Below are 72,089 nucleotides of genomic sequence, written 5' to 3' on the forward strand. Positions count from 1 at the left end.
TTTATTTCCTTTTTTAATGATTTTCTTTCTTGGTTTATCAAAAGCACTGCTTTTGAAATATTGACCATGACCAAAGCCACTGTGAAAAAATTTTAACCTGACAGGTCATTTGCATTAATGATGCTCCCTAAAGGGATGTGTTTATCTGCATTTTCCAAAGTGTGTTCTTCAAACTTTTAATTCTGAATATTGGTTATTAGGATGGTAATAGGTGTCATTCAATGAGAATGTTCTGTGGTTAAATAAGTTTAGGTAATTCTAGGAATGTGGTGATCAGAATACAGCTCCCTTTCTTCTACTTCAATTTGAAGTGACTACACTCTCCTAAGCTAGGTATCTCTGGAGTCTGTGGGCCCTGGGGTGTGGTTGAGGCCTTACGCACTGTGGGATCCTTTTGGTGATAACTGGTATGGGGCTTCCTTGGATTATGGAGTGAAAACCCGGGGCAATTAATCCTGGGAAAATCTTGAAGATATGCCCACCTTGATTCCAGGTGAGTGTGCTAGGTCCCACCTTACTAAGTGTCCAGAGACCAGGAGACAGTGGATTGGCTAATTTCCCTCTGCCTTGTCATTCAGAGTAGGAGATTGCAGAAGTATTTTGCAGTGCCTGGTACCCCGCCTTTTCATCACAGGTCCCATATCCTAACAACCCTTTGCCTCCAGTGTCCTTTATGCTATCTCATCAATAAAATCTAAGTCCCAAATAAGCTACAAAGAAAGACAACAGCTCACCTAAGAGTGTCCAGTTACCCCCAAGAGAAGAAGCAGTTAAGCCATCAGAAAATGTGCCATGGTAATAAAGAAACAGAAGTACTGGGGAGAAAACAGATGAAAACTTCAATTAAATTGTGTACTTAGGGAGACCAAAGTGCTGCACAGAAAATACTTCCTGTCATAAAAACATGACTTGAGTCCCAGCGCGGTGGCTCACGCCTGTAACTCCAGCACTTTGGGAGGGTGAGGCAGGCGGATTACGAGGTCAGGAGTACAAGACCAGCCTGACCAACATGGTGAAACCCCGTCTCTACTAAAAATACAAAAATTAGCCGGGCGTGGTGGCACATGCCTGTAATCCCAGCTACTCAGGAGGCTGAGGTGGAGGTTGAAGTGAGCTGAGATCGTGCCACTGCACTCCAGCCTGGGCAACAGAGCAAGACTCCATCTCAAAACAAAACAACAACAAAAAAACTAAAAACATGACTTAAAAATTAATATATTCAGCACATGAAGTAATGGTCCCTGCTGAGACCCAAGTTAGTGGTCCCAAAGACCAAGTGCAAGAAATAATGTCAAACATAGAGCCAAAATCTATATGGAAATTATAAGAGAAAGGATAACAGATTGAAGGGTAAATCCAGGAAATTAAATATCTGGGCAATAAGTGAGGAGAAAAGAGAGCAGATACAGTAGAAGCAATAGATAAACAAATTCCAGGGAAACATTTCTCAGGCTGAACCTAGTCATGAGTCTGCATATTCAAAGTATTCACAGGGGTCCAGGCTAGACTGCTGAGAAAAGATAGTCATCCAGTTATTTGTAGGTAAAATTCTTAAAATCAAATAGATAAAGAAAAACTTGTTATAAACTTCCAGAAAGAGAGATTACATTATCTACTGAGAAAAAATGAATCATAATGCCACTGGAATATCCATCTGTAAACATAAGAAACTAAAACATGATAGAATGACATCAGAGAAAAAGGATAGCAACTCAAGAATTCCATATCCAGTCAGGATATTAGTCATCTCAATAAAGATAGTCAAGTATAGGTAACAACTCAAAGTGTGAGTCATCCAAGCAACCCCTCTGAGAAAAATACTTGAGACAGTTGAGATAAAATATAACTGAACCAAAAATAAGAACTCAAGCCAAAGAAAAGATGGACTGAATAGAAAAAAAAAATGATGAGCCTTGCCATACATACATATTAATTCATTCAATCAACAAATATTTATTGAATGCCTAATATATGCCAAACTTAGTTGTTGACAATGGGGATACTGCAGTGGACAGATAGACAATAATTGAATCTTCACGAATGACTGCAAAATGTCTGCACATCAGCAACAGAATGTAAGAATTGCTGAAACACAGGAAACACATTATTATAAATATTTAAATAAATGCTAAAATATTTCAGCAAAACCTAAGTGAAAGGTGTAGGGAAGACTGAATTCATTCTAGAAGCCTCATGTGGTAGGAGAGGGAAATGACAGGCATTGGAATTTGGGGATGTGGAACTGAGTGTTCCAAAAGAGCCCTTTTTCTGTTGGAGGAGAGTGGAAAAGTAGTTGTTTTAATTGCAGATGTCAACTGTGATGGGCAGAAATCTAAAGATGGCCCAACTCCTCTTGCCCTAATCCTCAAGACAAGAAACTGTGATTATGATAGGATATCATGCCCATGATTATGTTATCTTAGATGGCAAAGGCATTTTGCAGATGTAAGTAAGGTTACTAATCAGTAGGCTTAGAATTAATCAAAAGGGGGATTATCAGAGGAGGCCTAATATAGTTACAGGAGTATTTTAGAAGTGGAGAGCTTTCTCTGGCTGGTGGCAGATGAGAAAGTCAGATAGATTCAAAGCACAAGAAGGATTTGATGCATCACTCATGGCTTTAAAGACACATGCAAGAACTGGCGAGTGGCCTCCATTTGCTTGGAGCATGTCTGGCCAACAGCCAGCAAAAAAATGAAGACCTCAGTTCTGCAAATGCAGAGAACTAAACTCTCCCAACAATCTGAATGAGCTTGGAAGTAAATTCTCCCAGACCCTCCAGATAGGAGCCCAGCATGGCTGACACCTTGATTTTGGGGCTGTGAGACCCTAACACAGAGATTCCAGCTGACCTCACCCAGACCTCTGACATATAGAACGGTGAGCTAATAAATGGGTATTATTTTATACTGCTGAATTTGTGGTAATTTGTTAAGTATCAATAGAAAACTTATATATCTGCTCAACGTATGGAAAAATGCTCATCACTAAGTATCAGGAAAATGCAAATTAAAACCACAATGTGATACCACCTCATCCCTGCAAGAATGGCCATAGTCAAAAAATCAAAAAATAATAGATGTTGGCATAGATATGGTAAAAAGGGAACACTTTTACACTGTTGGTGGGAATGTAAACTAGTATAACCACAATGGAAAACAGTGTGGAGATTCCCTAAAGAACTAAAAGTAGATCTGCTGTTTGATCCAGCAATCCCGTTACTAGCTATCTACCCAGAGGAAAAGAGTCATTATATGAGAAAGATACTTGCACGCATGTTTATAGCAGCAAAATTTGCAATTGCAAAAATGTGGAAGCAGCCCAGATGCCCATCAATCAATGAGTGGATAAAGAAAAGGTGGTGTGTATATATATATATAGACCTACACACATAAAATGTGATATATATATATATATACACATACACCCATAAAATGTGATATATATATATATACACGTACACACACATAAAATGTGATACACACACACACACACACACACACACACCGTGGAATACTACTCAGCCATAAAAAGGAATGAAATAATGGCATTCACAGCAACTTGGATGGAATTGAAGACTATTATTCCAAGTGAAGTAACTCAGGAGTGGAAAACCAAACATTGTGTGTTCTCACTCATATATGGGAACTAAGCTATGAGGATGCAAAAGCATAAGAAAGATACATTGGACTTTGGGGACTTGGAGAAAAGTGTGGGGGTGGTGAGGGATAAAAGACTACACATTGGGTACAGTGTACACTGCTTGGGTGATGGGTGCACCAAAATCTCAGAAATCACCACAAGAAGTTTTTCATGTAATCAAACACCACCTGTTCCTGAAAAACATATTGAAATAAAAAAATTGAAAATTAAAAAAAGAAAGTTGTAAAGGAAAAAAAAGAACTAATACATCAGCTTGTGAAAGCACTAATGAGACTCGATTTTTACATTTTTTATGCTTTTGACTAATGACAATTTTATAATTTAAATTTAATAACAATTTACAAGCTAGTTTATAGTAAAGTAACAAAGATCTAAGCTGAAATAAACAAGGAAAATAATGTACTTAGAGGCCATTAGTAGACCATAATGTGGTATACACTCTATAGAAGTATATACTTTGCATATTAGGAGTGCATATAGATCATTACTCTTTAATTTGCTGACTCTTCTTCCTCACTGAGACCCTGATTAAGTGTTAACTCAAGTAGAAAGTGGACTTGAACTAAGTTAACATGGGGCTTTTTCACTGCAGACTTGTAATTAACACAGAAAAATGTAATGTGCCTTTTATAGCAGTTTGTCTGGTTACTAAATTTTCTCATACTTTATTACTGTAACCTTTTAGATTTAAATAATATATTTTATTATTTAAATTTTTGTCATGTCAATTTCTTAGTATCTTCAGCTTTGTCCTCACTCATGGTTTATGCACTTCTCAACTTTTACAAATGCAAATAAATCATCTTATTATTCCCATCTTTGGAAATATAGCATTTCTTAAACAATGTAGATACAACTTTTAGATTTACCTAATTTCACAGTTTCTTAATTAGAAAACATTGTAAAGTTTACAAAGCTCGAGGGACAGTGGGAAATAGCAAAAAGAATATTGTATTGCATGAAAAGTAGGAGAACTGAGCTCAGTCTTCAAATTTCCAATACCTTGTACTGGGACCTTGGGCAGATCTTTTCCCTTTGCTTTCAGGATTTATCTTTTAACATCTGCAATTCAAGGGAGTGTTTGCATGCTGTAGAACTCTAGATCCTCCCTGGAAGTTCCAGATTTGCTCCAGTAATAAGAAGTCAAGAGTCAAAAACAGGGAGCTTTTGTATGCCTATTCCTGTTTTAATTAGTGTAGTTCTTTTATCTGTTTTATATAGTGGGCTTCTGTATCATTTTTCATTTCAAAAAATAGCTTCATAGCTTTCACAAAATAAACACCAGGGGATTAGATGATTTCTAAGATTTATCCTGGTTCAAATATACGTTCTCTTCACTACTTGTATTCTCCTTTCTGAATTTGCTAACTGAATATATTCAGATAACAAGAAGTAGATATAAATATATATAATTATATATTTACTCCTTGTTATCTGAATTGTATATAATTTGTGTTATTAATGTACTATAAACTAGTTTTTAAATTGTTATTAAATTTAAATTATGAATATCATTTGTATATTACATATAATAATTATTAATATATTATAGTATTTATATATTACATATAAGTTATAACTAATATATTATTTATATATTATATATTATATTATCCTAATATATATTAGGATTCTCCAGTGAAGGCTTGGTAAATCCAAAATCTACAGGGTAAGCTGGCAGGCTGGAGATACAGGAAAGGGTTGAAGTTCAAATCCAAATACAGTCTGCTGAAGATTCCTTCTTGCTCAGGGGAGGTATACCTTTGTTCTGTTAAGAGCTTCAACTGATTGGATAAGACCCACCCACATTTTGGAGGGTAATTTGCTTTACTCAAAATCTTCTGATTTAAATGTTAATTTTATCCAAAAAAATACCTTCACAGAAACATCAAGAATAATGTTTGACCAAATATATGGGCACCATGGCCTAGCCAAATTGAAACATAAAATTAACCATCATATACTCTGAAGAAAAAAATAGAACATTGTACTTAGATGGTTACTCTTTTGCCAATAGACAATGCATAGGTACTATAAGATAAAATGTTGAGTGGATTTTATTTTACAGAAGATAACAGAATTAGAACATCAAAGTTTTGTTTGGATAAGAAGTAAAACATGCTATTTTTGGAGGTTAAAGCTATTTTGGAGGTTAAAACGGCTTCCGATTTTTAAGTTGAATTGGTTGAAAAAAATTTCTCCCTTTTGAAAAAATGCTGGGTATACTGTTTCCCTCTGTTATTCCTTCCATCTTGTTCATTTGTTGCTATTGTCTTCAGCAACTTATTTTATATTATGGTATTTTATAAGCAGTAAATTAACATACTTCTAGTAGATTGTTTTTATGTAACTTTTATACATTTGTTCATTTGGTAATTGTCCTTAATGTAAAAGGAAAGGGCAAGATAAATTCATTTTGCAGAACAAGGGGAAAATTAAGCAGATGTTCTATTTTACTGATAAGTATAATGAATAGTAAAGATTCCCTTTCCTCTGAGGTCCAAATGAAATTTACATAATTTAGTAATGTATGTCATGGAATACAGATAGTATGTGTAATGCTGTAGTTTCTCTTATATGGGTTCCTCCCCCACAGGATGACATCTTATTGCTTATTAAATTATTCTGTTTCCTGTACCTTAAGAATTTTAGAGATACCCAGATGCTACTGTGCCTTTTACAAAAACTGTTTCACTATGGAATGACATGCATAACATATTTGCTTATAATGACACTGTACTGCCGAATTCCCCAAGCAGCAACAACAGTTTCTCAAGTCCTCCTAACAGCTCATTTGTATTCTTCCAACCTGATACCTTTCCTAAGAACTGCTTCTTATGTTGGGCCAAGGTTATAACTGATTTATCTACTTTGCAGCCTCAGGAAGAGACTGATACTTTATCTCCTGGAAAAGAGATGATGGATGAGACTTTCAATATTTTTTAAGACTGAAAAGGTGTGATATAAAGTTCTGGACATGAGAGTAACAAAATAACTAAAAACTAGGAAAAAGGAGTCAGGGTGAGCAGTGAAGACAACAATCTGATGAGCAATAGTGCTGCCTCCATCTTTCAGGAGGCGGTCAAGGGCCAGCTCAAAACATTCACCAGCTTTTGAGAAAGATGCCACAGTCTGCAAACCAACCTGATTTAGGTTACTTTAGAAATGAGAATGATAAGCTCAAAATAATCTTTGAGATTGTTCTAGTTGACTTTGAGATAGGTTAAAAAAACACATTTACCCATTTCCAGAGGATAAAGGAGAATGGAACAGATTTTTAAAATGTGAATACAGTAATCTCCCCTTAGCTATAACCCCCAGTGAATGCCTGAAACCTCAACTAGTACTGAATTCTGTATATATTATGTTTTTCCTATACATACATACTTTTGATAAAGCTTAATTTATAAATTAGGCACAGTGAGAGATTATCAGCAATAACTAACAATACAATAGAACAATCATAATGATAGCAACAGGAGACAGACAAATTCCTAGGTAGGCAGGGATGAGTCCCTAGGTGAAACCCAATCTTCAAACCAGGGAGAGTTTAAAGCCTGAAAACTCAGCTGCCAGTTCAGGGTAGAGTCCACAACCAGAGTGAGAACTTCTATGCCCGTCTTATCCACTCTCTCTCAATTGGTTCTTTCTGGATGATGCCTTTTAACCAGTTGAATGGTGCTTTTTCCAAGACTACTCATGGACCAATTCGCATGCACTTCCCCATTCTAAGCCCATAGAAACCCCAGACTCAGCCTCACAGATGGCTACCCACTTTCAGGGTCCCCTCTGGTAGCTGTGAGCTTTCCTTCTGTCACTTAATAAAATTCTTCCCTGCCTTACTCACTCTCCAGTGCCTGCATACTTTATTCCTCTTGGTCATGGGAGAAGATCCTGGAACTCACTGAGCTACAGGTGGTGGGAACAAAGAGCTGTAATGCTTGTAGAGCTGCTGGTGGCACGAATGAAAGAGCTGTAACCCTCCCTCCTGATTGCCGAACTGTGAAAGCGATAGAGCTGTGATGATCCTGACCAGCTCACCAAGCTGTGGCCAGTGGGTATAAAAGAGCTGTAACCCTCTCGTTTGCTTACCGAAGTACAGGAACGAAGAAGCTGCTGGGCACCACTACTTCCCTCTCACCAAGCAATGGGAGAGAAAAAGCCTTTGGATGCCATTCCCTCCCACTTGCCCAATGACAAAAGCCACAACAATAACAATATGCCAGCATCACTACTTTTGCACTTTGGGGTCACTATTAAATAAAATAAGGGTTACTTGAACACAAGCACTGTGATACTACAGCAGTCGATCTGACTGAACATCAAGATGGCTACTGTGAGTAACCAGTGGGTAGCGTAGACACTATACTGGACAAATGGGTGAGTCATATCCAGATTCAACCCAGGCAGGTTGGAGAGGGATGGCATGGGATTTCATCATGATACTCAGGATGGCATGCAATTTGAAACTTATGAATTGTTTGCTTTTGGACATTTCCATTTAATGTTTTCAGACTACAGTTGGCCACAAGTAACCAAAGCCATGGAATTCAAAACTGCAAATAAGGGAAGGACTACTCTGCAGTGTTCTATAGTTGAACTAGCATTGCTTTCTCTATGGAGCATTTTCTTCCCTCCTGATTCTCCAAGTTTTGTTAAGACAAAGACTGTATCTTATTTATTTGTGTCTCTCTGGAACCTCACACAGGTCTTGGAATGACATTAAATGCTCAAGAAACATTTGTTAAATTGAGCTAACTAAATTGATTTCTCACTATTTTTATGTTATTTCCAGTTTTTGCTTAAGTTGCTATTGTGGAATCTTAGGATTACTATTATTCATATCTTTTTTAAGGCCCAGAAAGACGTAACTAAGCAGCAGTGACATGAATAGTAACATCATATATTTTTATGAATCAACACACAAAAGAAGAATTAGAGGCAAATTTTAGAATTAAATACAGAACTTTGATCTCTGTATTAAATTTAAGGCTACAAAAACCCTGATATCCTTTCAGTGTCTACCCAAAGAAGACAAATGTTAATTTCCAGTGAGTTCAACCCAGTTTAAATTCCCCAGAATTTTTTCCCTAAACTTTCCCCTAAAGTCAATCAAAAACTCCCCTGTGCCTACTCTGCATCAGTGTTCCGCTTCACCATCGGCATTTGCTTATTTCTAACATTGACCTCGGCACAGAGAGCTAGAATTAGAGATCGGAAGTTCTAAACTGATGATCTGCACCCAAATATGCCCCATGTAGTTGGTTCTATCTGGTATCTTAAACATTAGTGTTTACATTTGGGGTTCCCTATGACCACAGTTTGGTTTAATGATTAGGTAGAGGACTCACAGAATAGAGAAAAGCTATTTTATTCATGATTATGTCTTATTACAGCAAATGGATACAGATTAGAATCAACAATGGAAGAAGTTCATAGGGTAAAGTTCAGGGAACATCAGGCACAAGCTGCTTCTACTTGTCCTCTGCCAACAACAAGGTATGATAACATACAGGGAATATTGTTAACCAGGGCAGCTCACCTGATTTTTGATGTCCAGTGTTTTTGTTGGTTGATCACAAAACTATGGGTGACTGCCTGTGTGCCTGACATTTGTCGCCAGCTCTTCTAGAGGTCAAGCTGATACCACATGGTCCAAAGCCCCAACACTAATTACATTTTAGTATAGACTGTCTGGTGTGGTCCAAGACCCTTATGTAAACAAAATACTCTTGTCGAACAAAATATTCCAAGGCTTTAGAGATTACATTCCAGGAACTAGGCAACCTTTCATTGGAATGGGTAGGATGGGGACAACCGAGACCCGCTGAGTTAATCCTTTCCTGCAACAGTATTAATAGTAAACCTTCAAGGTTTAGGAGATTTCCTATTTAATATGTATTTTGGAATTCTCTAGAAAAACGGGAAGATCTGACCCATGCTTCAACCTGGCTGCCATTGACAGGAACTGGGCAGCTTTTCTTATTTTAGATAAGGTATGTGCTTTCCAATCCACCACAGTCCTTCAGGATTACATCCAGTTCATTTCACTCATTTCACTCAATTACATGACTTTCCCATTTCTTATAAGCATTAGAGTATAGATGATTTGGAAACTAAGAGATGTTGAAAATTCAGGCTCAAATTTAAAAAATCATCCTTCACCTGATGAATTTGTCATCTGTCTCCTCAAGTTGTTTTTCTGTGCTTCTCTGTTCACCATTCTTTTGCCTTATCCGTGGGATAAATTATTATTCTGGGAATATTGTCATCCAAAGGAGGCAGAAGAACCAGAAAATTCCTCTGGAGCAGTAGTTTTCAAAAGTTTTTAGTCTAAGAACTACTGCAGCAGTTAACTATACGCCATCTATTTTTTTGAAGCTCACTCATCCCTTACTCCTTCTAAGCTGCCCTCAGCAGAATTAAAAGAATAAATATAATTTCTCTTTTAATAAGATATTATTCAGTACCATATAGGAACTTAGCCTGGGACTAGGACATAAACTTTGAGATTACATATGACCAGTCTTAAATCACCTATAGCACTTTTTGTTAGAACATATTGTTCTAAGTTACTCTCCTACAACCTGGCTACTTGGTCATAATGAAAGTAGTTCTTAAACCAAAAATGCCATACATTCAGATATTTTGGCATATAGAGACACAGCTGTTTATATACTTTGTTAGGTAAGCTTGTGAAGTCCCAGTCTTCTGTCTTTTTAGATGCTTTGGCCACTTCATTACAAGAATGATTTTTTTTGAGGAACCATATATATCAATACAGAAGTAAGAACAAGGCAACTGAAATTCCTGCTAATCCAAGAGCTCAAAGGAGGACTTTCAAGGATCAAGCCTGATCATTACCTATAAGGGTGCAGGACAGAAGCTTCTAAGATTCTTAGAATCTGTTCAAGTATGTTTAGGAAAAATCATGAAAATATTTTAGCTAATTCATGTCCTGAATACCTCGAGCCTATTTCTGAAATCTATCTTGCTAAATAACAAACCAGTGAAGTTGCTAATAAAAGCCATTTCTGATACTTCCTGTACTGGTTAGTGAGGTCTGAGCTGTTGACGGAGGAGATAAGGCTAACCAAAATGCCTGCAGTGCCCCCCTCGGAATGTTACCTTTCTGAAATAACACCTGCTAACTATCCTTGGAGTCAGTATCCTTACTCCTTTATAGAGTAATTTCTTACATTAGAGTGGAAACTTAAACTCACTGGCATATTAATTTAAATACTACATTGTCTTTGCTGAACTATTTTAAAGCAAATTACATGTATCATAATACCTTTTTAGATGTCTACTGATAATGATTTATAGATCACCCCTTTAGAAAGAGAGCAGATATCACATGCTCTGTTCCCAGTCCCAAGCAGGAGCAGCACTGAAAATGTCCTCGCATATAGGTACCTTCCATATTCTTAAATCTTGTGGTCATTGTGGAGCAAGGAGAGCCCTTATCAGTGAGTTTATGGTTTTTATATTTTAACTCTTTTGCTAATACTTATTTTGAGAAAAAATGCCATTTTTCTTACTTAAAAAGTAATGATTAATAAAAGAATATAACTTATATTACATAGAACACATGGCGGTAATGCAAGAAATCATAATGAAAAACTAGCACCCAGAATATAGGGGTAAAATAATTCTTGGCTTGCAGTAGCATATCTGTTGTTGATGTTTGTTCTTCATAAAAATGGATAAAAAGCATTATAAAACTCAGAAATAATGTGTTAATCTTAGTGCAATAATATGAAAGCAAGATCTCTTTCCTGAGTCATTATCAAGAACTATAAGTTTCATTTATAGCTATGTACTTAAACTCATCAAGAAGCCAATTTTATTACTGAAAGTTTTGCAGGAAAACTAAATTTATTATTGAGTTTGAAACTCTCTTGCCACCAATCTCTTTTCCCTCCACTGAAACAATTGTTTTTACTGCATGAATTTGGATAACTAAATTTTAGGAACATAGGATCACATTATAACACAATAGATTTTAATGTAACACTAATAGTGTATACGAAACTAGAAGAGACAGATGAGAGGGCTTGTGAATATCTGAGCCATTTTTTTCTTTCTTTTTTGATATGGAATCTCGCTCTGTCGCCCAGGGTGGAGTGCAGTGGCGCGATCTCGGCTCACTGCAAGCTCCGCCTCCCAGATTCACGCCATTCTCCTACCTCAGCCTCCCGAGTAGCTGGGACTACAGGCACCCGCCACCTCACCAGGCTAATTTTTTGTATTTTTAGTAGAGACAGGGTTTCACCGTGTTAGCCAGGATGGTCTCGATCTGCAGACCTCATGATCCGCCCTTCTTGGCCTCCCATAGTCTGGGATTACAGGCGTGAACCACTGCGCCCGGCCTCTGAGCCATTTTTTTTAAACCTTGTGATTTTGTCTTTAGCTTATTAACAATTCATTTCTTTTGACGTTTAAAAAGTGTAGGATGGTTTTTCTTAGTTTAAAATTTATATCAAATAAGTACTTGAGCTTACTATTTGTTATCCACATAAAATTGAACATTACATTTTGTATATTTGTATACTCAATCATATAGAATACACATAGAATCGTACACTTACATATACCAGTTATGAATGTTCTTTTCTTCTTGCAAGAGTTCTCCCTTCACACATTCAAATTATATTCATCTTAGAGTTTCTTTTCTTTGCTTCCTCAGACAGCAGCACTCACATTGAAAGTTAAATGTGATGGAGAACATGCATAAAAATACAGTTGGCAAAGGAGCAAAGAAAAAAGGGTGAAAGAAACTCTGCATCAGGGAAAGGGATATTTTATGTGCAGGAACTACAGAAGGCAATATGATGTTGGGTAGTATTTCTCCATCATTTGAAGGACTGTCATAAAATGTGTTAATCATTAAGGGAGACAAACTCTTTTTGGATACCTCATTCATGTGTTATCTTCAAGTAAATCTGAAGCCACTACTTGTTATGCTAGTGATTTCCTGTCTATAATGGAGAAAGAAAGAATTACTATTTCTAATTATGTTACAGTGAAAACCTTGTCGGTGGGGCACGTTGCCTTCACTTGAGAACTGTTTTACTGTTTTTATTTCATGAATGTTAACAGCATACTTTATCAGTTTTGAAAGGTTTCCAGTTAAAGGTTGAAAGTGTGGAGGGGCTGAAGCTGAGGAGTACAAAAGAAAAAATAGACAAGGTCTCAAAATTCTCTTTCCAGTGTTAGCCAGAAAATTCTCTGTATTTTGAATTCTTCCTCTAGAAAAGAATTGAAGGAATTGTGATATGTATTTTTTAAAATATTACTTAACTATATAGGTCTTACTTTTTTGCCCAGGCTGGAGTGCAGTGGTGGGATCACAGCTTCTCACATCCTTGAACTCTTGGACTTCGAGTGTTCCCCCCAAGTAAGCTAGGACTATAGGTATGTGCCACCATGCCCTGTTAATTTAATTTCTTTTTTTTTTTTTTTTTACAGTTGGGGTCTCCCTGTGTTGCCCAGGCTGGTGTTGAACTCTTAGTCTCAAACAATCTTCCCACCTCAGCCTCCCAAAGTGCTAGAATTAGAGGCATGAGCCCCCAAGCATAATCCCATTATTTTATTTTTTATTTTATTTATTTATTTATTTATTTCGAGACGGAGTCTTGCTCTGTCACCCAGGCTTGAGTGCAGTGGCGCAATCTCGGCTCATCACTGCAAGCTCCGCCTCCCGGGTTCACGCCATTTTCCTGCCTCAGCCTCCCAAGTAGCTGGGACTACAGGCGCCCACCACTACGCCTGGCTAATTTTTTGTATTTTTAGTAGAGACGGGGTTTCACCATGCTAGCTAGGATGGTCTCGATCTCATGACCTCATGATCGGCCCACCTCGGCCTCAAATAGTGCTGGGATTACAGGTGTGAGCCACTGCGCCCGGCCCCCCGTTTTTATTTTTAAATATAAAGATGGAGTTCCAGCATTTAGAAAAAAGCTCTTAGTTCATCTTTCTATTAAGCCCAATCAGTATATATCTATTATTTGTTTCAAATTTTGTTACTCTTTTAAATACATCCTTTACCGAACAATAAATTTGTCCATATAAATGCAATTGGCAGAGTCATTTATGAGGACAAAACCGTGAGCTCTAAAAGACCACCATCCACGCTAGCACAGACTAAAAGAGAAAAAAGAGATCACCGTCTGTATCATTTTCATCTTCTTACAACATTCTTAGCCTTACAACATTCCTGTATCATCTTCATCTTACAACATTCCTAGCCCCGATACATAGTAGGAGTTCAATACATGTTTTAGTTTAAAGAAACGCATAAATACTGTCATTGAATACACAATGCATTATCTTATATGATCTTCAAATCCCTGAGATCGGTACCATTTTAATCTCTGTTTTATTAGTGAAGAAATCTTGACCAGTGAGTTCATGTAGCTTACCCAAGGTCATATAATCTAAGTGTATGCTACATTAACTTGTTTTTGCTACAGTGTTCTGAATACTTTTTTAGAAGAAAGAGAAAAATTCAAAGTCTGCAGTGAGAGGGCTTTTTGAGATCTAGTGGTTTTGTTGTTGCAGCCTAGTGATTGGTGGGTAAAAGGTATTCAACAGATTTGCAATGATGTATGAATGCTCTGAGTTTCTGCTTTGGGCAGTGGACTTCCCTTCCCTCCCTCCCTCCCTTCCTTCCTTCCTTCCTTCCCTCCTTCCCTCCCTCCCTCCCTTCCTTCCTTCCTTCCTTCCTTCCTTCCCTCCTTCCCTCCTTCCCTCCTTCCTCCCTCCCTCCTTCCTTGCTTCCTTCCTTCGTTCCCTCTCTTTTTTCTTTCTTTCATTCAATTTTTTTTTGAAGCAAATATTTCCAAATGAGAAAAAGAGAAAAAAAATCTTGGAAATCTTTATTTCTTTTGAGAAGCCTTTTGAATACATAGGAGAAGACATTCTCAGCAATTGTAGGCGGGGGCTCAGGCGTGCATGCTGGTGACTGTTGATAGGTCCAATTATACCATTTCTTTTAACAATGACACCAACTTATTTTCTTTTAATTTTCTACTCAATTTTCTGTTCTAAGTTTAGAATTTTTTTGTAACATTAAACTGTTTTTGAAGCAGTTTCTAAGGAAACCTCTTATGCAAGGCGCTTAAGTCAACAATTAGAAAGTCGTTATGTGTAAATTAAGTGAAATAGGCTGTGTGCCTAGAAGGACAGATGGGAAGGGGCAGTTTCAGAGATTTCAGCTAGTGTGGCCTATATGCTTTTTTTTTTTTTTCTAACAGCCATCTGCAAAACAAGCTTTTCAAGGTCCCCAAGGATGTTTAAGGTCAAATTGTATGAACAGTTTTTAATTATCAAAATTCATGTATAAATAGTCATTTAATATCTTCTTCCCAGATAATACAAACCCTATGATAGCTCATGTACCTGTCTTGTTTCTAACAACCAAATGAACAGAATGTAGCATTTTACCTATGTAAATAAACATTTAATAAATATATAAAATAATACTATAAAAAACACTTCATAGAATGCCTGGCTTAGAGTTGTCACTCAAAAATGTTAGTTATTACAATTTTAGCCACCAATCTTTAACTTCTCTCCTCCTATAGAGCCCTTTACATATTTGTGTTTTCTAGAGCTTCCCTCTCTTTTATATTATACTTTACAATATTCTCTAGGCAATATCATTTACTCCATGGTTTTTGTTTTGTTTTGTTTTGTTTTTCTAGAGACAGGGTCTTGCTCTGTCACCCAGGCTGGAGTGCAGTGGCACCTTCATAGCTCACTGTAGCCTTGACCTCTTGGACTCAAGCAATCCTCCTGCCTCAGCCTCCCAAGTAGCTGGGACTACAGGTGTGCACCACCATGCCTGGCTGCTCCATGGTTTTAACTATCCTCTATGTTCTGACAGTGTAGTGGGGACACTTAATTTATATCAAAATAACAGGGAGATGATCTATGAGGAGTGACATTAAGGCCTGAAACTTTCAGAATGATGATGAGAGTGAGTTTGACTCCTAGAGGCCAGAGGACTGTACCACCACTGTAGGAAACTAAATGCTCTGGACAAGGGTACGTTGGTTTTAAGTCAGCCACTGAACATGAGGTATCTGAAACATGGCGTTGCAAATAAATCCACCACTTACAGCTGCTGTCTCCACTTGTTTTGAAGTCCCATTCTCTCTGATTTGTTCTAGGAATGTCTGGGCTTGACTGAGGCTCTATCTTCTATTGCCATTCATACAAGCCATTGACTAAACTGCACTGATTCTTCACAATGCTGGGAGGAAAATTCATCACCTCTACCCCCAATGCTATAAGCAGCTAAAATGGGACACATCCATATTATTCTGGGTCCCAATGTTAAATCTCTCTGATAGACATTCATATACTTAGCCATTATTCCCAAAGCAAAAGTTAATAGTGCTGTCTTTCACTTTCAAAAATGTCTTGGTTTATATGATAAATTATATGATCACCTCCTTAAAGTTCACCCAAGTTACAGTGATAGGGTGATTGGGAATGGGAATGCTAATTCCAGTCCCGTGATATGCTGACACCTAACCTCTCTCATTACAACTGAGGTCCTGGCATTGAGCCAAGGCCACCAGGTCATGACCAACTTTTCTGTCAACTTGAATGACTTCTTCGGAACCCTTGGTGTACTTTACGGATAGCTGGCCTTAGCTGGGATCTCTTCAGCACTGCAGAGATATTCTATTTGCATTGAATCCAAAAAGATGAGGGATAAGGAGGTCTCTCAATCTCTTTCATCCAGGAAAGCTCTCACTCTTCTAATGTGAATTTAAGCACCTTTTCTCTAGTATACATGAATTATGCATATCAGATAGCATTACTTTGCCAAACCTAGAAACTTTCTACTTTTACATTCTATCATATATCACATGACTAAAATGTGATTATGATTCTGTATGAATGATTCTGTATGGATAAAGATCTGTCCAAGGTTATAGATCATCTCACTCAAAGATTTAGAAGGAGCTCATAACTTTTAAATGACAGCTTCTTTTGCTTTTATTTATGCATACCTATTTATATTATACACACACATTCATATTTATAAGCAATGAAAGAATTTGGAAGGTTATTCTTCAGATGATATTTATAAGAACTATTTTTTCCCCCAGTCAAACTAAGGAATAAAGGAACACATGAAAATCATCCTGGGTACATTTTTACCAGCAAATATTTTTTGAGTACCAGCAATATTCTAGGCACTCTGTGTATAAAGTAACATAAGCAATAAAATAATTGAAATTTGAAAAAAAATCTTTTTTTGTAGTTTGTAACTCTCTAACAAAATTAATTGCACATTCGTCCTTGTCCCGTAGAATATCATTTATTTCCAGTATAGCATATGTCGCACTATATCATAGTCATTTGCTTCATTTTGATTGCCACTGCTAGATTATAATTTCCTTGAGAGGAAACTCTGCTTCTTTATTTTTATAATGCCCAGTGCTTGGCCTATCATAGGTGCTAATTGTTTTTTTTTCCTTGATGCTAATTTCTTAACTTTCCCTCATGTAAATCAATTTAGAGCAAAAATAACTTAGTGGAGTTGAAATCTGTGAGAAATGGCTTCAACAGCAGGCTAAAAAAAAAAAAAAAGACAATTACAGAAATGATTGCCTAAGCAAAAGTGCCCAGAACAGAACTGAAAATAAAATTCCAGACCTTGATGTAAAATGAACTTAAAGCTCAGAGGACAATGTGTAAGTTTCAGAATGATGATAGCTTCCAGGAAACTTATCAGAGTTGCCATATGATGACCTTCAAGTTTACTTCGAGTAAGAACTATGTGTTATCATGTTCATCTATTCTATCTAGATAGTACCTTAAAGTGGATGCTAACTAAATGCTGTAGAAAGAATGGGTCTGCATTTATTATATAATTTGCATTAAGTTTTCTACTAGAAGTAGTATTTATTTTAATGTTTAATGCTTATTTAATAAGAAAGCTATTGCTAACTATAAATAAAATATATGCTTAGGAGTTAATGTTTCTTTATGAGCAGAACAATTATTAGGTGCTCAACACAGGCAAAAGAAAAAAGAAGACAATAATTTCATCTTCTATGATTGGTCTAGCAAAATTAGGCATTTTCCCTCCTATCATTTGTTAGTCTCTCTTTAATGCAGCTCCTATTTCTATGCTGATGTTACTTATAGTTACTTACATACTTGTCAATTTTACTCACTGTGGGCCCCTCAAGGGATCCGTATGTGGCAGCTGAGGTTCTAGCATTGAGCCAGTTTCACCAATCCTTGACCATGTCTTCCAATACTATTTTCTTCTGATACTTACTCAAACTTTGTGAGTCTCAGTTTCCTTGTGTATAAAGTGAGAAAAGTAATACCTTCTCTCATAAGAGTGTTGTGAAGATAAAATTAGATAATATATGAATAAATTACTTAGTGTCACCTAATTTTCTGCATATTTGAAGTCATCACTTCCATAACAATAAAATAAGCCCCCATACTCCTATCAGATAAAGTAGCAAACCCAGTGCCTTTCCGATATTTAATGTGCATTCCCAAGAAAGGTTCTCGTTTCCCCACATCTTGCACTTGGTATCCCTGCTCCAAGGTTTTAGTACACCTTGCTCCCAATCTTAACTATAGCTACTGTTTCTTCTCTATCCCTGTTCTCATAGCTGCTGTTCTCTCTACCCTGGTGTATTAGTCAGGGCTCTCCAGAGAAATATAACCAGTAGGTTTTGATATTATGAGATTTATTATAAGGAATTGACTCATGATTATGGAGGTAATCTAGCCATCTGCAAGCTAGAGACCCAAGAAAGCCAATGGTATAAATTCTAGTCCAAATCTGAAGGCCTAAGAATCAGTTCTGATGGTGTAAGTCCCAGTTCAAGGAAAAGACTGATGTCTTAGCTCAAGCAGTCAGGCAGAAAGAGAATTCACCTTTTTTTTTTTTTTTTTTTTTAACAATTTTCGTTCTATTTGGACCCTCAGTGGATTAGATGATGCCCACCCACATTGGAAAAGACCTTCTGTTTTACTCAGTTGACTAACTCATATTCTAATCTCTTCCAGAAACTCTCTCACAGACATAGCAGTAATAATGTCTAACCACATATCTGGACATCTTATTGCTCAGTCAAGTTGACACGCAAAATTAACCATCACACTTGGTGTGGACATTGCTCCTTCTCCCTCATTCCTTCAAAACAGAATTCACACATCAGTGATACGCTTCATAGATTTTCACTGGTTCCTTAGTAATTTCGGGATTATGAGGCTGAGGTGCTAACTGCCATGGAGAATGGAAACAGCAACCTCAGTATTTATCCTTACTTCCCAGAAATGCATCACTTTTGTCACTTTTGGGGATTTTTGATTGTCTAGGTGTGCCTCTTTTTAAGCCGTGTTCTCCCACCAGGGAGCTGAGTCCACAATCAGGACTGTTGTGTGTGTATGTGTGTGTTGGGAGGTGATGGGAAGGAAGGATGACTTGTATTTAATGAACTCAGCCTTAGAATTTACCTCTGCTTTTGAATGCCCCTTTCAAATGCAAATCCTTGTTCTTAAATGTGTAGTGTCATAAACGGTTTCTCCAATCCTCCTAGATATTCTGTAAGTTCCTACTATCTGTTTACAAAAACACTTTATTGAGTATATTTATATTCAATACAATTTACACATTTTAAGTTTACAGTTGATGAGTTTTGATAAATATATACCTATGTGAAGAGAGAAGAAAAAGATGGCTGAATGAAGGTCTCCACCAATTGTACCCCCTCCAGAGAAACACCAAATTTAACAACTATCTACACAAAAAAAACCTTCATAAGAACCAAATATCAGGTGAGCAATCACAGTACCTTTTTTTAACTTCATATTGCTGAAAGAGGCACCGAAGAGGTTAGAAAAGATAGTTATGAATTGCTGATGCTACCCCTCCCCCATCCTCTGGCAGTAGTTGCATGGAACAGAGAGAGAATCTGTGTATTTAGGGGAAGGAGAGCACAGCGATTGTGGAACTTTGCTTTGAACTCAGTGCTGCCCTGTCACAGCGGAAAGCAAAACAAGGCTGAACTCAGCCAATGCCCATGGAGAGAGCATTTCGATGAGCCCTAGACAAAAGGGAATTACTGATCCCAGCAGTTGGAACTTGAATTGCAGCAAGCCTTGCTACAGTGTGCTAAAGTGCTCTGGGGTTCTAAACATGAAAGGCAGTCTAGGCCACAAGGATTGCAATTTCTAGGCAAGTTCTAGTGCTGTACTGGGCTCAGACTTGGGGAGCATGCAACCTAGGGAGACACCAGCTGGGGTGGCTTAAGGGAGTGATTGTGCCACCCCTCCTACAACCCCAGACAGCACAGCTCACAAAAACAAAAGTGAATCCTTCCTTATGGTGGAGGAAAGAAGAGGGAAGAGTAAAGAGGGCTTTTTATTGCATCTTGCATACAAGAACAGCCACAGTAAGATAGGACACTAGACAGAGTTGTGAGGCCTCCATTCCAGGCCCTTGCTCCTGGATAACATTTCTAGATACGCCGTGGGCCAGAAGGGAAACTGCTACCTTGAAGGGAAGGACCTAGTCCTGGCAGGATCCATTACCTGCTGACTAAAGAAACCTTAAGCACTGAATAACCAGCAGCGATATCCAGGTACTATGCCATGGGCCTTGAGTGAGACTCTGAGACATATTGACTTCTGGTGAGTCTCAGCACATTCCCAGCTGTGGTGGTGAGAGACAGGACTAGCTGGATTTCCTAGGCTGACTAAGAATCCCTAAGCCTAGCTGGGAAGGTGAGCGCATCCACCTTTAAACATAGGGCTTGCCATACAGCACACACCTGACCAATGAGGTAGGAAAGACAGCTCACTAAAATGCTAATTAGCAAAGACAGGAGGTAAAGAAATAGCCAATCATCTATTGCCTGAGAGCACAGTGGGAGGGACAGTGATCAGGATATAAACTCAGGCATTCCAGCCAGCAAGGGCTACCCTCTTTGGGTCCCCTCCCTTTGTATGGGAGCTCTGTTTTCACTCTATTCAGTCTTGCAACTGCACTCTCTTCTGGTCTGCATTTGTTACGGCTCTAGCTGAGCTTTTGCTCTCCATCCACCACTGCTGTTTGGCGCCATCGCAGACTCGCTGCTGACTTCCATCCCTCGGGATCTGGCAGGGTGTCTGCTGTGCTCCTGATCCAGTGAGGCGCCCATTGCCACTCTGATTGGGCTAAAGGCTTGCCATTGTTCCTGCATGGCTAAGTGCCCGGGTTCATCCTAATTGAGCTGAACACTAGTCACTGGGTTCCACAGTTCTCTTCTGTAACCCATGGCTTCTAATAGAGCTATAACACTTAACTGCATGGCCCAAGATTCCATTCTTTGGAATCCGTGAGGCCAAGAACCCTAGGGCAGAGAAAACAAGGCTTGCCACCATCTTGGAAGCAGCCCGCTGCCATTTTGGAAGCTCTTTGAGCAAGGACCCCCCGGTAACATTTTGGTGACCACAAAGGGACCTCCAAAGCGGTGAGTAATATTGGATCACTTTCGCTTGCTATTCTGTCCTATCCTTCCTCAGAATTGGAGGAAAATACCGGGCACCTGTCAGCTGGTTAAAAACGATTAGCGTGGCCACTGGACTTAAGACTCAGGTGTGAGGCTGTCTGGGGAAAGGCGCACCTCACCAGTTCAGAATTATTCTAAGTCAAAAAAGCAAAAAGGTAGCTTACTAACTCAAAAATCTTAAGGTATGGGGCTATTCTGTTAAAAAAAAAAAAAAAAAAGGTAATTTAACACTAACCACTGATAATTCCCTTAACCCAGCAAATTTCCTAACAGGGGATTTAAATCTTAATTACCATACAAAGGTCCGACCAGACCTAGGAGGAACTCCCTTCAGGACAGGATGATAGATGGTTCCTCCCAGGTGATTGAGGAAAAAACCACAATGGGTATTCAGTAGTTGATACGGAGACTCTTGTGAAAGCGCGTTTGAAAAATTCCCTCATAATTGGTCTCCTCAAACGTGTAAGCTGTTTGCACTCAGCCAAGCCTTAAAGTACTTACAGGATCAAAAAAAAATCTCAATCCTGACTCAAAAGTTTACCTATACCCTCTCTGAAATGAATTTGCATGAGAACTGCTTTTATGGGAATGCATCTTAATGGGGCAGCTGGGTTGTTATGAAATACTCAGGAACCCAGCCCAGCTCTAGGAATCACCCCTGCGCACAAAGGCAATGTTGGGCATGCTGGTAAATGACCACTAGAATCCAGCAGCCCAGACCCCTTTGTGGTCAAGAAAGGCGGGAAAACAGGTGCAGGGCTGCTACATAAGTGAGCGCAGCTAATCCAATAAGCAGAGGTCCATGGGTTGTTACGCACCCTGGAATGAACTCACCTCTGAGCACAAAGGCAATGTTGGGCATGCTGGTAAAGTACCACTAGAATCCAGCAGCCCGGGCCCCTTTCTTTGTGGTCAAGAAAGGTGGGAAAAGGGGTGCAGGGCTGCTACATCGCTGACCATAACTAATCTGATAAGCAGAGGTCCATGGGTGGTTACGCACCCTGGAAAAGAATAAGCATTAGGCCCTTAGAGGACACTCTAGGACTAATGCTCATGGGAAAATGACTAGCATCCCTATGCTGGCATCCCTATGTTCTTTTTTCAGATGGGAAATGTTCCCCCCAATGCAAAAATGCCCCTAAGATGTATTCTGGAGAATTGGGACCAATTTGACCCTCAGATGCTAAGAAAGAAATGACTTATATTCTTCTGCAGTACTGCTGGCCACGATATCCTCTTCAAGGGGGAGAAACCTGGCCTCCTGAGGGAAGTATAAATTATAACACCATCTTACAGCTAGAAATCTTTTGTAGAAAAGAAGGCAAATGGAGTGAAGTGCCATATGTACAAACTTTCTTTTCATTAAGAGACAACTCGCAATTATGTAAAAAGTGTGATTGATGCCCTACAGGAAGCCCTCAGAGTCTACCTCCCTACCCCAGTGTCCCCCTGACTCCTTCCCCAACTAATAAGGACCCCCCTTCTACCCAAATGGTCCTAAAGGAGATAGACAAAGGGGTAAACAATGAAAGCAAGAGTGCCAATAGTCCCTGATTATGCCCCCTCCTCCAGTGGGAGGAGGAGAATTTGGCCCATCCAGAGTGCATGTACCTTTTTCTCTCTCAGACTTAAAGCAAATTAAAATAGACCTAAGTAAATTCTCAGATAACCCTGACGACTATATTGATGTTTTGCAAGAGTTAGGACAATCCTTTGATCTGACATGGAGAGATATAATGTTACTGCTAAATCAGACAGTAACCCCAAATGAGAGAAGTGCCACCATAACTACAGCTTGAGAGTTTGGCAATCTCTGGTATCTCAGTCAGGTCAATGATAGGATGACAACAGATGAAAGAGAATGATTCCCCACAGGCCAGCAGGCAGTTCCCAGTGTAGACCCACATTGGGATGCAGAATCAGAACGTGGAGATTGGTGCTGCAGACATTTACTAACTTGCATGCTAGAAGAACTAAGGAAAACTAGGAAGAAGCCTACGAATTATTCAGTGATGTCCACTCTAACACAGGGAAAGGGAGAAAATCCTACTGCCTTTCTGGAGAGACTAAGGGAGGCATTGAGGAAGCATACCTGTCTGTCACCTGACTCTATCGAAGGCCAACTAATATTAAAGGATAAGTTTATCACTCAGTCAGCTGCAGACATTAGAAAAAAGCCTCAAAAGTCTGCATAAGGCCCGGAGCAAAACTTAGAAACCCTATTGAACTTGGCAACCTCGGTTTTTTATAATAGAGATCAGGAGGAACAGGCAGAATGGGACAAACAAGGTAAAGGAAAGGCCACTGCTTTAGTCATGGCCCTCAGGCAAGTGGACTTTGGAGGTGCTGGAAAAGGGAAAAGCTGGGCAAATAAAATGCCTAATAGGGCTTGCTTCCAGTGTGGTCTACAAGGACACTTTAAAAAAGATTGTCCAAGTAGAAATAAGCTGCCCCCCTCGTCCATCCCCCTTATGTCAAGGGAATCACTGGAAGGCCCACTGCCCCAGGGGATGAAGGTCCTCTGAGTCAGAAGCCACTAACCAGATGATCCAGCAGCAGGACTGAGGGTGCCCAGGGCAAGCACCAGCCCATGCCATCACCCTCACAGAGCCCTGGGTATGCTTGACCATTGAGGGCCAGGAGGTTAACTGTCTCCTGGGCACTGGCATGGCCTTCTCAGTCTTACTCTCCTGTCCCGGACAACTGTCCTCCAGATCTGTCACTATCCGAGTGGTCCTAGGACAGCCAGTCACTAGATACTTCTCCCAGCCACTAACTTTTGACTGGAGAACTTTACTCTTTCCACATGCTTTTCTAATGATGCCTGAAAGCCCCACTCCCTTGTTAGAGAGAGACATTCTAGCAAAAGCAGGGGCCATTATACACCTGAACATAGGAGAAGGAACACCCATTTGTTGTCCCCTGCTTGAGGAAGGAATTAATCCTGAAGTCTGGACAATATGGACGAGTAAAGAATGCCTGTCTTGTTCAAGTTAAACTAAAGGATTCCGCCTCCTTTCCCTACCAAAGGCAGTACCCCTTAGACCCGAGGCCCAACAAGGGCTCCAAAAGATTGTTAAGGACCTAAAAGCCCAAGGCCTAGTAAAACCATGGAATAGCCCCTGCAATGCTCCAATTTTAGGAGTCCAGAAACCCAACAGACAGTGGAGGTTAGTGCAGGATCTCAGGATTATCAATGAGGCCATTGTCCCTCTATACCCAGCTGTACCTAACCCTTATACTCTGCTTTCCCAAATACCAGAGGAAGCAGAGTGGTTCACAGTCCTGGACCTTCAGGATGCCTTTTTCTGCATCCCTGTACATCCTGACTCTCAATTCTTGTTTGCCTTTGAAGATCTTCAAGCCTAACATCTCAACTCACCTAGACTGTTTTACCCCAATGGTTCAGGGATAGCCCCCATCTATTTGGCCAGGCATTAACCCAAGACTTGAGCCAGTTCTTATACCTGGACCCTCTTGTCCTTCGGTACATGGGTGATTTACTTTTAGCTGCCCATTCAGAAACCCTGTGCCATCAAGCCATCCAAGCGCTCTTGAATTTCCTCACTACCTGTGGCTACAAGGTTGCCAAACCAAAGGCTCAGCTCTGCTTACAGCAGGTTAAATACCTAGGGCTAAAATTATCCAAAGGCACCAGGGCCCTCAGTGAGGAATGTATCCAGCCTATACTGGCTTATCCTCATCCCAAAACCCTAAAGCAACTAAGAGGGTTCCTTGGCATAACAGGTTTCTGCTGAATATGGATTTCCAGGTACGGCAAAATACCCAGACCATTATATACATTAATTAAGGAAACTCAGGAAGCCAATACCCATTTAGTAAGGTGGACACCTGAAGCAGAAGAGGCTTTCCAGGCCCTAAAGAAGTCCCTAACCCAAGCCCCACTCTTAAGCTTGCCAATGGGGCAAGACTTTTCTTTATATGTCACAGAAAAAACAAGAATGGCTCTAAGAGTCCTTACACGGGTCTGAGGGATAAGCTTGCAACCCCTGGCATATCTGAGTAAGGAAATTGATGTAGTGGCAAAGGGTTGGCCTTATTGTTTATGGGTAGTGGCAGCAGTAGCAGTCTTAGTATCTAAAGCAGTTATAATAATACAGGGAAGGGATCTTACTGTGTGGACATCTCATGATGTGAACAGCATACTCACTGCTAAAGGAGACTTGTGGCTGTCAGACAACCGTGAGGAAAGTACTAAAATCTAAATCCCCATGGCCCTCCCTTATCATACTTTTCTCTTTACTGTCCTCTTACCCCCTTTCACTCTCACTGCACACCCTTCATGCCACTGTACAGCCAGTAGTTCCCCTTACCAAGAGTTTCTATGGAGAATGCGGCTTCCCGGAGATATTGATGCCCCATCATATAGGAGTTTATATAAGGGAAACCCCACCTTCACTGCCCACACTCATATGCCCTGCAACTGCTATAACTCTGCCACTCTTTGCATGCATGCAAATACTCATTATTGGACAGGGAAAGTGATTAATCCTAGTTGTCCTGGAGGACTTGCAGCCACTGTCTGTTGGACTTACTTCACCCACATCAGTATGACTGATGGGGGTGGAATTCAAGATCAGGCAACAGGAAAACACGTAAAGGAAGTAATCCCTCAACTGACCCAGGTACATAGCACCCCTAGCCCCTACAAAGGACTAGATCTCTCAAAACTGCATGAAACCTTTCATACCCATACTTGCCTGGTGAGCCTACTTAATACCACCCTCACTGGGCTCCATGAGGTCTTGGCCCAAAACCCTGCTAACTGTTGGATGTGCCTCCCCCTGCACTTTAGGCCATACATTTCAATCCCTGTAGCCGAACAATGGAAAAACTTCAGCACAGAAATAAACACCACTTCCATTTTAGTAGGACCTCTTGCTTCGAATCTGGAAATAACTCATACCTCAAACCTCACCTGTGTAAAATTTAGCAATACTATAGACACAACCAACTCCCAATGCATCAGGTGGGTAACTCCTCCCACACAAATAGTCTGTCTACCCTCAGAAATTTTTTTGTCTGTGGTACCTCAGCCTATCGTTGTTTGAATGGCTCTTCAGAATCTATGTGCTTCCTCTCATTCTTTGTGCTCCGTATGACCATCTACACTGAACATGATTTATACAGTCAGGTTGTACCTAAGCTCCACAACAAAAGAGTACCCATTCTTCCTTTTGTTATCGGAGCAGGAGTGCTAGGTGGACTAAGTACTGGCATTGGCGGTATCACAACCTCTACTCAGTTCTACTACAAAGTATCTCAAGAATTAAATAGTGACATGGAATGGGTTGCCAACTCCCTGGTCACCTTGCAAGATCAACTTAACTCCCTAGTAGCAGTAGTCCTTCAAAATCGAAGAGCTTTAGACTTGCTAACTGCCGAAAGAGGGGGAACCTGTTTATTTTTAGTGGAAGAATGCTGTTATTATGTTAATCAATCTGGAATCGTCACTGAAAAAGTTAAAGAAATTTGAGATCGAATACAACATAGAACAGAGGAGCTTCAAAACACCAAACCCTGGGGCCTCCTCAGCCAATGGATGCCGTGGATTCTCCCCTTCTTAGGACCTCTAGCAGCTATAATACTGTTACTCCTCTTTGGACCCTGTATCTTTAACCTCCTTTTTAAGTTTGTCTCTTCCAGAATTGAAGCTAGAAAGCCACAAATGGCTCTTCAAATGGAGCCCCAGATACAATCCATGACTAAAATCTACCGTGGAACCCCTGGACTGGCCTGCTAGTGCATGCTCCCATGTTAACGACATCGAAGACACCCCTCCCGAGGAAATGTCAATGCACAACTCCTACTACACCCAAATTCAGCAGGAAACAGTTAGAGCAGTCATTGGCTGACCTCCCCAGTAGCACTTGGGTTTTCCTGTTGAGAGGGGGGACTGAGAGACAGGACTAGCTAGATTTTCTAGGCTGACTAAGAATCCCTAAGCCTAGCTGGGAAGGTGAGCACATCCACCTTTAAACATAGGGCTTGCCATACAGCACACACCTGACCAATGAGGTAGGAAAGACAGCTCACTAAAATGCTAATTAGCAAAGACAGGAGGTAAAGAAATAGCCAATCATCTATTGCCTGAGAGCACAGTGGGAGGGACAGTGATCAGGATATAAACTCAGGCATTCCAGCCAGCAAGGGCTACCCTCTTTGGGTCCCCTCCCTTTGTATGGGAGCTCTGTTTTCACTCTATTCAGTCTTGCAACTGCACTCTCTTCTGGTCTGTATTTGTTACGGCTCTAGCTGAGCTTTTGCTCTCCGTCCACCACTGCTGTTTGCCACCATCGCTGACCCGCTGCTGACTTCCATCCCTCCAGATCCAGCAGGGTGTCCGCTGTGCTCCTGATCCAGTGAGGTGCCCATTGTCACTCCCAACTGGGCTAAAGGCTTGCCATTGTTCCTGCATGGCTAAGTGCCCAGGTTCATCCTAATCAAGCTGAACACTAGTCACTGGGTTCCACGGTTCTCTTCCATGATCCACGGCTTCTAATAGAGCTATAACACTTACTGCATGGCCCAAGATTCCGTTCCTTGGAATCCGTGAGGCCAAGAACCCCAGGTCAGAGAACACGAGGCTTGCCACCATCTTGGAAGCAGCCCGCCACCATCTTGGGAGCTCTGGGAGCAAGGACCCCCCCAGTAACACTGGCTACATTTGCCACTGAGAAACTCCTTAAGCTTGATAAAAGATAAGGGAAAAGTTAAGGGGACTTTGTCTTGCACCTTACATACCAACTCAGCCACAGTGGGGTAGAGCACCAAGTGGGCCCTTGGGATCCCCAATTCCAGGCTTTGGTTCTTGGATGGCATTTCTAGACCTTCCCTGGGCCAGAGGGGAGCCCACTGCCATGAAGGTGAGTCCCAGGCCTGGCAACCTTTATCATATGCTGACTGAAGAGTCCGTGGGCCTTTGAACATTGACAGTAGCTTAGCAGTATTCCCCATGGGCCTTAACTGGTGGTGGCCATGGGGAGAGGAGCCTGTGTAAAGGGGAGGGAAGAGTGGTTTGAGTGCCAGCTTAGCTTCAGTGAATAGAACACCAAGTAGATTTATAAGGTTTTTGACTTCAGTCTCTGGCTGCTACCTGGCATCTCTGGACCTACCCAGAACCTGAGGGAATGAACCATCCTGAAGGGAAGGACACAAGTCTGGCTGGCTTTACCACCTGCTGATTGTAAAGCCCTAGGACCTTGAGCAAACATAGGCCAGGTAACGGTTACAGCAAGCTTTGGGCAAGACCCAGTGCTGTGTTGACTTTAAATCTGATCCAGCACAGTCCTAGGGGTGGTGGTCACAGGAGTGCTTGTGTCACCGCAATCCCAGCTCCAGGTGGCTCATAACAGAGAGACAGTCCATTTGTTTGGAAAAAAGGGAAGAGAACAAGGGACTTTGCCTAGTAATCCAGAGAATTCTTCTGGGTCTTTCTAAGATCATCAAGTCAGTACCTCCTAGAGTCTGCCAGAACCACACTGTTGTGGGGATTGGGGTCTCCACTAATGTAGATACAGCTTAGATCATAATATTGAAGCCCCTTCAAATACATAGACATTTTTCCCAAGAAGGATGGATACAAATAAGCCCAGGCAGTGAAGACCACTGTCCATACCTCTTTTTTTTTTTTTGAGATGGAGTTTCACCGTTGTTGCCCAGGATGGAGTACAATGGTGCGACCTCAGTTCACTGCAACCTCTGCCTCCCAGGTTCAAGTAATTCTCCTGCCTCAGCCTGCAAAGTAGCTTGGATTACAGGCATGCACCACCATGCCCAGCTAATTTTGTATTTTTAGTAGGGACGGAGTTTCACCATATTGATCAGGCTGGTCTGAAACTCTTAACCTCAGGTGATCTGCCCACCTTGGCCTCCCAAAGTGCTGGAATTCCATGCATGAGCCACCGTGCCTGGCCCATACCTAACTCTTCAGGGCCCAGACACTAACAAACATCCACAAGCATCAAGACCTCCCAGGAAAATATGAGCTGAACAAATGAACTAAATAAGGCACTAGGGACTAATCCTGGAGAAACACAGATAACCTTTCAGACAGAGAATTCAAAATGCTGTTTTGAGGAAACTTAAAGAAATTCAAGACAACCCAGGGGAGAAATTCAGAATTCTATCATATAAATTTAACAAAAAGATTAAAATAATTAAAAATAATAAGAAATTCTAGAGTTGAAGAACACAATTCACATGATGAAAAATGCATCAAATTTTTTAATAGCAGAATTGATTAAGCAGAAGAAATAATTTATGAACTTGAAGAAAGGCTATTTGAAAAATAAACAGTCAGATGAGACAAAAGAAAAAAAAATAATGAAGCACAACTACAAGATCTAGAAATTGGCCTCAAAAGGGCAAATATATGACTTATTGGCCTTAAAGACAAGGTAGATAAAGAGATAGGGATAGAAAGTTCATTTAAAAGGATAACAACAAAGAACTTCCCAAACCTAGAGAAAAATATTGATATCTAAGTACAAGAAGGTTATATAACACCAAGCAGATTTAACCCAAAGAAGACTACTTCAAGGCATTTGTTGATCAAACTCCCAAAGATCATGGCTAAAGAAAGGATCCTAAAAGCAACAAGAGAAAAGAAATAAGTAACATACAATGGAGATTCAATATATCTGGTAGCAGACTTTTCAGTGGAAATTTTACAGGCCAGGTGAAAGTGGCATGTAAGAGAGTGGCATATTTAAAGTGTTGAAGGAAAAACTTTTTACCCTGCAATAGTATGTCTGATGAAAATATCCTTCAAACATGAAGGAGAAATAAAGACTTTCCCAGACAAACAGAAGCTGAGGGATTTCATCAATACTAGATCTAGCCAACAAGAAATGATAAAAGGAGTACTTCAATCAGAAAGAAAAGGATGTTAGTGGGCAATAAGTAATCACCTGAAGGTAAAAAACTTACTGGTAATAGTAAGTACACAGAAAAACACAGAATACTACAACTCTGCAACTGTGATGTTGTAAACTACTCGTGTCCTAACTAGAAAGACTAAATGATGAACCAGTCAAAAATAATAACTACAACTTTTCAAGAAATAGTGTAATAATATATAAAGAAAAACAAAAAAAGTTAAAAAGCAGGGGAATGAAGTTAAAGTGTAGAGTTTTTATTAGTTGTCTTTTTGCTTGTTATGAAAACAGTATTACATTTTTATTATCTTAAAATAGTGGGTTATAATATATTATTTTCAAGCCTCATGGTAACCTCAAATAAAAAAAAAACCATACAATAGATGCACAAAAAATAAAAAGTGAGAAATTCAACCATACTACTAGAGAAAATCACCTTCACTAAAATAAAGACAGAAAGGAAGGAAAGAAGGATGAGAAGACCACAAAACAACCAGAAAACAAATAACGAAATGGCAGGAGTAAGTCCTTACTTATCAATAATAACATTGTATGTAAATGTAATAAACTCTCAAATTAAAAGACATAAAGTGGCTGAATGGATTAAAAAAACAAGACCCAATGAACTGTTGCCTACAAGAAACACACTTCACCTGTAAAGACACACAAAGACTGAAAATAAAGGGATGGAAAAAGATATTCCATGCCAATGGAAACCAAAAAAGAGCAGGAGTAGCTATACTTATATCTGACAAAATAGATTTCAAGACAAAAACTATCAGAAGAGACAAACAAGGTTATTATATATAATGAAGAGGTCAATTCATCAAGAGGATATAACAATTTAAAATATATATGCACCCAATATTGAAGCACTGAGATATATAAAGCCTATAACATTAGAACTAAAGAGATAGAAGCCAATGCAATAATAGCTGGAGACTTCACTCCTCCACTTTCAGAATTGGACAGATCTTCCAGACAGAAAATCAACAAAGAAACATCAGACATAATCTGCACTATAGACCAAATGGACCAAATAGAGGTTTGGAGAATATTTCATCCAAAGGCTGCAGAATACACATTCTTCTCCTCAGCACATAGATCATTCTCAAAGATAGATCATAAGTTATGTCACAAAACAAGTCTTAGAACATTTTTAAAAATTGAAACAATATGTAGCATCTTATCTGAGAATAGTGGGATAAAACCAGAGATCAATAAGAAGAGGAATTTTTGAAGCTATACAAACATATGGAAATTAAACAATATGCTCCTGAATGACCAGTGGGTCAATGAAGAAATTAAGAAGAAAACTGAAAAAGTTTTTGGAACAAATGGTAATGGAAACACAACATAACCAAACCCATGGGAAACAGTGAAAGCAATACTAAGAGGGAAGTTTATAGCTATAAGCACCTACATTAAAAAAAGGAAAACTTCCAATAAATGATCTAATAATGCATCTTAACTAGAAAAGCAGGAGCAAACAGAACTCAAAATTACTAGAAGGAAAGAAATAATAAAGATAAGAGCAGAAATAAATGAAATTGAAATAAAAAATACAAAAGATCAACAAAATATAAAGTGTGTTTTTTTAAAGACAAAAAATTGAAAAAACTTTAGACAGACTAAGAATAAAAGAGAGAATCCCCAAGTTAATAAAATCAGAGTGAAAAAGGAGACATTACAAACTTTATCACAGAAATGGAAAGGATCGTTACTGCCTACTATGAGCAGCTATATGCCAGTAAATTGGAAAACCTAGAAGAAGTGGATCAATTCCTAGACATGTAACCTACTAAGATTGAACCATTAAGAAATCCAAAACCTGAACAGAGAAATAACAAGTAATGAGATCAAAGCTATAATGAAAAGTCTCCTGGCAAAGAAAAGCCCAGGTCCCAATAGCTTCATTGCTGGATTCTACCAAACATTTAAAGAACATATACCTATTCTACTCAAATGATTCCGAAAAAGGAAGGAGGAGGGAATAACTCCAAACTAATTTTACATGACTAGTATTACCCTGATACCTAAACCAGACAAAGACACATCAAAAACAAAGTACAGGCCAATATCTCTGATAAATATTGATGCAAAACTCCTTAACAAAATACTAGCAAACTGAATTCAACAACGCATTGAAAAGAGCACTCATTATGACCAAGTAGGATTTATCCGAGGGATGCAAGAATGGTTTGATATACACAAGTCAATCAATGTGATAATTCATATCAACAGGATGGAGTGCAAAAACTATATGATCATTTCAATTAATTCTAAAGAAGCATTTGGTAAAATTTAACATTTCTTTATGATAAAAGTCCTCATAAAACTGGCTATAAAAGGAATATGCCTCAAAATAATAAAAGCCATACATGACAGACCCACAGCCAGTATTATACTGATTGGGGAAAAACTGTAAGCCTTTGTGCTAAGATTTGGAACATGACAAGGATACCCACTGTTACCACTGTTATTCAACGTAGTACCAGATGCTGTAGCTAGAGGAGTAAGATAAGAGAAGGAAATAAAAGGCTTCCAAACACAAAAGGAAGAAGTAATATTATCCTCACTTGCACATGATATAATCTTATATTTGGAAAAAACCTAAAGACTCCACCAAAAAACTATTAAAACTGATAAATAATTCAGTAAAGATGCTGAATACAAAATGAACATACAAAAATCAGTAGCATTTCTATATGCCAATGGCAAATAATCTGAAAAAGAAATCAAGAGAGTAATCCCATTTACAATAGCTACAAATAAAACAAAATACCCAGGAATTAACCAAAGTAGTGAAAGATCTCTATAATGAAAAGTATAAGATATTAATGTACAAAATGAAAAACTGGAGTCTGACTCACTGTCATAGTCTGTGTTGTGCTGCTACAACACAATGCCACACACTGGGTAATTTAAGAAGAACAGAAATTTATTTCTTATATATCTGGAGCCTAGGAAGTCCAAAATTAAGGAGCCAGCATTTTGCAAGGGCCTTCTTATTATGTCATCCCATGGCAGAGGACAGAAGGGCAAGAGAGAGAACCCACTCTCCAGAACCCTCTTATTAAGGCATTAAATCCACCCATAAAAGTGAAGCTGTCATGGCCTAATCACCTCTCAAAGTTCTCACCTCTTAGTTCTGTTACAGTGACAACTAAATTTTAACATGAGTTTTGGAGAGAACAAACATTTAAACCACAGTATTGACCAACAGCCTTTCCTCTGCAGTGGGGACTTTAGTTTGCACATTCCAGATGGTGAAACTATGACAGTGGAGTTTCCTTTATGAATGAGAAATAAACTTCTCTTTCCTTAAGTCACTAGGATTTGGGGGCTACTAAACATAACATGCTGGATTCTCATTGATTATGGCATTAATATATAGTCCTGAGTTGCTAAAAAAAAAGCCTTAAATTATTCTGACTCTCTATCTGGCATTTTCCATCTTCATCACTACATTCAGCCACACTAATTTTTCTCTTACTTAAATATTCTTTCCTCCTTGAGCTGCTGCGTATCCTGGCAACTTTGAGGGCAACTGAGTGTCATCTTCTGTATACTGGCAGTCATTGTGATTGTGCTAATGGATCAAGGTAATTATAACATGTCAGCACATATTGGGTAGAATTTTTACTGAATAGTGTATTTTTCTCAGCTGGTACAGAAATAGTTTTGTTGGGCCCTGAATTGATGTAAATAGTCCCTGGGGGGTAGATGGGAAACAGTATAACATTTGTTTTTAATAAACAAGAAAAACAATTTGAGATAGTTTTTTGTTGTTGTTGTTGTTGTATTTTGTTTTTTGCTTTTTGTTTTGAGACAGAGTCTCCCTCTGTTGCCCAGGCTGGAGTGCAATGGCACAACTTTGGCTCACTCGGCTCACTGCAACCTCCACCTCCTGGGTTCAAGTGATTCTCCTGCCTCAGCCTCCTGAGTAGCTGGGATTACAGGCACCCACCACCATGCCCAGTGAAGTTTTGTATTTTTAGTAGCGATAGGGTTTCATCATATTGGCAAGGCTGGTCTTGAACTCCTGATCTCATGTGATCCACTCACCTTGGCCTCTCAAAGTTCTGGGATTACAGACATGAGCCACTGCACCCAGCCGAGGAAGTTTTAAAAATCAAAAACGTAATGAAAAACAATTTTTTGGCAAGATACTTGAGTATCTCATAGAACCCAAGAGCGTCTGGGCCTATGGCCTATTAGAAAAGGAATTTATGTTTGAGTTCATTGTAGATTCTGGATATTAGCCCTTTGTCAGATGAGTAGGTTTCAAAAATTTTCTCCCATTCTGTAGGGTGCCTGTTCACTCTGATGATAGTTTCTTTTGCTGTGCAGAAGCTCTTTAGTTTAATTAGATCCCATTTGTCGATTTTGGCTTTTGTTGTCATTGCTTTTGGTGTTTCAGACATGAAGTCCTTGCCCATGCCTATGTCCTGAATGGTATTGCCTAGGTTTTCTTGTAGGATTTTAATGGTTTTAGGTCTAACATTTAAGTCTTTAATCCATCTTGAATTAATTTTTGTATAAGGTGTAAGGAAGGGATCCAGTTTCAGCTTTCTACATATGGCTAGCCAGTTTTCCCAGCACCATTTATTAAGGAGGGAATCCTTTCCCCATTTCTTGTTTTTGTCAGGTTTATCAAAAGATCAGATAGTTGTAGATATGTGGCATTATTTCTGAGGGCTCTGTTCTGTTCCATTGATCTATGTCTCTGTTGTGGTACCAGTACCATGCTGTTTTGGTTACTGTAGCCTTGTAGTATAGTTTGAAGTCAGGTAGCATGATGCCTCCAGCTTTTTTCTTTTGGTTTAGGATTTACTTGGCGATGCGGGCTCTTTTTTGGTTCCATATGAACTTTAAAGTATTTTTTTCCAATTCTGTGAAGAAGGTCATTGGTAGCTTGATGGGGATGGCATAGAATCTGTAAATTACCTTGGGCAGTGTGGCCATTTTCATGATATTGATTCTTTGAACCCATGAGCATGGAATGTTCTTCGATTTGTTTGTATCCTTTTTTATTTCATTGAGCAGTGGTTTGTAGTTCTCCTTGAAGAGGTCTTCACATCCCTTGTAAGTTGGATTCCTAGGTATTTTATTCTCTTTGAAGCAATTGTGAATGGGAGTTCACTCATGATTTGGCTCTCTGTTTGTCTGTGATTGGTGTACAAGAATGCTTGTGATTTTTGTACATTGATTTTGTATCCTGAGACTTTGCTGAAGTTGCTAATCAGCTTAAGGAGATTTGGGGCTGAGATGATGGGGTTTTCTAGATATACAATCATGTCATCTGCAAACAGGGACAATTTGACTTCCTCTTTTCCTAATTGAACACCCTTTATTTCCTTCTCCTGCTTGATTGCCCTGTCCAGAACTTCCAGTACTATGTTGAATAGGAGTGGTGAGAGAGGGCATCCCTGTCTTGTGCCAGTTTTCAAAGGGAATGCACAACCCCCTCAAAAAGTGGGTGAAGGACATGAACAGACACTTCTCAAAAGAAGACACTAATGCAGCCAAAAAACACATGAAAAAATGCTCATCATCACTGGCCATCAGAGAAATGCAAATCAAAACCACAATGAGATACCATCTCACACCAGTTAGAATGGCCATCATTAAAAAATCAGGAAACAACAGGTGCTGGAGAGGATGTGGAGAAATAGGAACACTTTTACACTGTGGTGGGACTGTAAACTAGTTCAACCATTGTGGAAGTCAGTGTGGCGATTCCTCAGGGATCTAGAACTAGAAATACCATTTGACCCAGCCATCCCATTACTGGGTATATACCCAAAGGACTATAAATCATGCTGCTATAAAGACACATGCACACGTATGTTTATTGCGGCACTATTCACAATGGCAAAGAGTTGGAACCAACCCAAATGTCCAACAACAATAGACTGGATTAAGAAAATGTGGCACATATACACCATGGAATACTATGCAGCCATAAAAAATGATGAGTTCATGTCCTTTGTAGGGACATGGATGAAACTGGAAAACATCATTCTCAGTAAACTATCGCAAGGACAAAAAACCAAACACCGCATGTTCTCACTCATAGGTGGGAATTGAACAATGAGAACTCATGAACACAGGAAGGGGAACATCACTCTCCGGGGACTGTTGTGGGGTCTGGGGAGGGGCGAGGGACAGCATTAGGAGATATACCTAATGCTAAATGACGAGTAAATGGGTGCAGCACATCAACATGGCACATGGATACATATGTAACAAACCTGCACATTGTGCACATGTACCCTAAAACCTAAAGGATAGTAATAATAAAAAAAGAAAAGGAATTTATGAAACTAATCTCTACCCCAGGCAATGATCTTTCTCTAGTCTTTGATTTTCTCACATTTCTGCTTTTCTACCAACAGGAATTATCTGTTTCTTTGTGCACATAGAGGTAGAAGGCTACTCGCTGTATAATTCTGCTTGAGCACCCATGACAGAATGTCACAGACTACATGGTATAAACAACAGAAATTTTTTCTCACAGTTCTTGAGGTTGAAAAGCCTAAGATCAAGGTGCCATCCGGGTTGGTTTCTGGTGAGGTCTCTCTTCCTGGCTTATAGAAGGCTGCCTTTTCATTGTGTCCTCATGTGGCCTTTTCTCTGTGTGCATGTGGAGAGAGAAAAAGAGGAATCTCTTCCTCTCCTTAAAAGGACACCAGCCCTGAGATTAGGTTGTCACTCTAACAACTTTGCTTAGCCTTAATTACTGCCCAAAAGAACCCATTTCCAAAGACAGTCACATTAGGGGATTAGAGTTTCAACATATGAATTTTGAGGGTTCATAGTTCAGTCTATAACACCTTTACTTCTCAAGTCAGCATGCTCTTGGTCTTGGTCATATGGCAGAAGCTAATCAGCTATCTCTGAGTCTGTATTCCAAATTCCTAAGTGCTTTGGTTTGAATGTTTGTGTGTACCCCAAATTCATAAGTTGAACTTCTAACCTCCAAGGAGATGGCATTAAGAGGTAGTTATTTTGGGACAAGATTAGGACATGAAGGCAGAGCCCTCATAAATGAGATTAGTGCCCTTACAAAAAGAAGCCCAAGGGAGGTTATGTGGCTTTTCTACCATGAGAACACAGTGAGAAGGTGCCATCTATGATAAAAGTGGGTTCTAACAAGACATTGAATCTGCCAGTGCCTTGATCTTGGGCTTCCCCATTTTCTGAACTGTGAGAAATACATTTCTGTTGTTTATAAGCCACCCAATTTATGGTATTTATGACATTCCAAACAGACTAAGACACTAAGGAAAATATGATTAGCTTGTATAGGACCAGATGTTTGCCCTTGAATCAAGCACCTGTGGCCATCATGCAAAATCTTAAGTACAGGTGTGGTTTTGGGGTTCCCAACCCTGGGTGTGTGTGTTGGGGGATGTGGCATGGTAGGCAGGTCTTAAAGAAATGGGATCATTGTGAGGTGAGCAGAGACTCTGAAGTTATTTCTAACCTTTTGAGGTCTGAGAAGCAGTGTTAATGGCAAACCAAGGAGTTAGTAGGTGAAATTCACTAAGAGTTTATCTAGAGAAGAAAGCAAAATCTTAAAACCAGGAACAAAGTACAGTTAAGGAATTACTGATTATTGAAAATATGAGCAGGAGATCAGATACATGATATATTTTGCCTAATTTATAGAGGCCTTTTTTATTGGAGAAATGCTTATTAATTTCATGAGCTAGAATATGCAAAATGTGTGGCATACAGAAAGCATTGGTTAGTTTCACCTCCTCTCTCATACTCCTCCAACTTGGATGACCTTAAAGGAAATGCATAAATGCTGGAAGGGCTATATGGATAGTAAAAATCAAGGAGCCAATTGAAGGGCTTCAGAGTTTCCATAAAGGGAATTCAAGACATCTGAAAGGCAGTGATAGTGTTGTAGAGGTGAAGATGAGCCTGATATCTTAGCCTAAGGGCTCTAAAAAGGGTGTAGATGCCCAAGAAAAAACACTTCTGCATAGAGGTACAGAAAGAAAATACTGAATTTCGATTTATAATTATTCTTCATCTAAAAATTAAGAAAGAAATAAAACTTTGCTGCTACTTAATATACAGATTGACACTGTCAGCCTAACTTTGGATTACATGTTAGACTTCAGGTACCATGTTGGACACATGAGTTAGAAAGGTAATATACACCACGGTTAAGATCAAGGCTCTGTAACCTTGATGGGAACCTAAGTCCCATCTCTAAGTCAATCACTTGTGTGACTTTATATGAACTGCTTAACCTCTCTGTGTCTCTTTTGCCTCATCTGTAAAATAGAAGTGAAAATACTAGTGTTTATTTTATAAGATTGTTCTTAAGATAAATGAGCTGATACAGGTAAGGTGCTTGTGAGACTTTCTGATGCGTAGAAGCATGAGGTGAGTGTTAGGAATAACTATGAGCCTGAGAGAAGCATGGGATTCTACAGCGTAGAGGAGCTGACAGTGGTGCCTTCCCTCATTTGTTCAATTTCAGTATTATGTGATATATTACCATTCGGATGCTTTTGATTAGATGGAATTCCTACAGATTATATAATTTAGTTTTAGTGAGGAAATAAAAGATTTTTGGTATTATTAATAAACAGACATAAACAATAATTATTATTCTCATGTAAAATTAGAGTAAGAACTCTTGACTATGGCTCTTAGTGGCTCTTTCTAAATTCTTTTCTCTCTCAAAATAATGGCTTCCAGGCTATTGTTTGTTATTCATATCATTTTTTTTTTTTTTTGAGACAGAGACTTACTCTGTCATCCAGTCTGGAGTACGGTGACACAATATTGGCTTACTGCAAACTCCATCCCCTGGGTTCAAGTGATTCTCTTGCCTCAACCACCCGAGTAGCTGGGATTACAGTTGTGTGCCACCACTATCGGCTAATTATTGTATTTTTAGTAGAAACAGGGTTTCGCCATGTTGGACAGGCTGGTTTCAAATTCCTGGCCTGGAGTTATCTGTCGGCCTCAGTGTCCCAAAGTGCTGAGGTTATGGGATTACGTGCATGAGCCACCACTCCCGGTATCATATCCTCTTTATTTGAGCGATATTTTTAAAGCATTTCATTTAACATAAGAAAACTGCTGGAAAATAATACAGTCACATTAATCACTCAATCAGATTCATTTTATCAGGCATTAGCAGCATGATGGAATCTCTAACTTGCAGGTCAAATTAAAAAGAGACACTCTCTTTGCCTTGAAAAAATAAACACAGAATGTGTGCATATAAGTGGAATTATTAGGAGGATCTGAATAGGTTGGATTATTTCTTGATTGTAAAGCCTGGTTGGGAGTAGGAGCAGGTAATTGAGAGAATCTTCTTAGAGAATGGTCAAGATCAGAGCAAGGAACAATTATGTAGGGGAAACCTGTGCATGTTAAACCCTCTTGGTGCCATTGTGGCATAGACAGGTAGACAGGAAACATTTTATGTTTTGTAGAAAAGGCAACAATTCAGCAGATCCTCTGGAAGGTTCAGAAGGAAAAAAAATAGCAGAAATGACAGTGAGAATTCTGCAAAATGGTTGAAAGTGTTTTTACATGACTTCCTAAGATTAACAAACAGGAAGGTCACCCTGGCCAGTGTCCTTGTGAGGTCCCTTCCATTTTCCTTCACTGTGAGTGTAGGTGCCCAGAAAGCCAGAATTTGGTCCTTAGAGAAAAAAAAATGCCAAATTGAGGGAACAGCTTAAATGTCAATAGCATTAGGAATGAGTATTGTCATTCTAACACATTCCAAAAGTAGTAAGGTGAAGAAAAGCATCTCACCTGGTATCCTAGGAAAGACACACTAAAGTTGAATTAAGTATGGAGATACAGAAAAATAAAAAGTAAACTAAACTAAAGTATGAATCAAGAATGCAAGGCCCTCCAAAATAACCTACTTTTTATGCTAATATGCTTTTTGGAGAATTAAAAGCAGTATATGGCTGCTGAAATTATTATAAAGTATATTGATGAATAGAAGAAATAAATGTAAGTCAAGCTTAAATGGATTCTACATGTATATAAAAAGTGAAAAACTGCATTTTTGATAAAGACAGCCCACTTCTGAAATCACAGTTTATATTTTTGATGTAGTTTCTGGAGCCGAACATTAACAATAATATCATTCAGGATTTTGTCTTTGTCTTTTAATCATTAGTTAACACAGGTTTGACCATTCACCTAACAATACAGCCCTGTGGAAAATAAACATTTGTAGTACAGACTTTATTATTCCCTTGGCAGCCATCTGGGTTTAATGGGAAAGATTTTTTCCTCTAAAATCTTGGAAAAAGTTCACTTGCACTGAACCTCATGAAAGATTAGAGTTAGAGTAGAAAAAAAAGATGCATTTTAACAATCTGAGTGAAAGAAGGTATAGGTTTATTATGTTCTCAAATGGGGCATGTTGCATGTTTACAGTGAGTTCTGTTATTTTGCCTTTCAGAGAGGTTGGGCAAGTGCCTTGATAAGTAGGCAGACAATGGCATTAGTGAAATTGGTTTTGTGGACACTAAGCCCAGCTCTTGATCTACTAGCCTGTACATGCCTGGGCTTTTCCACCCGTATTAGTCTGTTTTCACACTGCTGATAAAGAAATACCTGAGACTGGGAAGAAAAAGAGGCTTAATCGGACTTAAATTTCCACATGACTGGGGAGGCCTCAGAATCATGGCAGGAAGAAAAAGGCACTTCTTACGTGGTAGCAGCAAGAGAAAATGAGGAAGAAGCAAAAGTGGAAACCCCTGATAAACCCATCAGATCTCATAAGCCTTATTCACTATCATGAGAATAGTACAGGAAAGACTGGCTTCCATGATTCAATTACCTCCTCCTGGGTGCCTCCCACAACACATGAGAATTCTGTGAGATACAATTCAAGTTAAGATTTGGGTGGGGACACAGCCCAACCATATTATTCTGCCCCTGGCCCCTCCAAATCTCATGTCCTCACATTTCAAAACCAATCATGCCTTCTCAACAGTCCCCCAAAGTCTTAACTCATTTCAGCATTAACCCAAAAGTCCACAGTCCAAAGTCTCATCCGAGACAAGGCAAGTTACCTCTGCGTATGAGCCTGTAAAATCAAAAGCAAGCTAGTTACTTCCTAGCTACCATGGGGTTACATGTATTGGATAAATATAGCCATTCCAAATGGGAGAAATTGGTCAAAACAAAGGGGTAAGTCCAAAATCCAGTGGGGCAGTCAAATTTTAAAGCTCCAAAATGATCTCCTTTAACTCCAGATCTCACATCCAGGTCACGCTGATGCAAGGAGTGAGTTCCTGTGGTCTTGGGCAGCCCCACCCCTGTTGCTTTGCAGGGTACAGCCTCCCTCCTGGCTTTTATGGGCTGGCATTGTCTGTGGCATTTCCAGGCACACTGTGTAAGCTGTAGGTAGATCTACCATTCTGGGGTCTGAAGGACGGTGGCCCTTTGCTCACAGCTCCCCTAGGCAGTGCCCCACTAGGGACTCTGGGGGCTCCAACCCCACATTTCCTTTCGGCACTGCCCTAGCAGAGGTTTCCCACCCCCCGCTGCAGCAAACATTTGCCTGGGCATCCAGGCATTTCCACACCTCTTCTGAAATCAGGTGGAGGTTCCTAAACCTTACTTCTTGACTTCTGTGCACCCACAGGCTCAACACCACCTGGAAACTGCCATGGCTTGGGGCTTCCACCCTCTGAAGCCACAGCCCAAGCTGTACGTTGGCCCGTTTCAGCCACGGGTGGAGTGGCTGGGACACAGGGCACCAAGTCCCTAGGTTGCACACAGCACAGGGACCCTGGACCTGGCCCACGAAACCACCTTTTCTTCCTGGCCATCTGGGCTTGTGATAGGAGGGGCGCTGAAGGTCTTTGACATGGCCTGGAGACATTTTCTCCATGGTTTTGGAGATTAACATTAGGTTCCTTGCTACTTATGCAAATTTCTGCAGCCAACTTGAATTCTTCTCCCTAGAAAATGGGTTTTTCTTTTCTATTGTATAGTCAGGCTGCAAATTTTCCAAACATTTATGCTCTGCTTCCCTTGAATGCTTTGCTCCTTACAGATTTCTTCTGCCACAAGATACCCTAAATTATCTTTCTCAAGTTCAAAGTTCCACAAATCTCTAGGGCAGGAGCAAAATGCCGCCAGTCTCTTTGCTAAAACATAACAAGGGTCACCTTTACTCCAGTTCCCAACAAATTCCATATTGCTATCAGCATTTTGGACAGTCATCCAACAAATCTCTAGGAAGTTCCAAACTTGCCCACATTTTCCTGTCTTCTTCCGAGCCCTGCAAACTGCTCCAACCTCTGCCTGTTAACCGTTTCCAAAGTTGCTTGCACATTTTTGGGTATCTTTTCAGTAACGCCCCACTCTACTGGTACCAATTTATTGTATTAGTGTGTTTTCACACTGCTGATAAAGACATACTCGAGACTGGGAAGAAAAAGAGGTTTCATTGGACTTACAGTTCCACATGGCTAGGGAGGCCTCAGAATCATGGTGGGAGGTGAAAGGCACTTCTTACATGACAGCAGCAAGAGAAAATGAGGAAGAAGCAAAAGCAGAAACCCATTAGATCTGATAAACCCATCAGATCTCGTCAGACTTATTCACTATCATGAGAATAGCACAGGAAAGACGGGGCCCCATGATTCAATTATCTCCCCCTGGGTTCCTCCCACAACACATGGGAATTATGGGAGATATAATTCAAGTTGAGATTTGGGTGGGGACACAGCCAAACCATATTACCACCCATCTCAGGTATGCTTGTAATACTTGGAAATTCTGGGATTGATTTTCTATGCTTCTCATAGCCAAAAGCCAAATAGTATTCATAATTCATTGCCAGTTTCACCACAAGTCCAAGCTTTTACCAAAGATTCCAGTACCTGAATCCAGAATTTATTCCTTACAGATTTTCTTTCTCATAAGGTATTATTTATATGAAGCTCTTGAAATTGGATAGCATCACTTTTAATTTAACCAAAGACAACAGCAATACATCAGATGCTACTTGTGGGGAAGTATCAGTACAAAAATAGCGGTCTTTTCAGGAAAAATTAAAAGTGCATGCTTGGGGATGGGCTGCCAATTCCTAACAATAAAATCAGACTTCTGGGCAAATGAGTTCTGTGTAATATGTAGCTTACGATGCCCTTTTATTTACAGATGGAAGGATTCCAGTTGATCTGCTTACTGTTGTATTATGTTCCTCTCAAACAATAAGGAAAATAAATCCACAAAGGGGAGATTATTATTTTCTCCAAATTGGCAACTACAATATGCCAATTGCCAATGGAATGCACAGCTCTTAGATTACTTTGGATTCTCAGTGGGGGCTAAGAAGGAAGGTCAGGTAAGATACTTTACATCAAAGACTGACAGTTAATGGAGTTAGATCAACCTTATGGGGAAGGGGAAGGCAGGGCTTGTGACAATTTTATTCCTAAAAGAATTTCTGCCTTGTTGTTAGCCATGATGTTAATTATATGGAGCAAGAAATAATAAAGTCAATGGCTAAAATAATGAATTGGTCATTTTCATAGGCTTCTATTGTCTTCTTTTGTCAAGCTTCTCTCTTCCTTCCCCATTACACGTGGCTTTATCCTCCATTATAATGACTTTTCCTGCATCACTTTCCCCTGAAGCTCTTTCAAACACTAAGAATGAAACTAAAAATTTTATTTTGGTGGTAGTGTCAGTGACTCATTATTGTTCTATTTGTTATCACTCCTAGGTAACATTTATAATTTAAACGATAGTTTTCTATCCCAAACAGTTACCATTAAAAAGCAGTTTAGGCTCTCCTTGGTGTTATTCTAACTACCACACCTCGACTCTGATAAGAAGATAGATTAAAACAGTTTTTTATGTTTTAGAATTAATTCAATAGATATTTATTTATTTATTTATTAGAAGTTTGCTTTGTCACTCAGGCTGGAGTGCAGAGACATGATCATAGCTCACTGCTCTTTCAAACTCCTAGGATCAAGGGACCCCCTGCCTCAGCCTCCTGAGTAGTTGGGACTACAGGTGTATGCCACCATACCAAACTAATTTAAAAAAAAAATTGTAGAGATGGGGTCTCATTGTCCTGTCCAGGATGGTCTATAACTCCTGGGCTCAAGTGTTCCTCCAGCCTCAGCTTCTCAAAGTGCTGGGATTACCAGCATAAGCCACTACCCCCAGCTTCAACAGATACCTAATGAAAACCTACTATTTGCCAGGGGCTATTCTAGCTGCACGAATACAAAGATGAAGAAAATACAGCCATTGCCCTCAGTGAGCCACTAAAGATGTTGCTAGTATGAAAGCATTATAGTTTTCTGAGCATATAGGGCTTTTGGTGTAGTTTCCTTAATGAAGCTGGCCCAAAGATTTTATAATGCCTAACATATAAGAAGCTTCCTAGAAATACTCTCTAGAATATTTTTAATCATTTGTTCCATCATCTTCCCAAGTTTCACTGCATTCAAGGTAGCTGCTGAAAACCTCTCTCATTTTCTCAGCTACATTTATCTTCTCATTAACTCACCTATTCTGCCTTCTCCAAATGGCTCAACCACTATTCTTGCTCACACTTCCAGAGCTCAGGAGTGCCCACTTCCCATCTACTCCCCTAATGTGTGACTGTCCTCATTATGCACAGCTCTGGAGAAATCTAGGTCTTCTCCCATTCAGATTTATGTCCTCATAAGCAGTTCTTCTCTTGAAATCATTATTGACTAAATGCTATATCTTATTCCATACTACTACTAATATTATTAAATAAATAATCAATGCATATCATCATATCATGACAGGAACTATAGACAATGTGTAAATGAATGGATGTGGTTGTGTTCCAAATAAAACTTTTCTTCCCTCAGAAAAACGGGTTATAATTTACTGACCTCTGATGTAAAGGCTTGTAGACCATTGTAATGACTACAGTGGCTTTTGTTTTTTTTCTCTGAGGACAAAGAATGCTTTTAGAGGGTTCAGGGCAGAAGAGTCACATCATCTGCCATTTAAAAAGAACCACTCTAGTTCTGGGTTGAGAATTGACTAAAGGGAAGTGAGGTCTAAGGAAGAGAACAGGTAGTGGGGATTATTGCAGAAGAGGATGGTGGCATGAAAGTGAGAAGTCATGGGATTCTGGAGACATTTACAGGATTTGCTGATGGATTGCATCTGGGGTTAGTAAGGGTGTGGAAGGGGAATGGCCAGTTGGAAAGCAATTAGATATTCCTGATGAGGGGTGGTGCTGGCCTGAACTAAAATGATGGCCTATTAGTTTTATGCCAAAAAACTGACTTTGTGCAGTTATGAAGCAGAGAAAGGGTGAAGATGGAGAGTTGTTCCCTGATACTCTTTTTAAATGGGAAAACTGTTGATCTGCCTCATTTCCTATCTGTGAGTTTCTTCTGGGCTGCCAAAGCAACCTGAGGAAACTGAATGGAGAATGCGAGGAGTTGTTGATAACATCCCTTCCAGCTCTGCACCTGCAAATTCTAGCCAGAGTGGTGAGAATCCTCCTGCCTGTAGGAGGTGGCGGTTGCATGCCTAATAAAATAGAGAGTAGGCCAAAGTCGAGTTGATTACTTCATTGCACAGTTTAGTATGTGGAGAGCAGAACCTTAGTTATATTCCTAATGAGTTATCAACATAGTTAATGAAATTTAAGATGCCTCTGAGTTCTGATACATCATTATTTTTTTACCTGCTAAAAGAAAATAACAGCCAATTAAACTAATACACAATGCTTCTTATCACCTCAGTTGTGAGACAAGTTCTGATTTTAGGGTTGTCAAAAATGTTAAAAACATGTATCTTAAAGGAAACAGCATGCTAAAAAAGAAAACATAATAACAACGTAAGCCGAAAATCAAATGAAAACAGGGGCTTTTGCACTGAGTGTCTTCATTAGACTTTAGTGCTTTTTGGAGATTGACTCTAGTATTCACCATATATGAATTTTCACAATAACTAATATAACTGATAAAATATATTTTAATAAATATCCTGTTAAAATATATTATATATTTTACTTAACCTATTATCAGAACTTCAAAAGAGCACATTGAATAATATTCCACCTTTTTATCAATGACTCAGTCTTGATAAATATTATTTGGCTTCCAAAACACTACTGTCTTTGTTCTACTCCTACAGAGAAGGCTGACCTCATTTCTACAAGTTTTAAACTCAAATCCAGTCTTTTCTTTCCACATATGGTTCTCAGGTGATCTCCTCTAGTTTTACAGTTTACTTTATCACCAGCCAGAACCTTCTAATTTTTCTCATATCTAATTATACACCTGTCTCATCCACTTGGATGCCTAACGAGCATCTACAGCTTGATATCTATGAATGGACATCTAATTTCTCCCCTAAACCCTCTTCCTCTTACAGTTATTTTTATTTCAGTAAATGACATTCCCATTCTTCAAGTTGCTCAGGTTAAAAAATTTGGAGTCATCGTTGACGCCTCTCTTTTACCCCACATATACAAGTCATTCATAAATTCTTTTCATTCTACCTTCAAACTATATTCAGAATTGATCACTTCTCACCCCCTCCACTACCACCATCATTTCTCACTTGAGGTTCAATAGCTTCTCCTTGCTTCCCAAGAACCCACTCTCTACATGGTGGTTATAAGAATCTTTTTATTGTTGTGTCTCTGCCAGGCTTTGGTATCAGGATGATGCTGGCCTCATAAAATGAGTTAAGGAGGATTCTCTCTTTTTCTATTGATTGGAATAGTTTCAGAAGGAATGGTACCAGCTCCTACACAACAAAAAAAGAGAATTTTAGACCAATATCCTTGATGAACATTGATGCAAAAATCCTCAATAAAATACTGGCAAACCAAATCCAGAAACACATCAAAAAGCTTATCCACCATGATCAAGTGGTCTTCATCCCTGGGATGCAAGCCTAGTTCAACATATGAAAATCAATAAACATAATCCAGCATATAAACAGAACCAAAGACAAAAACCACATGATTATCTCAATAGATGCAGAAAAGGCCTTTGACAAAATTGAACAACCCTTCATGCTAAAAACTCTCAATAAATTAGGTATTGATGGGACGTATCTCAAAATAATAAGAGCTATCTATGACAAACCCACAGCCAATATCATACTGAATGCACAAAAACTGGAAGCATTCCCTTTGAAAACTGGCACAAGACAGGGATGCCCTCTCTCACCACTCCTATTCAACATAGTGTTGGAAGATCTGGCCAGGGCAATCAGGCAGGAGAAGGAAGTAAAGAGCATTCAATTAGGAAAGAGGAAGTCAAATTGTCCCTGTTTGCAGATGACATGATTGTTTATCTAGAAAACCCCATCGTCTCAGCCAAAATCTCCTTAAGCTGATAAGCAACTTCAGCAAAGTCTCAGGATACAGAATCAATGTGCAAAAATCACAAGCATTCTTATACACCAATAACAGACAAACAGAGAGCCAAATCATGAGTGAACTCCTATTCACAATTGCTTCAAAGAGAATAAAATACCTAGGAATCCAACTTACGAGGGATGTGAATGACTTTTTCAAGGAGAACTACAAACCACTGCTCAATGAAATAAAAGAGGACATGAACAAATGGAAGAACATTCCATGCTCATAGGTAGGAAGAATTAATATCGTGAACACGGCCATACTGCCCAAGGTAATTTATAGATTCAATGCCATCCCCATCAAGCTACCAATGACTTTCTTCACAGAATTGGAAAAAAGTAAAGTAGTTTTTTGGTTCATATGGAACCAACAAAGAGCCCACATTGCCAAGTCAATGCTAAGCCAAAAGAACAAAGCTGGAGGCATCACACTACCTGACTTCAAACTATACTACGAGACTACAGTAACCAAAACAACATGGTACTGGTACCAAAACAGAGATATAGACCAATGAAACAGAACACAGCCATCAGAAATAATGCCACATATCTACAACTATCTGATCTTTTGACAAACCTGACAAAAACAAGAAATGGGGAAAGGATTCCCTGTTTAATAAATGGTGCTGGGAAAACTGGCTAGCCATATGTAGAAAGCTGAAACTGGATCCCTTCCTTACACCTTCTACAAAAATTAATTCGAGATGGATTAAAGACTTACATGTTAGACCTAAAACCATAAAAACCCTAGAAGAAAACCTAGGCAATACCATTCAGGACATAGACATGGGCAAGAACTTCATGTCTAAAACACCAAAAGCAATGGCAACAAAAGCCAAAATTGACAAATGGGATCTAATTAAACTAAAGAGCTTCTGCACAGCAAAAGAAACCACCATTAGAGTGAACAGGAAACCTATAGAATGGGAGAAAATTTTTGCAACCTACTCATCTGACGAAGGGCTAATATCCAGAATCTACAATGAACTCAAACAAATTTACAAGAAAAAACAAACAACCCCATCAAAAAGTGGGCAAAGGATATGAACAGACACTTCTCAAAAGAAGACATTTGTGCAGCCAAAAAACACATGAGAAAATGCTCATGATCACTGGCCATCAGAGAAATGCAAATCAAGACCACAATGAGATACCATCTCAGACCATTTAAAATGGCGATCATTAAAAAGGCAGGAAACAACAGTTGCTGGAGAGGATGTGGAGAAATAGGAACACTTTTACACTGTTGGTGGGACAGTAAACTAGTTCAACCATTGTGGAAGTCAGTGTGGCGATTCCTCAGGGATCTAGAACTAGAAATACCATTTGACCCAGCCATCCCATTACTGGGTATATACCCAAAGGATTATAAATCATGCTGCTATAAAGACACATGCACATGTATGTTTATTGCGGCACTATTCACAATAGCAAAGAGTTAGAACCAACCCAAATGTCTAACAGTGATAGACTGGATTAAGAAAATGTGGCACATATGCACCATGGAATACTATGCAGCCATAAAAAATGGTGAGTTCATGTCCTTTGTAGGGACATGGATGAAGCCGGAAACCATCATTCTCAGCAAACTATTGCAAGGACAAAAAACCAAACACCACATGTTCTCACTCATAGGTGGGAATTGAACGATGAGAACACATGGACACAGGAAGGGCAACATTACACACCGGGGACTGTTGTGGGGTTGGGGGAGGGGGGAGGGATAGCATTAGGAGATATACCTAATGCTAAATGACGAGTTGGTGGGTGCAGTACACCAACATGGCACATGTATACATATGTAACAAACCTGTACGTTGTGCACATGTATCCTAAAACTTAAAGTATAATAATAATAAAAAAAGAATCTTTTCAAAATGTGATCAGATTAGGTCTGATCTTGTCAAAATTCTCCAGTGGCATCACAGCTCCTTCAGAGTAAAATCCAAAGTTTTTACCATGGTCTGCAAGGTCTCACATGAGGTTGGCCTCCACTTCCCCTCTGAGTTCATCTTCAATATTTCTTCCACTGCTTAACTCTGTTTCATCACTGGATTCTTCTGTGTGCTTCTAACACAGGCTTTCTTATCCGTGGCACTATTGGCATATGCTTTGTTGTGGAGGGGTTGTCCTGTGCATTTTAGAATGTTTCGTAGCATCCTTGACCTCTCAGTACATCCCTGAGTTGTGACAATCAAAAATGTCTCCAGATATTGCCAAGCGTCCTCCACGGGGCAAAATTGTCCAGTTGAGAAGCATGGCTCTAACATGACAAGTATGCATATTCTTTAGGACCTTTGCACCATCTGTTCTCTCTGCCTAGAACACCCTTCTCGCAGATACTGCAAGACTTTCTCCCTCACTTAGGTCTCTGTTTCAAGTATCACCTTGAAACATGCCCATTCCCTATCAACCTTACATAGTTTTATTTTTCTCTGTTCCATTTACCATTACCTTATTATAGCTATTTTCTGTATCTAGATGTTTCCTTTAATGTGGAGGGAATGCAATTAGGATAAATTCTTGGCTTTTTTACTCCACCCCAGAGGATGGAGATGACTTATCTGGTTGGTAAATTTGATAAGAACATGCTGGTTATTTCTGGCTCAGTCCTCATTTTTTTCTCTAGAGGTGTTTTTTAGTGGAGGCTGCTCTGGTTTTAGCAGTGTCCTGCTGCATGCATAAATTTGCCTCAATTGGAGGTTCAATGAGTTTTTGGCCTTTGTAGCCAGACTCTCTTAGTTAGTCTTTATCAATAATACAGGTGATATTTTAGGCTCTGTATGTGTTGCCACTCTTATATTTTAATTTGTTCAGGACTTCATCTGGAAGAAATGGAAAGTAAGTGATATTTGTAAGACCCCCTGACACCCTAATGCTTGATTCTTTGAGAAATAAAGAAAGGACTGGAAGTTGAGGGAAGTACAACAATAATGGCAGATTCTGCTGTGTTTAGGGCACAGCTTTTGGTTTGGGATTTTATTATATGGGGAGGGTATACTGACCTTAGCTCTTTGTAGAGGATTATACTTGGACAGTTTTTAACTTCTGCAGCCTGGGAAAGAGGCTTTAAGCCTTAGGCCATGCCATATTTTGTCCATGGTGAATGACTGCATCACTGACAGATGTTTCCATAGTCCACTGTCTTTCTACAGAGTCCAGGTGGCAGGTTGTGGGCCTAGCAAGGGCACAGGGGTCTCGTAAGTCTTGGCACATGCTGGTTGCATGGGTGGTCCTGGCAAAAGCAGCAAGCAAAGGTGCAGGAAGCATAGGCCTTCTAAAAGTACAGGCCTTGGCAAGCCTGAGGACCTCAGCAGATCCACTGGTCCTCAGGTGAAGCTTCTGTCACCACACAGGTACAGCTTTACTGCAGATGCTGCTGAGGTGAAAATCTGAGGAAAGGGTGAGGTTGCCTTCCAAATACAGTCGTTCTGGACATTTGGGAGGGGAACATACTCACTGCCTTTAAGCAACAAGGCAATTAAGTCCTGTGTGTACTACTGAACACTACAGGGGGCTTAGTATTTCATTTCTTTTTGTTAGTGCCAGGCTTGGTAGGCAGCACTACATTCATGGTCTCAAATTCTGCTCAGGATTCTCAAGGAAGGTACTGTAAAAGGTTAAGTTTGGATTTGTGTGTTTTTTCTATAGGTTAAGGGTTATTCCACAGGATTAAGAGTTCTCTCTCACCTTGTGGTCTCAATTGGGTTCGTGATCAGTTGTTTTGTATGAGGGAGAAATCCTCTATAGGAGGCAGGGCTTTTTAGGTCTAAGCAATTTCTTTACCAACAGTAGAGGAAACAACTGTTGTGGCCTAGAACAAAAAATGTCTGATTACAAGAGAGAGTGACTATGATGACCCTAGAGAGAACCCATGCCCCCTTTACTAATGGGTGCTATAACTAGAGGCTCAAAAGGGAAGTGGAAATTAGATATGCACAGAGGAAAAATAAGGCTCCTTGACAAACAACTGATGACTAGGGTTCACACCAATGCAAAATTTTGCCCTTGTAAGAAGACAGAAATTTCTCAATGCCATTTATGGGAAGAAAAGACAGAATACACAGGTGGATTCCCCCTCCCCTGTATCCTAAATGCTTAATGCCAAAATCTACCTCTCACTGGAAGATTTCTCTCAACTGAGGGTAAGGCTCTAGGTCTTGCACTTTGGACACCAAGTTTAGACTGACTGACATTCTGGCAAAACTATCTAGCCTTATTTATTTTAGATTGACATTGAGTCTCCGTGACACTAAGTATTTGGTTAAAGAGACATAATTTTTTATGGGACAGTAGTTTTGTTGGGGTAAAGATTTGTTTATTTTCTAAGTTAGTGGGTGTTGGCTGGTGCTGTGATATACTTACGTGTCCAGTTAACTTTTTGGACCCTGTAGCAAGGGAGGTACATCAAAGGCTTGGCATTATGTGTCTGCAACCATGAGGCAACTACTCTCTTTCCTTAAGAGACAGCATACAATGAAGCTAATTAATGGTCCCCCAAATTCACGCAGGCATTAAGAATTCCTTTGGAACAGAATAAGAAACTTTAGAGTAAGTTTTGGATCTGAATTTTCTTGACCTTTACCTTACATGAGCAAAAGTATTTGATCCCATTGACTTTAAATACTTCTGGATGTTAAATTGAAATGAGATTAAATAATTTGAATTTAAAATTTTTCTCTGAAATTCCATAAGAGAATGGAGCTTATATCTAATTGTGGGGCATCTCTACATTCAGATCCTTCTATTTCTCTTTTGGAGAGAGCTTCCTGTTGCGCAGTTAGCCTCCTGGTTCTGCATTCCAAGAGTCTTAACTTCGGTAGTACCTCACCAGGGTATCCTCCCTTGTCTAGGCTTGCCTATGATTGGATGACAAAGTTTATCCAATTTTTGAATTTGAAATTATGAGCTTACTTGCTTACCAGCCACGTCTTTGAAATTGGCCTCTTCAGTAATAAACATGGTATCTTGACCTACTATCAGTCTTAATCTTTTGTCTTATTTTTCTGTTTGGTTGGGACCAGAACAGTGAAGAGAGGTATTATTTATTGAACTTCCTTACACATACTCATACTTACCACTTTCTGATACAGTCTGTATTTTCTGTCTATTTTATGTTTATTTCCAGTAGAATACAACTCCAGAGTAAGAACTTGTTTTCCTCTCTGCTGTATTCTTTGTGCCCAAGACTAACACAAGGTGGGCTCTCAATAAATATTTGTTCAATGAGTACGTCAATTATTATGCCATGATAAACGAGGGTAATGACCTCAGAGATGATTGAGGTTTTCCTGCATTAAATATTTCCATGTATATTGTGGATTGTTAATTTCCTATTTCTGCTCATTCTTAAGAGCCCTATAAAGCTTTTTACTTGTTCCCACCATCTTATTTTATAGGCTTCTGGATGCTTAGAATAAATAGTTTTAAAATAACCTAAGAGTCTTTCCTTAGCAATTTTTGCCTGAAATAGCAAAAAACCAAAACAAAACCAAAACCCCCCCAAGACTCCAAAAAATAGATTAGCCTCTGATGGAGAAAGGAGAAGAAAGTACATTTGCTAGGTATTCATCTGGGACTTTGGATATTAACTCAGTATTTTTTTTTAACTTTCTGGCTTTTAACTGATTTTGATGATGTAAATTTACAGAATAAATGACGTCTGGATAATGAGTTTTTATGTTCATTATTCTGAATTTGAGAATGGTGCATACATGATTTGAAGTTGACAAGAAGGAGATTCTGTTTTGCTTTCATCAAAGCCAATAAGTAGCTAAATTATCCCATTTACAAGTTAGGCCTTAGTTTACATTGATTGGGCCTTGTCTTTCAAACGTCTTCTTAACACGCTATTTGTCAGACTCAGATCCTTTCTTGCGTTCTGGATTTGGACCCACTTGTGTGTGTTTTTATTCTTAGACATGTATTTCTTCAGTTCATTTTTATCTATGTGGCCAGTTCCTGGTGATGTTAGAGTTTTGAATAAGGAATAATTATGAGACAATACCACAGACTTATGCTTAATTTTGTGTATGTGCATGTATGCATGTGTGTGTTGTGTGTAGGGGTTTTCTGTTCAAGCTCAGTTCAGAATAAAGTTTTACATTGCTTTTTGTTGTCGTTATTGTCCCATATGCTTAAAATTTCATTTGGAACCTCAGGAAAGGATATCTAGGATAGAATTTTAGTATTCTTCCATTTAGTGGTCATGCCATCTTAATATTAAAATTCCACAATAAACTTATTAGGAGTATTAAAATTTTTTTTCTCTCTTGTTTTATTCTTCAAGTTTCCACATGCAGCACTGATATTAGGATTCTTTTTGTTAAAACCAACAGGAATAACCCGTGGTAGGCAGCTTTTAAGACCATCCCAATGACTCCCTGCCTCCTAGCATTCACACCCTGTGAGTTCCCTTCCTCTTGAGTGTGGGCTGGACCTAGTGACTTGCTTCTAAGGAGTAGAATATAACAAAAGGGATGGGGGGTCATGTTATTACAGACTGTGACTTCTGTCTGGCACTCTCACACTGCTTGCTTGCTCCTCTCATGGAGCCAGCTGCCATGTTATGAGCTGCACACATGGCAAGGAACTAAAGGCAGCCAGCAGGGAACAGAGACCCTCAGGCCAACAGCCTAAAGAGAACTAGATCCTTCCAACAGGATTCTGCTTGGGAGTCTGCTCCCACGAAGCCTGAAGATGACTACAGCACTGCTGACTCCTTGATTGTAATCTCTTGAGATTCTCTTTAACTGGAGGAGCTAGCTGAACCATGCTTGGATCTCAAAAGAACTGTGAGCTGATGTAAGTGTGCTGTTTTAAGCCACTAAGCTTTGGGGAAATTTGTCACTCAGCAATAGATAACTAATACACATCCAAAATCTATCAAGGAAAATTATTTTTAATAATTTATCAACTTACATCTTACTTAGGAGTTCATTCAATTTTAGTTAAAAGCAAAGAACAAAAAAGTCACTTGACTTCCAAAAGGATTTGTTATTCAGTCATTAGAATCATTTATTTTCTGTTTCCAGGAATCATATGCAAAGGGCTTTATCAAGATTAAACAAATAGCTATTAGTGATATTTAGAGAGCTACTTTTAAATTTAGAAGCAGCTTTCTTAACCCAATATATGCAATATATATAAAGTGAGAAAATTAGAATATTAATTTTTTAATACAGTATCCCCCCCATATCCACAAGCAATATGTTCCAAGACCCCCAATGGATGCCTGAAACCTCAGATAGTATGGAAGATGATTGCCATCAATTGGAACACATTTATGTTCGTGTCTTTTGCCCACAGATTTAATGCTTTTTCAATCTTAGTTAAGTACTCATCATGCACTGTGGCCAAAACTTTCGCAGTCTGAGGTATGACAACAAAACTAGCACAAATATCTTTTTCCTTTTTCACAATTTCATAGATAGATTTGTTTTCACAGTAGATCTTAGCAACCTTACCATACAATTTATTTTCTTTCCTTAAGTCAAGAACTTTCACCTTTTTACTTGAAGGAAAGGAAGCACTTTATGGCTTCTCTTGGCATATTCAATTGCCAGCATCACTAACTAGTCTTGTGCTCTGGGGCCATTATTAAGTAAAATAAAGGTTACTTGAACGTAAGCACTGCAGTATCTTGAAAGCTGATCTGATAACCAATATGGTGTGGAAGGAAAATAAGTCTCGGGACCCCAAAATCACTAAGCCAAAGGGAAAAGTCAAGCTGAGAACTGCATGAGGCACACGTGCCTCCCATTTTATTCCTGAATAAGATAGTTGCAAAGATTTTTAAAAAGCTGCATACTCCCTTCACAATTTGCCCACTAGGAAATTTCTTTTGGGCCCCAAGGTATTTACCTTAAAACCATTCTGTTGAATCTTACCCTGACCATGTAAATTAATAGTTTATCTTCACAGATTGGAAGGGCAGAACTCTAAGTCATCCTTCTGCTCACCTGAGACAAATGCGTATCTGATTGCATATCCTCTGATGTAAAAACGCAGATTCACTGAGATAGAGTTCCTCTACCCTCCTCACATGTAAATTGTGTACTTGGTGAAAGGCCAAAGACAAAAAACATTGCAACTGTTTGTCTCTTATCTACCCACAACTTCTGAAAATTTCTTCCTCTTTCGCCAGTATCTGCCCTTTCCCCTTTAAATGTTGAAGCCCTCAAAATCATCTTCCGAGAAAGGCGCAGACCTGCCTCTGAGGTGGGTGTCCTTAACCTTGGCAAAATAAACTTTCGAAATTGCTTGAGACCTGTCTCAGATGTCTCAGATACTTTTTGGTTTGTAACAGCTACTGGGACTAACTAACAGGTAGAGAAGCCAGCATGGTTACCCTAGACAAAGAAAGAATTCGCATCCCAGGCAGGATGGAATGAGACAATGTGGGATTTCATCACACTACTCAGAATGGCATGCAGTGCAAAACTTATGAATTGAATATTCCTGGAATTTTCCATTTAATTCTTTGGACCATTGTTGACCAAAGATAACCCACTGCAGAAAGTGAAACTGGATAAGGGGGGCCTACAGTATAACATTTTTTTGATATTTTTCCTTTTATCTTTTCACATTGCTTTAAATATACTTTTCTCAAAAACTTTGATGTTTGCAGATTTAGCCCAATTTATAGAATATATTTGCCAAAGCCTAATTTGTAAAGTCATATTCATGTTTAAATTAAGCAAGTTGAAGTGACAGAAAAGCCTGACTTTATTTAAAAAATTCAAAGATGTTAAAATATATTTACAGAATATTATATAAACCATTGAGAAATAAATTATGGTGCATACTGTTATATAAGTTATTAAAAAATTATTTTAGGCAAATAAAGAGGAAAAAGGACCCTTGGGAAGTTTTTCTTTTCTTTTCTTTTTTTTTTTTGAGACGGAGTCTGGCTCTGTTGCCCAGGCTGGAGTGCAATGGCGCAATCTCGGCTCACTGCAAGCTCCGCCTCCTGGGTTGACGCCATTCTCCTGCCTCAGCCTCCCGAGTAGCTGGGGCTACAGGAGCCCGCCACCATGCCCGGCTAATTTTTTTGTTTTTAGTAGAAACGGGGTTTCACCGTGTTAGCCAGGATGGTCTCATCTCCTGACCTCATGATCTGCCCTCCTCGGCCTCCCATAGTGCTGGGATTACAGGCATGAGCCACCGCGCCCGGCCAGTTTTTGTTTCTTTTAAAGCAGCTCCAGAAACGTTTCTTGTCTAGTAGGAAAGCCCTGGCTCTTACAGAAAGGCAGGCAAGCTTTAATATGCAAATACAGGCCATTAAAAATAGGATCCACCCGGCAGAGCACGGTGGCTCACACCTGTGATCTCAGCACTTTGGGAGGCCTAGGCGGGCAGATCACGAGGTCAGGAGATCGAGACCATCCTGGCTAACACGGTGAAATCCCGTCTCTACTTAAAAAAAAAAAACAAAAAATTAGCCGGGCGTGATGGCCGGTGCCTGTAGTCCCAGCTACTGGTGAGGCTGAGGCAGGAGAATAGCATGAACCCAGGAGGTGGAGCTTGCAGTGAGCTGAGATGCGCCACTGCACTCCAGCCTGGGCAACAGAGGGAGACTCCGTCTCAAAAAGAAAAAGGACCCACCCAAACATAGCAATTCCTGCCCTCTCCTTCTTACCCCAACATGTGCCTGGCAACATGGCTGTCCCCACATATCCCCACGTGTGTAAAACATCATGGCACCCTTCATTTGCATATTGAAAGCTAGGGTAAAAGGGCCAGTATTTTCATGGGCTACATAAATAATACACCTAGTCAAACCAATCCCCTGGGCCCTATGCAAATCGAACACCGCCTCCTCCAGCCTCCTCATATAACCGGCTGTTTTCCACCACACTCAGGGTTTCCTCTCTGGGCTTAAAGCCCCCCTTCCTGGCCAGGTGCGGTGGCTCAGGCCTGTAATCCCAGCACTTTGGGAGGCAGAGGCTGGTGGATTGCCTGAGGTCAGGAGTTCAACACCAGCCTGGCTAACATGGTGAAACCCTGTCTCTACTAAAAATACAAAACAATTAGCTGGATGTGGTGGTACACGCATGTAGTCCCAGCTACTTGGGAGGCTGAGGCAGGAGAATCGCTTCAACCTGGGAGGTGGAGGTTGCAGTGACCCGAGATCGCACTACTGCACTCCAGCCTGTGCGATAGAGCGAGATTCGCTCTCAAAAAAAAAAAAAAAAAAAAAAAAAAAGCCCCCTCTCTCTCTTTCTGTACGGGAAAGCCTCTTTCTTCTGTCTTGCCTATTAAACTCTCCGCTCCTTAAAACCACTCCACGTGTCCGTGTTGTTTTATCTAAATCAGTGCAAAATCAAAAACCCTGGTGTTCCTCCAGTTATCAAAACCATATCAATGCTTTGTAAGATCCTATTCAAGAACCAACTAGAAAATGTGGAGTTCATTTTTGCCTCCAACAGCAAAAAGATAGATTGGCTATTCTGATGGAGGAGGGAGAATAAAGTGTGCTTGCCAGGTGCTCACCTGGGAAACTGAGCTCCAGGAAGAATTTCTAAATTTGGTAATAGATAATGTTATTTTCCTTATCACCAGGGTCACAATGTATGATTTTTCAGAGTGAAGCTCAAATCTTTTTGACATTTCTACCTTTGGGGGAAATAGAGTTGTCTAAAAATAATGCATTAATCCTTTTCAGAAAGAGAAATTATTGCTATTCTATGGAGAAAGATAATACGCATAGAATAGAAAGACCTCCTCCAGTTAAAATATAATTTTTACTCATTGGATTGTAGGAATTAAGTGGAATGCTCTGTGAGAAAATTCCTTGTGTAAGTCCTTAAACTTTGTCGGTACTATATATTTTTTTAATGCGTTGATTTAAGGCTATTAGGCCGTATTGTGCATGGGAAAGCGACTGCAGCAAGGGGTTAGGATGTCTCGCGATCAAAGGATCTGAGCAAAGCTTTGCAGTTGCTAAGGATATTCCAGCCTCCTTAGATCAAAACAAACAAACAAAAATTACATGATGTCCAAGAGCCTAGACTTTATTTCTCTAGAAGGAATAAAATACTGGCCCTTAAGATAACATGGAAGAGAAAGCTGGCTGAACCCATAGGCTGTTAAACTTTGGAATGGGCTACTAAGTGAGGTTGTGCAATCCCTTTTCTGGCTGCCTACAAAAGTCGAGGATTTTCTCATCTGTCTGGTATGTTAGGACAGAGATGGGATAGGGGTGCAGGAAAATGGAGATGACATCTCAACCTCTATTTGATTTTAAAACTGTCTAAGTTTGCAATGGAATGCACAGTGTTGGTTAATACAGAAATAAAAGCATCTATCAAGAAGGCATTTTAAAAATTAGAATTTGTAATTCTTAGAAAATTTCTCAGGAAGTTATCAGTAAAATATCTATAATATATTATTACCCTTATTCATAATCCTTATTTTAAAATGATGTCTACAGATGGTTGCTGACTTAACAATAGTTTGACTTATGATTTATTGACTTTCGGGACATAATCCCATCATAAGTGGACAAGCATCTGGACTTTTACGCCTTGCACAAATACAAATGCTTTTGTATTTGTACATGACTTACATAGTGCATCTTATTGTAATTATTGTATACACGGATCTCTTCTCTACTAGCCTTGTGCTCCTTCTTAGCAGGTACCATGTCTTCTCTATATCCCTAGAGCCTAGCACAGCCCTGGGATATAGTAGGGGCTGAATGAATTTTGATGGACCAACTTGACCTGGACAGACCTATCATGAACCTGTTTCTACAACACTCTGTACCTTTTCTGGGAGAATTAATTTTACTCAATTTTTGGTCATTGTCATTGCTACTTACTTCCTCTTCAGTATTAGGTTTTGATCTTATGACTAAGAGAAACTGTATTTTCATGGCAAGGCACAGACTCTGCTAGACTAAAAATCTGCCTTTGTATTATTAGATGTGTGACTTTGTGCAAGTTATTTAATGTCCCCATGTCTCAATGTCTTTATCTGTAAAATTGAGATATTGACAGTACTCACCTCATGGGGGTTTGTGGAAGAAAAATTGTAGCTAAGTAATGTTATGGTTTTAATGTGTCCCCTCTAAAATTCAGGTGTTGAAACTTAATGGCCAATGTGATAGTATTCAGAGGTGAGCCCTTTAAGAGATGATTAAGCCGTGAGGGCTCCTCCCTCCTAAAAGGGATTAAGGCCTTTACGAAAGAGGCTTCGTGCAGTGTTTGGCTTTCTTGCCTTTCTACATTCTGTCATGTGAAGACAGTGCTCCTCTCCTCTGCATGAATCAGTAACATGATGCCATCTTGGAAGCAGAGAGCAGCCCTAACCAGATAACCAAATCTGTTGGCACCTTGATCTTAGATTTCCCAGTCTCCAGAGCTGTGAGAAAATTAATTTCTGTTATTTATAAATTACTCAGTCTCCAGTATTTGTTATAGCAGCACAAAACAGATGGACTAAGACAGACATCTGATGAGTTTAACACAGTATCTTGCACATGGTAAGTGTTCAACAAATGATACCAATTCTTAATGTACTCTTTTAGCTTCAGTAACTCCTAATACATACTCTTTGTGGGTGTGAAGCATGCAATATCGGTTGAATTAAAATAATTTAGGATTTGAGGGAGAAATAGGCGATAACTGCAGTGGATGGAGGTTTGTACTAGATGATCCCTAGTAAGTTAGCATTTGACTTAGTATTTAACATGTTTTAATTCAACATATTTTAATTACTTTTATCATCATAATTATTACTATTTTAAAAATAAGGTGATTTTGCTGAAATCCTCATCAGTCCTCTCTACATTCTAGAATATAACCATTATAACCTTATAACCATATTTTTCCATGTAAATTTTCTGCTCATGCTTTCATAAGAAGCCTATTCTCACAGGCTATCATAGAATTTGAGGATTTCCTTTCAGAGAAGCATAATTGCTATAATATGTGAGATGCATTTATAATGTTATATAATTTTTTTAATGCTAGTTATATTTTCTCATGGCTATACTCTGGAAGTAATTTTAAAACAGCTTTTGTTTTTAATGTAGGAATAGTTTGTAGGAACTTCTGCTATTCATTCATTAATCTTTAAAAGTTAAACAATTACAGCTGTATTTATCATATAGCATTTTAATGTCTCAAAGAACATTAAAAACAACAACTAGGATGGTGGGTGAGCTGGTCATTTGCCTATTTGCTCTCAGTTTCTAACTCTCCTTTGCCCATTTCATTTTTTCAGATGTCTTGAAAAAGCTTTCTGGGTTTAGACATGGAAGACTGGAGATTGGAGGACAAGAAGACTGGATATATCTACCCCTCTCTTTTTCTCTGGATTGGGGAGAGCCCCCTCTGGCAGTAAGTATGTCTAGTCATAGTGATAGCTTTTGCAGGACTGGCCATCTATCATTGTTCCAGCCCTCCCTGGGCACCCTTTTGTTTTTTTTTTTTTTTTTGGTCTCTTTGGGCCTAGAGGTGGTTAAGGCCTTCTTCTGTTGCTAATTTCTGGGTTTTTCAGCTCTTCCAAACAGCTCTCCAGTATGCAAGTCTTTCTGTTGGCTTAACTGGCCTGAACTCTGATGTTCACAATAGGCTATTCAGGAATTTTAGCAATTTAAATAGATAAGCAGAAACATTTGTGTTTTTATTTCTGTGCAGAAGGTATATAGCAGATAATACAGAAGTTTCTGAAATTTTTCCCCTTTGAGTATGGGGAGTAATGCTTTATTTCTTAGATACTTCTAAGGATTTAGGTGCTTTAGACAAGGATTTATGTTGCATTAACTTTTCCCTTATCAAAATTCTCTTGCCCCTTCTCTGTAGCTGAAAATTTGCATAACCACACTTTTATAATTGATGGATAAAAGGGCAGAGGAGAGAGAATGTAGAGCCTCTGAACATCCCTCTTGTCAGCTCAGAAACTCTACTTCAACCTCAGGTACTTCTGAGTTGATTTTTAACTTTCCTGGAATAAGGAGTAGCTTTTCTCAAAAAGGGGTGGGAGTTTTGGTGAACTGGTAAGAGAGCATTTGTTACAAACAGAGGAGGGGACCATCATAGCTGTGAAAGATCTTTCTTCTCCTGAACTGATCTTTTCTTTCACAGGGAAGTGTATTAAAAGTATTGATTTATACAATGGGAATGTCATCAATAGTGAGCTGCTCAGAGTGTTCTGGATATATGTACTACTAATCTTAAGCAAAGAAAGTGCCAGAAGTAGTGGCCAAGAACACCAGGTTCTTGTTTATTGTTATCTGATTGACGTACTCCCAGGGGTTGGATTGAATGCATTTGCTGCCTCCAGGATATATTTTTGATTGCCTCTAATTCCTGTAGGCTCTTTTGAAAGAACACAAAGTCAGATAAGCGGTCAATGGTGATTTCAGCCAGAGAAGGACTAATGCCTTCCATTTAGTAGTATAATTCTTGATAGAATAGGATGCCTTTTGGAGATAAAGGGCCAAGGGACCACACCTATTAATTCCCAAGATGCTCCAGATTTATAGCCAAATCAATTCTTGCAGTAAAGGGAAACTCAATAACAACAACAACAAAATTCTCCCGATTTTCAATGAGATGATATTTCCTGCCAGTAACTTCATAACTTTCACATAACTTAAATTTATGGTTTGAGATAATTTTTTGAAGGGAAAAATAAATTGCTACTAAATTTTGGCATAGGTCTTATGGTTTTTTGGACATATTCTGTAAACATTCTTATAAAGATTATTTAGAAAATTCTTCACAGCTCTACATGTATATATGTATTTTTACCATTTTCATTGCCAAAATAAACTAGCCCAGGGTCAACAGCTGTCTTTCAGTCTCAGTCTTTTTTGGTGTTGTTTTAAACATTTCCCTAGAATCTTATCTGGGGAAGTATTCCAGAAGACCAGTGGTGGTTTTATTGAATTAAAGGCTTAGAGGCTAAAGTTCAGCTCAGTAAACATTTGTTTATTATCTACTTTGTGCCAGTCATTTAGGATATTTAAGATGAGTGAGGGAAGTTCCCAGGAGAGTGGGTTTTCTAATTTTAGCTTTTATCAGAATCACCTGGAGAACTTGTTACACCATGGATTGCTGGGCCCCACTCCCAGAGTTTCTGATTCAACAGGTCTAAAGTGGGGACTAAAAATTTGCATAACTAAGACTTTGCCAAGTGATGTTGATGCAGGCAGTCTGTGGATCACAAAAAAAAATCCAAAAAATAGATGATTAAATTGTGACATATATGCTTAAGAAGTCACAAGGATATACAAGGTGGGATTAATGAGAGTGTGATTAAGTGTATTGTAGGAGGGAGGTGGTGATCAGGGAAAGATTCTGGCCAAGAGTGACACCTGAGCAGGATTTGGAAGTGTAGTTGGAATTTAGAGAGAAACAATATGGGATGGAGAAGGAATTTTTGTTCGGTAGCAATGTACAGAGGCATGACAAAGTATGATTTATTCATTCATTCAACACATTTTAGATAACTATCAATTACATCTTGAGAATAAAGTGGTAACAAATGTGTTTGCAGAAACACTCACTAGCAGATGACTTGTCTGGAGCGTTAGTAGCAATGTGGAATGATAAGAGATGGACCTGGAAAAATGGTCCGGTGGGCCATTAGTGACTCATAGATGACATGTGCCATACTAAGGAGCTTGGATTTAAACTTGTAGATAATGCAGAGTATTTTGGTAAGATCACTCTGGCAGCAATGCAGAGGATGCATTTGAGGAAGACAGAACATTCTGATACTGGGGTAAGAGAGACCAGTTAGAAGGCTATTGCAATAATCTGGGCAAGGGATGATAAAGGACACAGCAAAGTTTGTGAGTGAGCCATATGACATTTAAACATAGGTTTAATGCATTTTTCCCCTCCATAAGCCCTCCACCTGTCTCCCTCTCTCATTAGAATGATAATTGTTTAGAGGTTAGGTGTTAATTTTAGATCAAATGTTGTATGGTTATACATGGGCTCAATCAGTATGAAGGAAAGTTTACTTTTACATAAACACCTAAGCAAGTAACAGGAAATAAGCTAGTCAATTAGGGAAATAAATTTGACTAGGTATTTTATGAACGTCTTAAAAGCCATCTTTGAATAACTTATTTCCTGTTAAGCTGTTGTATTTAAGTTTAGCCAGTGGCTGTACTGGCATTATAAATTTAAAACTGTCTTCAGATATTGCGGAATAGTTTGGAGCATTGGTAAAATTTTATATAGAATACAGAACACAGAGCCTGGTTTTTCTTCTGCTAACCCCATGGAATATCCAATCAAGATGGATTTCTGGCCTCCATAACTGAGAAAATACATTTCTGTTGTTTAAAACACCTGGTCTGTGGAACTCGTTACTGCAGCCCTGGCACAGCTGAGAAGTTGATTTTTCACCAACCAGGCTGATACCATGATTTTGATCTTGGGAGACCACGTGGAATTCTGATCTACAGATCTGTGAAATAATAGATGGATGTTTTAAGCTGATAAATTTGTGATATTCTGTTATGCAACAATAGAAAACTATATAAACTATATAATTAAAAAAAAACCCCACCAAAAAGTGGGCAAAGGATATGAACAGACACTTCTCAAAAGAAGACATTTACGCGGCCAACAAACATATGAAAAAAAACTCATCATTACTGGTCATTAGAGAAATGCAAATCAAAACCACAATGAGATACCATCTCACGTCAGTTGAACGGTGATCATTAAAAAGTCAGGAAACAACAGATGCTAGAGAAGATGCGAAGAAATGGGAATGCTTTTACATTGTTGGTGGGAGTGTAAATTAGTTCAACCATTGTGGAAGACAGTGTGATGATTCCTCAAGGATCTAGAACTAGAAATACCATTTGACCCAGCAATCCCATTACTGGGTATATTTACCCAAAGGATTATAAATAATTCTACTATAAAGACACATGCACATGTATGTTTATTGCCATGCTATTCACAATAGTAAAGGCTTGGAACCAACCCAAATGTCCATCAATGATAGACTGGATAAAGAAAATGTGGCACATAAAAACCATGGAATTCTATGCAGCCATTAAAAAAAAAAAAAAGGATGAGTTCATGTCCTTTGCAGGGTCATGGATGAAGCTGGAAACCATCATTCTCAGCAAACTAACACAGGAACAGAAAACAAAACACCACATGTTCTCACTCATAAGTGGGAGTTGAACAGTGCAAACACATGGACACAGGGAGGGGAACATCACACACTGGGGCCTGTCAGGGGGTGGGAGGCAATGGGAGGGAGAGCATTGGGACAAGTGCCTAATGCATGCAGGGCTTAAAACTTAGATGACGGGTTGATGGGTGCAGCAAACCACCATGGCACATGTATACCCATGAAACAAACCTGCACATTCTGCATATGTATCACAGAACTTAAAGTTTAATTAAAAACCTATATAATAGTCTAACTTATTAATTTATGAACGTGTCATTTAAATATTTTAATATTTTAATTAAATACTATTTAATATTTAAATATTCTATTTTAATGTTTTTAAATCTTGAAAATGTCAATAAAAATTATTTACTTTAGATGGAAATTCATGTGGTTTTAGAATTAATACACTTTTTCAAATTCAAAATATTTTGACATTTTTCTCTATTGTGTGAGCAAAGGGAACACCCATAGAATCATGCAATCTTTACTGCTGTAAACCAAGTTTGTGCTCAGGCTTCCTATGGAAGGTGATGATGCTAAACCTAAATCCAACTTAAATTAAAATAAGTTGGTATTTGGGGGAGAAAGGGTCAATGGCTCCAGTGGGTAGAGATTTGCACTAGATAATTGCTAATTTTTTTTGAAGATTTAGATAAATATTTTTATTATCTTCTCAAAAATATTTAAATATATATACAATATACACATTTGAAACCTGATCTTTATTTCTCAATCTCACATTTAATAGATAGCACTCTAGCTCCATTACAAATTACATTGTTCATGTAAAGAATTAGGGCTAACTCATTAAGTTATGATGCACTTTTAAATGGTTTATGTAAGAAATTAACTCTGATTATCTTAGCCATACAGTCAAACCATTCCACCTATTCAATCAGCTTATACTGATGTCCCTTATAAGTGGTGGTACAGTTATTTTAAGAATATGTTGAATTGGCCGGGCGCGGTGGCTCACGCCTGTAATCCTACCACTTTGGGAGGCCGAGGCGGGTGGATTATGAGGTCAGAAGACTGAGACCATCCTGGCTAACATGGTGAAGCCCCGTCTCTACTAAAAATACAAAAATTAGCTGGGCGTGGTGGCGGGCGCCCATGGTCCCAGCTACTCTGGAGGCTGAGGCAGGAGAATGGCGTGAACCTGGGAGGAGGAGCTTGCAGCGAGCCGAGTTTGCGCCACTGCAAACAGCTTGGGCAACAGAGCGAGACTCCATCTCAAAAAAAAAAAAAAGAATATGTCAAATTATCTATCTTTCTTAATAGGATCTATGTTCTTTGAGGACAAGGACCATATAATTTATCTTTTAAGCTATGTTTTTATTTTATTTTTTAAATGGAAAAATAAAAATTGTATATATTTGTGGTATACAATATGATACACACACATATTTTGGAATAGCTAAATTGAACTGTTTAACATATCCATTACCTCACATACTTTTTTTGTAGTTAGAACACTTAACATCTGCTCCTGGTAATTCTCAAGAATACAACACATTGTTATTAACTGTAGTCACCATGCTGTAGAGTAGATCTCTTGAACTTATTCCTCCTGAGTGAAATTTTGTATCCTTTGACTAAACATATCCCCAATCTCCCCCACACACTTTAACATTTAATTCTCTATAATTCAACACATTTTAATTACTCTTTTCATCTAATTATTACTTTTTAAAGATGAGCCCAGAATATCACAAACTTTTAAAAACAAATGCTTGGATGGAGTGAACATCACAGGCATCCCAGGAATTGTAGAGTGGTGCAATGAACTATGTATCACCTGTGCCCTGTAGCTTTCTGAAACTCTCCCCCCATACATAACATCTCACAGTCATGAAGACAAAGTTGACCTTTCCTAAGTGGTTGATCCACCACACCAAGTTAAAGATAAATTTGTAGTTTTAGAAATGAAAACCAATGATCAAGGAGCAATTTTATTTACAGTATAAATTTCTCCTTTGGAGGTGATACCTGGGGTCAAATGCCGAGTTTGTAAGACTGTGGAGAGGAATATTTGAGTTTTTGTCTCATACCACAATTTCCTCTGAATAATTTTAGAGCCTGAGTAAAAGTCACAGACATTTATCAAAATAGCATGCCTGTCTCATTTTTCCTAGAAAATGACTTATTTTTTTATTTATCTTTAGGAGTAACTAATTTTTTCATTTCCTGACCACTGTTCACTTACTCATTCGTTTGATTAATTTCACTTGACTATTCCCACGTTTGTCCACTTTGTGAATTATTATGCATAATTACTCATTTCTTATACTCTGCATTTTAAGCACTTTCCTGATTGTGAATTCTTTTCACCAGATTTGGGGAAGCAAAAAAAAAAAGTGAAAAATATAACTGGCTATTATGAGAACTAATGACAAATCTAGAGGAGGTTTGAGATAATGGCAGATCAAAATCATTGACTTACCTTTGTTCATTGATGTATTATTACCTGAAATGGTGCTTAGAAAATACATGGTATTTATTAAATAAATAAATGGGAATTCTGGATTGCTTGTGGGCTTTTTTTCATTGTTGAGCCTGACTGGTTTCCCAGATGTATATTGGCTCATATTTTCCTTTTTGTAAATTTTGTATTCACATTCTTTGCCATTTTACTGATTAGTGGTTTTATTAACCTGTAAAATATTATACACTTATAAAACAGTAAAACTGTGCCAAAAATATTACAAATATTTCTTTAAACATATTGTTTATCATATTAGTCTTTAAATTATAGAATTACTAGTCCATGTAAAAATTATTTACTTTAAATCCACAAAGACCTTCTCTATTCAGAGATCAGATATTCATGTAAGTTTTCTTAATTTTAAACATATCATTTAAAAACAATATATTAATTCACTTGGCATTTATTTTGGTGTATGCTTTGTTTGACTTTAGGATCTAAATTGATTCTTAACTGGTAAATCAGCTAATGTGTTTAGTTGCAAGGAATTTATTCTGTCTGGGCAGAAAAGGAATTTATTAAATGGGTATTGGGTAAGTCACATAATCCCCAAGAGGTTTGGAGAACCAGCATGGAGGCTATGCAGACAGCACCATCAAATACCATCTTGCAAATCTGTCCTCTATGAGCCCCTGCTGAAGTTCACACAGTGAATGCCACTGGCATTGAACATTGGATATTCAGTCACTTGGAGCCCAGGACACTCAATCTTGCTGCAAAAACCACTGCTGAAAAATTCTTCGTGTTCCTCTCTTCTTTGGTGTATTCTGCACTCAGTTCAAGATCTGGGGCAAGCGTGTCATCTGCTAGAATGTAGGGCGTAGTTCAGACGCAAGCTCAGAGGAGATTGGGAAAGTAAATACCTGCATTTTTAATTACAATAGTGGCAGGTAGGTTTTTCCTGCCTCCAAAACTCGTCATACGGAGAATAAGAAGAATTCTCTAAACATTAGGGTGGGATTCAGATGATGAGATTACGTGGTTTTCTTTCTTGAAACCATGGATCAGTTCATCATAATATATGTTAAACAAACTTGCCATAAACTCTTGGTTTGTGGGGAATATTGGGTTGTGGGGAATGGAACACCTACTACCCCTTGTTTAGAGTTAAAAATATAATCTTTGTGGTGTAAGGTCTGAACATGAATTTCATCTTTGCCATATTCTTGTCTGTGATCTTAAGTAAATTAATTAACACCTTTCTTAGCCTTAGTTTGTCTGTCAGTTTGTGATTATGATTAAAATGAGGGTTACATCCTTAGCATAAGCCACATCTCTTAAAATGTTTTAACATCTGCATAACCTCTTCATACCACAAAGGGGCTGTATTTTTGGAATTTAAGATATACAGGAATATAAGATGCATCCTAATTATGTGTGAGTGTTATTTTTAATTATGCAATTTTCAAACATACACAAAACTAGAAAGAATAGTTTATTGAATCACACTCTACATTTCATGCAGATTCAATAATTACCAATATTTTGCCATATTTGCTTCATATACGTTAAATGAATGCATTACATTTGACTGGAAGTAAGCTCTGGAGGCTTTAATAGATATGCGTTCAACTTTTTTGGTAAGAATACTTCAAAGGTAGAACTGGCTGCTTCGTGTTGTATCACAGCAGGAAGCATACAACATCTGGCCCCACTTTTGTGATGCTAAGATTGATCAGTGTGTTCAGGTGGTGACAACCTGATGCCTCTGTTGTAAAATTCCTCATGAATACTTTCATCTAATGGTGTCATCTACTGACATTGTTTTTCTGGCTCACATATTTCATTTGGAATTCCAAAATGTTGATTTTTCTAATGCCACCATTCCTTGCACATTTATTAGTTGGAATTATCTTATCATTTAGGTCTATTTAGCTACCCAGAAATATAGGAAAATCAGATAATGGCAAAATAGATGCTTAATATTTTATTTTAAAAATGAATCTTTAGAAGGAGGAGTTGGTTTTCTAGTTACTTTCAATGGTATCCAATAGGTTTTTGATCTAGGGAGTGAGAGGAAATGCTTTCTCTCTTTTATATGCATTTCTACACAGTTGATATGTTTCAGTCCACTGCATTCAAAAAATTTTTGATGCTCTGATTGTTCCATCTTTGGCTAACAGGAACCCTTCATACTGGCTTCTATGTTCTTTTGGTGTGGCCTATTGGTTATGAACTACATTGTACAGTATACCATAATCCAGTGGGAAGTCATGAATTCTGAGTATATGGCAATTTTCAATAAATTATATAAAAATATAAAATTACATAACTAAGAGAAATATATTCATAGTGATACATAACAGGCAAAAAATGTAACAAATTTACTGGTAAATTGAGTCCTTTACTAAACATGGAGCACATATTGGCACTGTATTTTAATTAATGTTGTTGAATGAAAAGCTATCTACTAGATAAAAGAAATGTGGAAAAGTCTGCATAGAACATGCAGGTGAGAAAATATATCAGTAAACATTGGTACAAATTAAATAGCAAAGTAAAATATGTTTACATGAATTTCTGTACAAGTAGCAAAAGTATATGAAAATAAGTCATTTGATGAAATAACTGGTATAATACATAAAGCAAAAAAAAAATTTTGAAGGAATTACAATGTCATTCACATGCATATACTAAAAGCGAATATTCCAAGATATATTAATGTTTAGTCTGCTAAAACAAACTACCATAAACTGGGTAGCTTATGAATAACAAAAATTTATTTCTCACAGTTCTGGAAGCTGAGAAGTCCAAGATCGAGGTATCAGCAGATTTGGTGTCTGGTAAGAGCCCCTCTCTGGTTCATAGCTGTATCCTCATCTGGTAGAAGGAGTGAGCTAGAGCTTCAGCATCTCTTTCAGAAGGGTACTAATCCAATTAACTCTGAAAGACCCCACCTCCTAATACTAATATTAGGGATTATGTTTCAACATATGAATTTTGGGAGGACACAAAATTTGGACCATGGCAATTAAGCTATTTTATTGAATATTAGTAAGCAGTTCAAACAGGAAAATAGAAGAATTCTAATGGAAATCTGTGTTCAAGAAGATCATACTATGTAACAAACAGCAAACAGTAAAGGTTTTATAATCTTCAAAATCTAGAATACGCTCTTCTTCAAAAGTATATAGATTATCAATCACAAAGCTTGATAATACATCATCTCCAGAAATTCTGTGGCATTTGTTCTCTTTATTATTGGCATTTATTTCACTAGAAATTAAGTCATAAGTATTTTTAAACTATTCTTTTGTAAATACTATTACTCATGCTTATTTGAAAAATCTGGCGGTTCCAAGATGGCCAAGATGGCCAAGACAGCTCCAGTCTACAGCTCCCAGCATGAGTGACACAGAAGATGGGTGATTTCTACATTGCCAACTGAGGTACAGGGTTCATCTCACTGGGGCTTGTTGGACAGTGGATGCAGCCCACGGAGTGTGAGCTGAAGCAGGGCAGGGAAGCACAAGGGGTCAGGGAATTCCCTTTCCCAGCCAAGGGGAGCTGTGACAGAAGGTACCTGGAAAATCGGGATACTCCCACCCTAGTACTGTGCTTTTGCAATGGTCTTAGCAAACAGCACACCAGGAGATTATATCCTGTGCCTGGCTTGGAGGGTCCCATGCCCATGGATCCTTGCTCATTGCTAGCACAGCAGTCTGAGATTGAACTGCAAGGCAGCAGCGAGGCTGGGGGAGGGTTGCCCACCATTGTTGAGGCTTGAGTAGGTAAACAAAGTGGCTGGGAAGCTCGAACTGGGTGGAGCCCACCTCAGCTCAAGGAGGCCTTCCTGCCTCTGTAGACTCCACCTCTGGGGGCAGGGCAAAGCTAAACCAAAGGCAGCAGAAACCACTGCAGACTTAAATGTGCCTGTCTGACAGCTTTGAAGAGAGTAGTGGTTCTCCCAGCAAGGAGTTTGAGATCTGAGAATGGTCAGACTGCCTCCTCAAGTGGGTCCTTGACCCCCGAGTAGCCTAACTGGGAGGTGCCCCCCAGTAGGGGCAGACTGATACCTTACACGGCTGGGTACCTCTCTGAGACAAAGCTTTCAGAGGAATGATCAGGCAGCAACATTTGCTTTTCAGCAGTATTCACTGTTCTGCAGCCTCTGCTGCTAATACCCAGGCAAACAGGGTTGGGAGTGGACCTCCAGCAAACTCCAACAGACCTGCAGTTGAGGGTCCTGACTGTTAGAAGGAAAACAAACAGAAAGAATACCCATACCAAAACCCCATCTGTACGTCACCATCATCAAAGACCAAAGGTAGATAAAACCACAAAATGGGGAAAAAACAGAGCAGAAAAGCTGAAAATTCTGAAAATCAGACCATCTCTCCCCCTCCAAAGGAATGCAGCTCCTTTCTCAGAAATGGAACAAAGCTGAATGACGAGTTGAGAGAAGAAGGCATCAGATGATCAAACTTCTCTGAGCTAAAGGAGGATTTTCAAACCCATCACAAAGAAGCTAAAAACCTTGAAAAAAGATTAGAGTAATGCCTAACTAGAATAACTAGTGTAGAGAAGTCCTTAAATGACCTGATGGAGCTGAAAACCATGGCACAAGAATGACGTGATGCATGCACAAGCTTCAGTAGCTGATTCGATCAACTGGAAGAAAGGGTATCTGTGATTGAAGATCAAATGAATGAAATGAAGTGAGAAGAGAAGCTTAGAGAAAAAAGAGTAAAAGGAAACAAACAAAGCCTCCAAGAAATATGGGACTATGTGAAAAGACCAAATCTACATCTCAATGGTTTACCTGAAAGTGACAGGGAGAATGGAACCAAGTTGGAAAACACTCTGCAGGAGAACTTCCCCAACCTAGCAAGGCATGCAAACATTCAAATTCAGGAAATACAGAGAATGCCACAAAGATACTCTTCAAGAAGAGCACCTCTAAGACACATAATTGTCAGATTCACCAAA

General features: G+C 39.0%; 2 pseudogenes; both read left to right on the forward strand.

The window, feature by feature from the left end:
- Positions 1 to 22,311: 22,311 nt before the first annotated feature.
- LOC131382915 (uncharacterized) lies at positions 22,312 to 23,401 on the forward strand (annotated as a pseudogene).
- Positions 23,402 to 25,438: 2,037 nt separating this feature from the next.
- LOC131381583 (syncytin-1-like) lies at positions 25,439 to 27,066 on the forward strand (annotated as a pseudogene).
- The last annotated feature ends 45,023 nt before the right edge of the window (positions 27,067 to 72,089 follow it).

This window comes from Hylobates moloch, unplaced genomic scaffold (genome assembly GCF_009828535.3).
Source record: "Hylobates moloch isolate HMO894 unplaced genomic scaffold, HMol_V3 SCAFFOLD_2, whole genome shotgun sequence".
NCBI classification, from domain to species: Eukaryota; Metazoa; Chordata; class Mammalia; order Primates; family Hylobatidae; genus Hylobates; species Hylobates moloch.